At 32.4% G+C, this 70,863-nt stretch overlaps 7 protein-coding genes and 1 pseudogene across 8 annotated transcripts; 4 read left to right on the top strand and 4 right to left on the bottom strand.

Moving 5' to 3' along the window:
- Nucleotides 1-21,378: 21,378 nt before the first annotated feature.
- On the top strand, nt 21,379-25,518 carry LOC107624168 (high affinity sulfate transporter 2). The gene is made up of 13 exons (XM_088504882.1): nt 21,379-21,500; nt 21,711-22,100; nt 22,315-22,363; nt 22,446-22,650; nt 22,771-22,945; nt 23,047-23,112; nt 23,375-23,488; nt 23,576-23,692; nt 23,816-24,229; nt 24,330-24,520; nt 24,787-24,872; nt 24,962-25,038; nt 25,144-25,518. The coding sequence occupies exons 2-13, from the start codon at nt 21,741-21,743 to the stop codon at nt 25,279-25,281; spliced, it is 1,992 nt and encodes a 663-aa protein (XP_088361008.1). The 5' UTR covers nt 21,379-21,500; nt 21,711-21,740; the 3' UTR covers nt 25,282-25,518.
- Nucleotides 25,519-26,855: 1,337 nt separating this feature from the next.
- LOC107621643 (high affinity sulfate transporter 1-like) lies at nt 26,856-29,814 on the top strand. The gene is made up of 13 exons (XM_016323674.3): nt 26,856-27,059; nt 27,145-27,193; nt 27,268-27,472; nt 27,574-27,751; nt 27,836-27,901; nt 27,988-28,101; nt 28,198-28,314; nt 28,395-28,521; nt 28,596-28,882; nt 28,972-29,162; nt 29,253-29,338; nt 29,516-29,592; nt 29,674-29,814. Exons 1-13 carry the CDS (start codon nt 26,856-26,858, stop codon nt 29,812-29,814), a joined length of 1,842 nt encoding a protein of 613 aa, XP_016179160.1.
- LOC107624542 (uncharacterized) lies at nt 29,758-30,587 on the bottom strand. The gene has a single exon (XM_016327041.3). It carries the CDS (start codon nt 30,516-30,518, stop codon nt 30,042-30,044), a length of 477 nt encoding a protein of 158 aa, XP_016182527.1. The 5' UTR covers nt 30,519-30,587; the 3' UTR covers nt 29,758-30,041.
- Nucleotides 30,588-38,318: 7,731 nt separating this feature from the next.
- On the bottom strand, nt 38,319-39,594 carry LOC107622007 (non-specific lipid transfer protein-like 1). Its single transcript, XM_016323951.3, has 3 exons — nt 39,182-39,594; nt 39,057-39,086; nt 38,319-38,671 (listed from the first exon to the last, which is right to left on the bottom strand). The coding sequence occupies exons 1-3, from the start codon at nt 39,516-39,518 to the stop codon at nt 38,454-38,456; spliced, it is 585 nt and encodes a 194-aa protein (XP_016179437.1). The 5' UTR covers nt 39,519-39,594; the 3' UTR covers nt 38,319-38,453.
- A 5,462-nt stretch (nt 39,595-45,056) lies between these two features.
- On the bottom strand, nt 45,057-49,453 carry LOC107622375 (Protein phosphatase 2C family protein). 2 transcript variants are annotated; one of them, XM_016324245.3, is made up of 10 exons: nt 48,858-49,453; nt 48,161-48,691; nt 47,411-48,042; nt 47,087-47,217; nt 46,658-46,724; nt 46,249-46,336; nt 45,999-46,168; nt 45,762-45,905; nt 45,547-45,675; nt 45,057-45,427 (listed from the first exon to the last, which is right to left on the bottom strand). In XM_016324245.3, exons 1-10 carry the CDS (start codon nt 49,075-49,077, stop codon nt 45,254-45,256), a joined length of 2,286 nt encoding a protein of 761 aa, XP_016179731.1. In that variant the 5' UTR covers nt 49,078-49,453; the 3' UTR covers nt 45,057-45,253. The 2 variants fall into 2 exon arrangements, with proteins under 2 accessions (XP_016179731.1, XP_016179732.1); XM_016324246.3 differs by having other exon boundaries at nt 45,521-45,675; nt 48,858-49,316.
- Nucleotides 49,454-52,881: 3,428 nt separating this feature from the next.
- Nucleotides 52,882-54,451, top strand: LHCB6 (light harvesting complex photosystem II subunit 6). Its single transcript, XM_016324247.2, has 2 exons — nt 52,882-53,519; nt 53,772-54,451. The coding sequence occupies exons 1-2, from the start codon at nt 53,293-53,295 to the stop codon at nt 54,319-54,321; spliced, it is 777 nt and encodes a 258-aa protein (XP_016179733.1). The 5' UTR covers nt 52,882-53,292; the 3' UTR covers nt 54,322-54,451.
- Nucleotides 54,452-54,711: 260 nt separating this feature from the next.
- On the bottom strand, nt 54,712-57,022 carry LOC107622377 (uncharacterized). Its single transcript, XM_016324248.3, has 4 exons — nt 56,757-57,022; nt 56,622-56,682; nt 56,175-56,319; nt 54,712-55,125 (listed from the first exon to the last, which is right to left on the bottom strand). Exons 1-4 carry the CDS (start codon nt 56,938-56,940, stop codon nt 54,865-54,867), a joined length of 651 nt encoding a protein of 216 aa, XP_016179734.1. The 5' UTR covers nt 56,941-57,022; the 3' UTR covers nt 54,712-54,864.
- A 12,974-nt stretch (nt 57,023-69,996) lies between these two features.
- LOC107620096 (replication protein A 70 kDa DNA-binding subunit C-like) overlaps nt 69,997-70,863 on the top strand; it is a 2,571-nt pseudogene continuing 1,704 nt past the window's right edge.

The raw sequence follows: 70,863 nt of genomic DNA, 5'->3' as shown, positions 1-70,863 counted from the left end.
ATCTGCAGCTTCTTTATCATTTTCCATAGTTTAATTTGTTAAAAAATTTTAATTTCAACGTTACTCCTTTATAGATCAAAATTGAATAGATATAACAAAATCTCATTTAATAAAGTGACGAGACCCATAACGTAAAAAAGATGAAAGTTTTTAATTATAATTGAATTTATAACTTCAATTATGCATGAGCCTTATTACCTTAGTTTAAGGATGGTTATACCTTTACATTCTTTTTTTTTTTTTACCAAAGATATGAGACTCGAACCTGCAACTTCTTAGTTGAGGATGGAGAGACTATGCCATTTGAGCTATTACTCATTGGCTATACCTTTACATTCTTAATCTATCAAAATTCTAGCTTTCGAAAATTTTGATATATAGCAATACACGTATACACATGTCATTCAACGCATTAAGATTTTAAAATAAACATCATTTGTGAACTGTGTGATCTAAATTTTTATGTTTTGAATTTCTTTAATTAAAAATGAGGGCCCAATATATGTTTGCAGTAACGCTAAGTGATTTTTTTTTATATAATCAATATTGATAAAATTGTTAAAGAATAGATAAAGAAATTTTATTGATCGTTGATTGATTGAATTGAATTGAATTGCGAAGGTAAAACTAAATATATATAAAGTATTGCTTACGAAAGATAAAAAGATAAGTAAGAAGATAACATAAAGATAAGATAAGATAATAAAGGCTAAAATTGTAACTGAATTTATGTATTCTGTTGGGTTAAATTTGTGGGTCACGAGACTTCTTTATTATTGTCATGGGCTAAGGTGGAGTTTAATACGCCCCCGCAAACTGGTGGATGAAAGATATCAATAATCCACAACTTGGATAAGTTCCGATGAAATTGTTGAGGAAAACGCGTCTGACGTGGTGACGCGGAGGAAGATGCGTGCAGCTGAGTTTGAGCTGACGGCGGCAAAAATATAAAAGGAGATGCTGTGCTTTAGCGGCGATCTTCAAAAGAAAAATGAAAAAATAAACGCGTAGAGCGCAATAAGATTGATCTTTAGAGGGCGCATATGGCGCAATAAGAGTGGTTTTCAGAGGGTGCGTAGAGCGCGATAAAAAAAAGAGGGCGTGTGGAGCGCAATAAGATTGATCTTTAGAGGGCGCGTATGGCGCAATAAGAGTGGTCTTCAGAGGGTGCGTGGAGCGCGATAAAAAAAAGAGGGCGTGTGGAGCGCAATAAGAGTGCAGATGGAACTGCTGAAATAGAATGCAGACATGACTACTGAAACATAATGCAGACGAAACTCCCGGAAGAAGGTGCAGATGAAACTGCTGGAAAAAGACGCATACAGGCCATAGTAACTATTCCATGAATGATAGTTGTTTCCTGTTAGAACAGGTGTAACCAAGACTGATGTTGGATTTTTACTTGGATGGACGTAATAAGACTAATGTTGGATTTTTACTTGAATGGACGTAATAGAGATTGGTTGGGTTCTGAGCTAAATTAAAAGATTGATTATTTATCGTGAGAGGAGGTTGAAAAAGAAGTTGGGTGATTTTTCACTGGAAAGATATAGTTTATGTATCCTCTTCAAGGAGGATACCAAGGCTCTGATACCATGATAAAATTGTGAAAGAAATTTTATTGATTGTTGATTGCTTGAATTGAATTGTGAAGGTAAAACTAAATATATATAAAGTATTGCCTACGAAAGATAAAAAAAAAAGATAAGGTAAGATAAGATAAGATAATAAAGACTAAAATTGTAACTGAATTTGTGTATTCTGTTGGGCTGAATTTGTGGGCCACGCGACTTCTTTATTGTTGTCATAGGTTAAGGTGGAAGAATAATTTAATAGCAAAGAACTGGTGTGTGCGACTCTTGGATATACATAGCAACTTTGTTGAATTGAAGGAGTTTTTTTAAGTTAAAACTTGAGAAAATCGATTCTTGCTTTTCATCCTTTACTTTAGTATTAGGCTGCTTCGCTGCTTAGGTAGCATCTCTATCGGCTAGTGAGCTAGTCGCTACTATAGTTTTGAAAGCGTTTGCGCGCCCCTATGTTCGTTCCAAGACCTGGTTCAAGCAGAAAGGCAGACGGGATGATCATTATAATACTCACAACTCAGCTAATCAATTTCAAATTTCAAATTTTCTGTGGGGGGCTAGGGTTCTTCACGTTGTTCCTTCAATTCCAAAATTTAACTTCAGCATTAGTTTAAAATAAAAATTAGTTTAAGTCGATAGTTATTTAATGCAAGATTATAATTAATTGTAGAGGAATACATTAAATAACTAGCAAACTAAATTAATTTTTATTCTAATTGACATATACTATAATGAAGAGAAACAGATAGAGAATTACGAGCATCAACAATTGATTAAAAAAATAATAGAGGAGCAAGAGCAAGAAACTAAGAACAACAAGGTGGTTACTCTGTGGAAGAGTAGTTTAATAAATATTAATTAGCAACTAGTTTAAATTAAACCTATATTTTTAATTAAAAAATCTATATGCCTTTTGTTATATTAGGCTGATTCAATCTTGCAAGACTGATAAATGATTTTTTTTTTGGGACATTTTTAGGACTAAACCTAAATCCTATCTGAATCCATAACCCAACCCGCCCAAACTCAAATTCCAATCTAATCTTCTCTTCCAAAACGTTGAATTTTAGCACCAAGAGACAAGCTCCCATGGCCTCCATGGCATGATGTGTTTAATTTCACTTTTCGACTGATCTTCAGGTTTGGAATCAATGCGCGATCTGGTTTATGAAGTCCACATCAGGTCTCTCTGTTGGCATCACCTCGACAAGAAGCTCCGCCTCAGAGGTTGAGTCACCGCTTGAGTCCACAGTGTTCCAGGTTCTCTTTGCTGTCACATACCGCCGAAGTTTGTTCCTCTTTGCTTCCTTCGTTGTAGTGTCTCCAATTTTTGGTATTGCGTGAAGCTCGCCGCCCGTCGTCTCTGCAGCTGCTCCTAGCTAGAACGGTCAACGCCGCAGGGACCTCAGTACCCCTTATTTTCTGCGATCTCCATGTTGCCTAACACCCTGTGAAGCTTTGCACCCCAGATTTGAAGCTTCCTCCAATCGCACTCAGCACTCCCATATCCTCTCTCTGTACTCTCGTTGTCTTACGTCTGCCGACTCTATTATCAAGATATTCTGAATTTATCTTTTCTTAATATTTCCACAATTTCTTGTGTAGGATACATGTACCACGACGCCTGCAATCTGTTCGAGTTTGTTAGCTGAATTAATTGTTGGTTGTCTGATTCAATAAGCGTTCTTCCCATTTCCAGATTTTTCACTATTATAAGTGCTTGTCTAATTGCATTTGCCTCAGCTGCTAAACTAGAGTGAGCTTTAATTCTTCCTGAGAATTCCAATTTTAATTCTCCTTTATTATTCCTGAATACTATAGCAATTGCCCCATCTCCAGTTTCCTTATCAAAGGCAGCATCAACATTAGCTTTAAGCCAATTTGCAGGAGGAGGTCTCCATTTTACTTGTTGAGTGCTACTTTTTTTGAACACTTTAGTTACTGTCCTCTTCTATTTTGTTGCTTCTCTATAAATTCTCTCCATTAATTAAGCTCTTATGATAGTGCTTTTGGGATTTGTTTGTTGTTCCTGGAATACTGCCTTGTTTCTTACTTTCCATATTTCCCAAGATAGAAATCCAATTCTGCTGATTCTGTCTTTCTGGTCATCCCCTCCACTCCTTCTGATATTTAAAATGTTGTCTATCAACCACTTATCAAATGATGTTACTGTGTATTTGGTGGGTATGCAATGGCATTGTGCACCAGACCAAGTTTCCCTAGTCCATTCACAAAGCAACACCGCATGCTCCACCATTTCTTCTTCCTTTTGGCAAATTGAACATATTGAGTTGTCTCGTAGCCTTCTTTTGTATAGATTAGAGTTTACTGGAATAATATTTTGAGCTGCCTTCCACAAAAATATCCTGATTTTTGATGGAACATTCATATTCCAAATTTTCTTCCAGAGTTCCCGGTTATCAGTGCTTGTAGATGGATACTTGCTCAAGCCTTCCAGTGTCTCCAATCTTGCCGCTTGATACCCTATTTTTATGCTATAATTGCCGTCTTCCCTCAAGGGCCAAAATAACGAGTCTTCCTTCCTTACTATGCTTATGGGGGTTTTTAGAATCTGCTTACATACTTCATGTGGAAAAAGGTCTTTGATTTTTGAAACATTCCACCCTATTCCTTTTGTTATAATTTCCTCCACCTTTTGAATGTTGGAATTTTCAGTAATTTCAGATTTGATTTCTCCGAATATCCATCTATCTCTCCAAATATTGACTTGAGATCCGCTTCCTATACTCCATTTATCCTTTCTTTTGAGAAGTTCTCTTCCTATTAAAATACTCTTCCATAACCACGATGCGTTCCTCTAAATTTTGGCATCCCAAAAGTTGCTATTAGGAAAATAGACAGCCTTAAATACTTTAACCCAAATTGCATTTGGATTTTTCATAGCTCTCCATGCTTGTTTACTAAAATGGGCCACATTCTGGCACTTCAAATCTTTGAATCCTAACCCTCCATCTTTCTTACTCTTGGTTATTGAGCTTCATTTCTTCCAGTGGATGCCTCGCTCTTTTTCTGATGATGCCCACCAAAATTTAGCTATTTTGGAACTAAGTCTTTGACAGAAACATTTTGAGAGCTTAATCACACTCATTGCATACGCTGGTATGGCCTGTATGACTGCTTTAATTAAAACTTCTTTACCTGCCTGATTGAGAAGCTTTTCCTTCCACCCTTCTAGCTTGTTTAAAACTTTTTCTTCGATCCATGTAAGAACTCCGGACTTTGGTCTTCCCTAATATGCTAGCAATCCTAAATATTTTCCTGGTGAGTCCCACGTAGTCATTCCTAAAATCTTTTCGATATTGACTCTCGTTTATATGGGACTTGAGATCCAAAAGTGATTCCCGATTTCTCCAAATTTATTCTTTGTCTTGATGCCTCTGTGTATTTGTTTAAGATTGAAATGATTTGGAAAATCTCTTCTTCACATGCCTAAGCCAAGATTATGCAGTCATCGGCAAATAATAAGTGAGTAAGTGTAAGTGCAGTGGGAGCAATTTTAAATCCCGATATGAGCTTTTTATCTTGTGCTTCGTTCATAAGTATTGTAAAGACCTCAGCTGCGATGATAAACAAGTACGGTGATAATGGATCGCCCTGTCTTAATCCTCTCTGTGGTATTATCTTTTTGGAAAGTTCCCTGTTAATCTTGAATCGATAGCGAGTGCTCTTAACACAAGCCATCAAGCGCTTAACCCATATTTCATGAAACCCGAATGCTCTTAGAACCTTTTCAAGAAAATCCCATTCTAGCCGATCATAGGCCTTATTCATATCCAATTTTATAGCCACATTTTGTGATCCTCCATTTCTTTTGCTCTTTAAACTATGATAAACTTCTTGTACTATAATAACATTATCTTAAATTAGCCTGCCACTCACAAATACACTTTGCATTGGAGAGATTATGTCTTCTAGTATTTTCTTAAGTCTCATCACCATCACTTTTGCAATGATTTAATAAATAAAATTGCAACAGCTGATAGGCCTAAGTTGATTTAAGCATTCTGAATTTTTAGTTTTAGGAATTAAAACCACCACCGTTTTCCCAAATTCCTGAGGTAAGCTCCCTTCATTGAAAAATTCTTTGACTGCACTATACACTTTCTTACTTATGATTTCCCAATGTTCTTGATAAAATAAGCTATTTAGTCCGTCCGGACCAGGTGCTTTTAGGCCTCCCGTGCTAAAAATCGCATCTTTTACCTCCTTTTCTGTGACTTTTTGTAGCAAGTTCTGGTTCATCTCTTCTATGACTCTCCTTGAAATTTTGTTGATGCAATCCTTCCAGTTCAGCCTCTTTGTTGAAGAGAATAGATTAGAGAAATGATTTTTAATCAGATATACGAGTAGGGGTGTGCATGGCCCGGCCCGGCCCGAAGGCCCGGTCCGGTCCCGAACACTTTAGGGGCTAATTTGGTGTGATTTCATCGGGTCTAGGGCCGGGTAAGGGTCTCAAAAATAGACCCGGTCATTATTTCGGGTTGGGTCCGGGCCATAGCTCGGGTCACCCGAAATCGGCCCGGTGGCCCGGTCACCATACACAATAAATATTTTGTATTATTAGTGATGGATGATGGCTATTATTATGTAGAATTTAAGTATTGTAAACTTTAATATTTTGTGTTATTAGTCATTATATATAAGACTATAAGTTAATATTTTATATTTAAAATGCATAAGACTTTAGACTAATGCATAATATTGTGTTATTTGTATTTATTTAAATATTTGGTGTTATTAGGCAATATTAGTATTGATTATGGTTATGCTTTAATTTTAGAGAAGAGTTGGTTCTTGTTATATTTTTCTAAGTGAATTTTACCATGTCAAATAATGGTTGGAGTCTTGCAAATTTGGATATTTTTACATGCTAACTTACAAGAAGGTATCAAGGTAATATAATGTTAACGGCCCGGTTTTCACCCGGTATAGTTGTGGCCCGAAAGGGTATAGGTTTCATCGGGTCTAGGGTCGGGTTCGGGTCTCATAAATGGGCCCGGTACATATTTCGGGCCGGGTCTGGGTCACATCAAACCCGGTTTCACCCGACCCATGCACACCCCTATATACGAGTTCCTTGTTCCCACTTACCCCTGTCCTGTTGTGTTCTTAAGCTTCTCTATTTTATTTTTGTTTCGCTTTTGAATGGTTGTTGCATGAAAGAAAGTAGTATTTTTGTCACCCCATTTTAGCCATTTTAGCCTTGATCTTTGTCCCCAAAATTTCTCCTCTTGTCTTCATAAGAGCCTAATACTTTCCTTTAAAGCTTGTATCCTTTCTTGCTGATCCGCCGTGAACTCAGAATTCTACAATCTGCGCAATTCTTCCTTCTTGCTCTGTATTTCTCTATCCGCTCTCTTAAAGGTGCTTCTACTCCATTTTTTTAATTTCTCCTTGCAATTTTTTTATCCTCAATCCTACTCCAGCTCCTTCACTATTTGTCTCTCCTCCTTTATTCCATCCCTTTTTAACAATTTCTTTGCACTCCTTATGATCTGTCCAATTATACCTCAAATTTGAATGATTTTTGAATTCTAATATTCTGCTCCAGCTTCAGCACCAATGGACAGTGGTAGGGGTGTCAAAATTCCTCGAAGCGCGGGAATTCCTGCGGAGACTACCCCGAATGGGATCTGAAGGCGGAGAATTTTTCCTGTGGAGATGGGGATGGGGACTAAAATCCCCCGAGTCAGGCACGGAGATCCGAGCGGGGATCCCCGCCCTGTCCCCGATAATTCCCCAAATTCTCGAGTTTATTTAAATACCTTGAATTTATTTCTAATATAGGGACTTTTTAGTAATTTCACCTATTGAAAACCCTAACCCTACTTTATTGAATGTCTTCCATTCTCTCCTACTACTCCACTTAGCGCCGTTTCGAAGCCCCAACTCTCCAGAAAACTCCAACTCTCCAGAAAAGTTCAAAACTCCCAATCCCATAGTTGTGTCCACAGTCATAGTCATAGCAGTGCCAGTCGCTACTGGCCACTCTTCCTGCTCAGTGCTTACCTCTTTATGGACTATGATTTGTTATGTTGTATTTCTTGACTTATAATCTTGGATAAGATATGTTTGTAATAATGTTTTTGTAGTTTGTTTTTTTTTTACTATAATTTTTATATAAATGTTCAATATAGGGAGATGGGGAATGGGGCCCCGCGGGGAACGCGGGAAATGGGGATGGGGATCAATTCTGGGGGCGGGGATGGGGAGCAGGGAGGCATCCCTCGCCCCATTGACATCCCTAGACAATGGTCTGAACTCACAGCCAGTAAAGCTGAAAGGGAAGCCTTGTTGGTTTAAACTCCACCACTCCCAATTAGCCATAACTCGATCTATTCTTTCTCTGGTTACAAATCCGTTCCTTGGATTGCTAAACCAAGTACACCTGCTGCCTTTTAAATCTAAATCTATCAAAAAATTAGCATCCACAAAATTTCTAAATTCTCACCTGTGCTTGAGGTTTTGGATGCATGTCGAACTTTTCATCTTGACTCAAAATATCATTAAAATCACCTATGTACAGCTGCGCCTGTCCTACATTGGTATTGGCAGCAGTGATATTTCTCCACTGTTCTCTTCTTTGATTATAGTTTGGGCAGCCATACACAAAATTACCAATCCATCTATTACCTTTTCTATCATCAACATAGGTTTTAATTAGATTATTATTCCAAAAGTAGACCTCAACATCATATTTTTCATTCCAAAACAAAGATAGACCACCGGACAAATCCCGGAGTTCTACACAAAATATGTTATCAAAATGTAATCTTCTTTTAATTCTACTAACACTTTTTTCTTTTGCCCTGGTCTATATGAGAAATACTATGGCTGGCTTTATTTTTTTACATATATTTATAAGTTTTGAAACTGTTGCGAGAGCCGCCAGCCCGCGACAATTCCAACTTACAATACTCGTGGCTTGGTTGGGGGTATGTTAAAGCCCGCCTCCCCAGCCATTAAGATCTTTCCTGTTTTCTCTTGGATCTGCATCCTTTGCCCCTCCTGTTCCTCATATATTGCCTCTTTTCTACACTTTTTTCTTCCTTCCAAGTATAGACCAGCTCTTTCTGCCTCCTCTTCTTCATTCTCAGCACCTTCAATCATCATTGGTGTCTCATCGTCCCTTCTTCTTTTTAATTTTAGACTGTTATTAATGTGCCTAGCCAACTCTATCTCCCACATTTTAGCTATAGATTCTGCTTGTTTTGCTACTTCCTCTTTCTCATCCTCTTCATTTGCTAATTCCACGATGTATAGACCTCCGTCATCTGAGTTGTAAATTTGTTGTCCTGCTTGTAGATAATTACTAACGGTCTTTGCTCGCTCTCTGTAATTCCACCATACATCCCTTTGGTCTGGGTTGTTCTCCCTCTGCACTCTTTTTTTCAATTCATTCTTTTCTTCCTTATCCCGTTTATCTCCTCCCGTGGTTGTCTTCAAAAAATTTTCAATAGTTAATTGCACTTCTTTTTCTCTTATCCCCATCATTGTTGGTATATTTTGTTCCCCTTCAGTTATTCCAACAATTCTATCTTTATCTTTTTTTGTTTCTTTCTCCATATTTTGACCAGCACCATTTCCAAGATATTGGGTATCTTTTTCCCTGCTCATATCTTCTATTCCCATCTGTTGTTGGAACCTTCTAGTTGCATGTAGGTCTGCTCCTGTGCCTCCAGCTTCTACAGTATCTACCTGCTCTTGGATAGGCCTGCATTCTCTTTCTTCTTCTGTTACCCACTCTCTATTCCATGAGTTTTTTCCACACGCCACCCATGAGTTCGTTTCTAAAATTTTAATTCCGTTGCTTTTTTGCTCGATTCCAGCTTTTTCAGCCAATGAAGAAATCGACCTGAGTCCCGGAGCTGAAAGATCTGGCCCATATCTTAGTAAGTTTGATTTATCAATAGCCATTGCCTTCTCCTTTCTGCAGCTTCTCCTGTCATGACCTATCCTTCCACAATTATAGCAATAATCATATAATCTTTCATATTTAAATGAAGCCCAAGAATATCTACTATTATTTCTCTTGTATTGAAATCCTGTTTTCAATTGCTCTAACGCATTCACCTCCACTTTGACTCTCAGAAAATTTCTAAGCAAATTTCTGTCAACGTAAGGATCTTCTACTTCTATTAGTTTCCCCAGAGAAGTTCCTATCTTTTCAGCATTACTTTTATTCAACTTTTCCAAGGGCAAGGCATGAATTTGAACCCAAATAGCGATGGAGTTATAACATACCTCTTCAAATGAAAGCTCCGAACTCCACCATTTCAAACTAAGCATATGTCCGTCCACCCTCCATGGCCCTTCTCCATGAATTCTTATGGCATCTTCTTCGTGTTTGAAGTTGAACAAATATGTATTTGTGCCCATGCTTGAGATGATCAAACCTTGGGGCTCTCCCCACATTCTCTTTATTGATTTTTTCACAGTGATCTTGTTTACATTTTTTTCTGTCAAAATTCTTCCGACCAGCTTCTTCCTGATCTGATGTTCATCGACAACCTGGTCTCTATCAAGGTAAAGAACTTCTTCACCCAATGCTGCCATGAGCTTAAAATGTTAACTAGCTAGACTGAGAAATTAGATTCAGAGATTTGTGATTATACCTTGGTTGATGATGTTATGATTTTCTCCTTCTTTCTTTAACAGAGCTCCGTTATCGAAGATAAACAAGTTTCCTGTTGAAGTAGTTGCTCTAGCTATCTAGAGAAATTAGCTCTCCTTCCGAAAAAAATACTGATAAATGATTAAATGGACTAAGCAAATCACCAAATCGGACTCAAAAAGTCAAAATAAAATTTTATTGTTATGGATCGCAATGCCCAAAAACAAAAGAATTTTAAAATCCCAAGAAAAACATGCTAGAAAATAAAAAGTTGGCTAGTCTTTCCAAAAAAAAAAAAAAGAGTAGGCTAATTAACCAATTTAAGTTAGTCCGTGTCAACGGTTCAAATCATACCTTGTATATGTAGCATCTATTAACAAACAGCAAATTCTTAAATAAAGTTTAAATTCAGACAAATTAATTCTTGGTATGCAAAACTAAAAGATAATATAAAAAAATCTTTTAATTGACGAATTTTATAGAAAAATTTAAAATTAGAAAAACAAACATAAAATCATATCTCAATCTCAAAAACATTGTAACAACGTTAACAATCACAATAGTGATGCAAAATTGCAATTTAACTATTTAAGTGGACATAAACAAACATAACATAAATTCAAATCTAACAACACTCTCAATCCAAATTGAGATTGATAAACTCTTAAACATAACCTTTCTCCTTCCCCTTAAACAAATATAATTTTATAATGTTACTTTATATGCTATCAGGATTATACAAAACTTTGACCAACGCTATCACACTTGATTCAATGAATCTGGACATAATCTCAACTTATATTTTTGCAGTGTCTGATTAAAAAACCGTTTCGTGGACTTTAATCCCTTCGTGTATTTTATTCTACGTGTAACTTCATCTACCCATTTGCATAAAACAATTCTAAACTCCTTACGTGAATCAAACAATATTTTAATATTACTAGATCAATAATTATGTATGGTATTATTTTATATTTTTTAATATATATTTTATAAGAATAATTAATTTTTAGTATTTATAACATAGTTGCATTTTAATATTCTAACGCGCCCATTTAATTCTTAAAGATTAAAATTAGTTTCACATCAACTCAATAGTTCAAAAAATTTTAACTTGAGGCAAATTTTATTTCTTTAAAATTAATTAATATAACAAATATTTTATAGCATTATAAATGTAAATACTCGGATTTATTTCATATGGATTATCAATGGAAAAAATATTTAATTATATATTGTGATACAAAAAAAAAATTCAACAATTTACTATGACTTAAAATTCTGACAAATAATGCAAATATCAGCTGAGATTCACTGACTGAGATTCTAAAGATCGGTGACAGTGGGTTGTTGAGAAATTGAAATGCGCTCTGCTTTCAGCGATGACAAAGAATCTACGGTTTATACGAAGAATCTCTAGCTAAATTTCTGGAAAAGAAAGTGATGACTATTTGTTTGGCAAAGATGATTAGTTTCGCAGTTTTTTTTCATGAATATTAAGAGGTCCTTTTTTTTTGGTGTGGGAATATTACGAGGTCTAATAAAATAAAGATTTAATTACTTTGTTTTTTTTTTAATTTTATTAAATTTTTAATTAAGTTTTTACATATATATTTTAATTATATTTTTATATTATTTTTAATTTTGTAATTAGATTTTATTAGTATAATAAATATTAAAGTTAATTAAATATTTTTTATAAATTAAAAGTATCTAGAATTAAGAATATAATTAAATCTTTGATTACATATTTTTTGAGATAAATATTCTATTAATTTTAATATTTTTTATATAAAAAAATTTAATTACAAAATTCAAAGCATTGTATGTAAGGACCCAATTGAAAAAAAAATAAAAAATTGATTATAATTTTGACAAAATTATAAGAACCAATAGAATAATTAAATTTAAAATAAATCATTACAACACTTAATTTTGATAAAGTAGCTACGACATATTCAGTCACATAAATTAGGGTGTTGTAAACAAAAATGAAAATAACAAATTAGAAAGATAATTGGTTAATTAATTAACTGATCTTCTGAATATTCTTTGCTAGCTCCCAAAATTTAACTTTGAGGAAACAAATTTTATTGAAAGAAAACGATAAATTCAAATAAACGAAAAAGTGTACCTTTTAAATCTTTACGTTAAAGAAAAAAAATGAAAAATATTAAAATGAGAAAAGCAATTAAAAGGTAAATAGAAAAGAAAAGGCAACTAACCAAAAAGTAAAAAGTTGAATCAGGATTTCATCATAGGAGAGACAAAAAGGTGAGGCAAAGAATAATCCTAAATTTATTTGTAGACACACAAAAAATATTTAAAATCTATAATAAAAGCAGTGTAATTCTTTATTGTAAATATAATATATTTAAAGATAATACATTAAATTTGGGCCATCCAAAAAAAAAAAATTGCATCTGATATTAGAGTTCACGATATCTTCAACTTTATGTAACTGGAAAGTACTTAGAAACGCAAATATATTAGGTAGTGGAATTTTGCCGCAAATTATTTTTTATATTGGGGGTGGAAATGATGTTTTTTAGGATTATGGATAATAAAAGTGTTATTCTCAAACGTAGAATTTTTTTTATTTAAAATGTGGAAATCGGACCTTTCGATTTGTTTGGAAATAAAAATCGAACCATCCGATTTATAAAGAACAAAAAGTTGGACCCTCCGATTTGTAAATTTTTAAAAAAAAAATCATAATAAACAAATCAGACTCTCTGATTTGATATTTAAAAAAATTTAAAAATCAAGTTACAAAATAATCGGTAGGTCCGATTACTGATTCCCGTATTAAAATAAAACACATGCACACACCAACAGAATTGAATAGCACACATTTATCTTCTATAATAAAAATTTTTAGCCGAATTTTGCTATGATATATTAGGTAGTGTTTGTTTTTAAAAATTAGAATTAAGATTGAGCAATTGAAATCTAATATTATATTTGAAATTAGTCTCATTAGAAATATAAAATTTTGATTTTTTTAGTATCTCTAAAAAGTAGAAACAGAAAAAACTGAAATTTTTAGAATTAAAAACTGAAACTTTAATAACATTTCTTCTTAAAAATATTTTTATTTAATTTTTTAAATTCTAAATTTATCTTTCGATCTTTATATTTATTTTAAATTAAATATAATATTTGAACTTAGTCCAATACATTTTACACCAAACATAATAAAAAAACTTAATTTCAATCTCTTTTTTAAAAGTAGCCTTACAATCATATGATTTATATATTGCCTTTGTTTTAAAGTATAAAAAAATTATAAAGTATACATATAAAGTAAGATGATATGATGAGTACAGATGGAGGGATTGGAATTGGAATTGGGCATGTTTGATATTATTCCTTAAGATTCTCCAACATATATAACACTTTTGTTGGAGCTGCACTTATTTTCAGATATCCATCAAGTCAAAGTTAGGTCAACAAGTCCATAGGCTATGCCACTATGAATGGTAAACATTAAAAGTGTCTGCCTTCATCAATATATAATGTCATGGAATTAAGTATAAGGTGTCTGTGGGTGGGTGGATGAATGTGGATGCTATCCTAGGGTTGGCTACTTCAACCAATTTTTCTTCCTTTAATTTCCATTTAATTTGCATCATAGAAAATCTTTTTTCCTTGCACCTTCCTTGAGCAATAATTTTGTCTTAGGAGTGTTGGTAGTGTTGTTTAATTTGGCTTATTGATTTAGGAGAAATTTTTATGTGTTCTGAGAGTAAATCAAGTCATTTGTTCTATTTCTATATCATTAAATAATAATAATAATCATGGTTATAGTATTTTTATAGCATTTTTAACATTTAAATTGAAAACAAAAATAATAAATCTTTAGATTAAAATAAGGAATTCAAAAACACTAACCAACTCTTCCTTTTTTATATACAAAAAAATTATTTATTAGTGACAAATATTTAGGGCTGCACATGGATCGGATCTGATCGGATATAGCCTAAAATTCTATCCGATCCGCACTGCACTCATCGGATCGGATCGGATACGATATCCACATTTTTTCAGGTTAGATCCGATCTGATTTGATCAGAAAATTTATTTTTTACCTGTTTAAGCCTATTTACTTCTAAAATATTATCGATAAAAGTTCTCTTAAATAACAAAAACAAAATAATAACACAAGATTTAAGTTTAATTATTCTAAGTTGAAGTACAACATAAAAAATTAAAAACAAGATCGTAAAATTCATAAAATAACACACTAAAATTCAGATCACATTAGAGTTTACTTTCTTAAAGTATGCTATTTATATGAAATGTGCGGCTATGCGGATTTGCGGATCGGATCCGCGGATATCACTGCCAAATCCGCAATTCGATCCTATCATAGTACGGATCGGATCTGATTCGATCCGATGACTCTGTAGATCGGATAATATCCGCAAAATTCGAATCGAATGCAGATAATTACCGCGAATATACGGATATTATCCGATTTATGTGCAGCCCTACAAATATTTTTTACCTTGTATTTGACTTAATACATTACTACCCAAATAAATATCCTTTTTTTAACCCTAAAAATAATGACCCTTATAGTTTTCCTTTTTACACTAAAAGTGATGATCTTCTGACATTTTTCCAATTTGTATTGCTAATATGTCATCAAACAATAAATGACATTGAGTAAGTAACTTAATTTATTCTTAAAACATATAAAAATTTCTCTTGACTTTAGAATGAAGTGGAATTTTGTTAAAATTGTCATATATATTTCATGCTCAATGTTTGTTTCTTCGTTAAAATCATTAGCAACTAGGAGAACTGTATATCCACGCACCCTTACCATTTTAAATACGATCAATAAATAAATACGGTTTATCCATCATAACTTAATCTACAGCATTTACAAGAAACTATATGTAATAATAGCAATCTTACTTTTAAATATATATACTGCAATATAAATTAAGTTTATAGGTATCAAAGTTTTGTGTGTAACATATACCCCAATATAAATCTCCATTTTAATTTATGTTTAAAAAGCAGTCTAATTCACAAAGTATTTTCCGTTAACACGAATTCAAGAAAATGATCACACCTAAAAAAGTATAATATAAACAATCTAATTTAATAATTATATTAGTAACTAATTTTGCAACTTAAATATGTGACCTTGATATCACAATTATGAAAGTAATTCAATTGTTGCTCTAAATCTCTACTCCACATTCTATACAGAAGAATGGAAAAAAATAAAAATAATAACGATAAGACAATAACAGGACTAACTAAAAATGTGGCCAGTTAGTAGGGATGGATCTAAAAATTTAATAATGAAGGAATCAAAAATTAAAATATTGTATAATCAAATATAATATCATATATATAATTATGTCATATAATTATAATTAATTTTTTAATTAAAAAATTAATAAATACTTGTCAAATAAAAGAATTATCTCAGTCTTTATAATTTTTTTCATAATTTTTTATGATTTTACATCTAACAAAATATAAAATTATTTATTTTTAAATATTTTATTAATTAATTTACTTTAGTAAGTATTTATATGCAGTGAGTTAAATTTTTATGTTTTATATCATTGTAAAATATGACATAAAATAATATAAATGAATTTCACTAACAATTTTTTTTGTGTGAATTTAAAATATACTAAAGTATTTTTATATAATAATAGGGGGTAAAAGCTAATAGAAAAAATAATAAAAAAAAAACTAAATTGACAATTAAAAAAAAAACAATATTATTATAAATAATATTAAAGTATTTTTATATGATTATAAATGTAAAATTAATTTTAAAAAATAAATGTAAAAAAATTTTTAAATCAAATAAAAAATACAAATAATATAAATGTATGTAGAGAAATTTAAATTTTAATACATGATGAATAATAACTCTTTTTATTATTACTATACTATTAATTTTTATTCTATATAATGCATCTAGTATAATCTCATATGAGTTTAAAATTTATTGGGAGGAAGCCATTACTTGTCCCCTTAAGTCTGTCCCTGCCGGTTAACATAATCGTGAACCATTTTTACATATAAGAAAGTTTTAGAATCAGCACTTGTATTAAAATCTAGTCAGTATTTTAATTATTAAAAAAATATATAATTTCACATTATTAGATTTAATCTCATATTATTAAAAATATTAGCTAATATTACATAAATTTTGTTGTAAACATGATTATAATTTATAAATTGATAAACTTGGCATGCAGACATGACGAATTTGATATGAGCTAGCTATATCTAGATATAGTGCACCCGTATGGTGACGTTAGTTTTATAACTATGTGCTAATGAATAATTAAAACATTTTTCTGTTAGGAAATTATTTATTTTTTTAATTTGTTTATGTACAATACATATATTAATTATAATCACAAATCACGCAATTTTAAATGAAATGACTTATATAATGGTGATCTCATTTATTATTATAAATACTAAATTGAATAAGTCATAATTACTTTTAATTTAGAATTAAATGAGAATAAAATCAGATATTATCTTTTGTTCTTTAGATAATTATCTTTTAGATTTTAGATATATTATCTTTTAAATTTTAGATACTATTTTATTTAGATTTTAGAGTTTAATGGGTACTATACTCAAATATAAATAGTGCCTTCAAGATTTCGATCCCCAATATACCAAAGTTGTCTTTGTTGCTCTTTCCCTATCAAAAGAGTCACAATTCAGCCACCTATGGATATAGAAGGCTTTGGTTGAGAAAGATCGAAAGAATCACAAGATCCAAATCTTCCCATCAATTTTTGACTTTTATGAATAAAGGTACACTTTTGTATTATGATATATTTTGGTGATTCAATATGGATGATTTGAGTTAATAAAATTAATTTATTCCAACATTTTCTCCATTCTTATAAATTAAAGAAGTTTATATATTGTATGAATTATCATTATTCGTAATTCACGACTAAACAACTACTGGCGGTAACTTCTGCCACGAAAAAATGTGACAACATTAACGAATTGATAATATATAATTATTCAGCTGTACAATTTGTACATAAAGATTATATATATATATATATATATATATTAGTTATATTATATTCCCTAATGAGATGTTGCATTATTGCAAGTTGATTAGGAATGAGATGGAAGATGAAACCAAATTAAACACTAGTCAAACTCTATTTAAACATACTAATATAATGAGGAGAATAGCCTGTGTGTACCAGCTGCAGGAGTCATAGAAAATAATGGGGCAAAAAAGTGAAAAATTATTCATTATTTATTGACGATAATAAAAGATGTAAAATCTAATGCATGAAGAATACTTTTTATATATAAACAGTAGAATATTTTAGAAAGATGAAAAATATAAATGAATAATAATAATATTAATAAGAGTTTAATTAAGAAATTGTTTTTTTAGTAGTGAATATCAGTTATTTTTTTTAGATTAATTTTTATTCTAAATTATATATCTAAAATTTTAAATACTAAGTATTAAATCCTAAAGTTTAAATCTTAAATTCTAATATAACTCTATATCATAAACTTCAAAAAAAAAAAAAAACTGAGAATTAAAAAAATAATTTTACAATAAAAAATTCACTAACATTGATTAATTAAAAATTAAGTTTCTATACTTATTCTAATAATAAATTTAATCTTAAGATTTAACAAAATGAATTTAACTTGAACTTAATCTCATTGTTATTAGCAGATTCTATGATATGATGAAAGATTATTACTATTCAATATAACACCATCCCCAAGTATACACTACACCCAATCCAAGTGGCAGAATAACATTATTAGGAGTAAATGCATTTTGAAACATTATTTTATGGCATCAATAAATTAAAGTAAAAATAGCAATGCAAGCAACCCTTTGCTGGCTACTTTAATTTCCTTAATTATTATTTGGCTTCATTCCTAATTGATAATTCATTATATTACAGTTGTTGCATCCTTTATACAACATACAGAAATTCAAACCCTTTCAAATTTCCATAATTAGTGAACTTGGACGCAAACCAAGTCCCCTTCACCCAACCTATATTTATTTTAAGGTTTAATTACTCTACATGTTCTTATTGTTTCACCAAATTTTTAATTAGGTTCTTATACTTTTTTTTTTCAATTGAGTCCCTGTACCTTAATTTTTTTTTTCAATTAAGTCCCTGCCAATTTCCATGCTATGCATTGTTTCCAATTTCTATGTATTCTAATATAAGTTAGATTATTGTACGGCAAAAATGTTATTTAAACATCAAAATTAATTATCAAAATCAGTTATTATATATTTATATATAAATATATATTATTTAACTTCTTTTTAATATATATTTTATATTAATAATTATTTTTTTTAATTAATTTTGATACGTACATAACATGATAGATTATACTGCACGTTATCAACGCGTGAATATAGAGTTGAAAATTATAATGAAACTGTATTTAATTGCTCAAATGGTGCATCATATATGTTTATTGATAAATAGTTTGCTTATAGTCTTATACGCTTCCTGGTTATATACTTATATATATGTATATAGCATTATATTATTAACTACTTGTAATGTTATAACAATAATAACATATACTACAGTTAGAGGAATGTCAACACTTTTTTCTATTTTTTTGGGGGTCAAACTTTTATCAAAATCACAATTACAAGTGTCTGAGGTTATGCACTTATGATTATGTTGTGTTAGTCTGTTTCGCTCCTATATATTTTAATTAAAAGTTGAGGGAGACAATATTGATTTAGAAAATTAAAATTTAGAATTTAAAGTGGTAGAAAATGATAGGATAGTGAGTATCACCAATGATAGGGACGTTCTAAATATGTAGTTGTGGGGGCAAGTACCCCACTACAATTTAAATTTTTTTTAGTAATACATAATAGTTATATTTATTTGTATTTATTAAATTATTAAATTTGATACCACGATAATTTTTTACTTAATTTTCGGTATTTAATTGTCAATTTAAGAAATTTATATTAAATGTTCTTTAGAATAATCAATTCTCAAATTTAAACGAGATTGATATTCTTTCTTATAAATTAATTCGAAAGTGTATTATTTATCTTCGTTTAAAATTAGTTTTAATTTTTTATAGCAATTATATTAATTAAAAGAACTTTTTAATTATGAATATCAATAAGAGTCATCTTCTAATTGTGTTAGAAAGTGAATTTTTAAATAATTATTTAACGATATATATAGAAAGAGAAAATTTTCGATGGTACTACCAAAAAAATTGCTTAACCTTTTTAAAATATAAAACCTAAAGAAATAGACTTTTAAATTATATTTTATTATTTAAATTATTATTTTAATATTTTAATGTATAAATTAGATATTTTAAAGACTATTATATTTTATAATAATAAAATATAATCATAACAATAATTATACTATATGTACATAAAAAATAATTATTTATATAAATTAAAATACGTATTAAAATATAAAAGTCATTAAAAATAAATTAAATAATATATTTATATACAGATATATAATAATTAATAAATTATTTAATAACTAATATTTTATCTATACATAATAATTATCATATTACATAAACTTTGTTTTTATTGTCAAATTTTTTTGGATTTGTCACCGAATAACAGAAACTGCAGCTTTGAAAAGGAGAAAAAAAATAAAAATATTATAAAGATAATTTTAAAAAATTGTGAAATAAATTAATATAACTGTAATTTAATAATTATTTATCGACTAAAGTTGGGTTTTTTTTTTTTTTGGGTGTCTTAAAAACAAAACTATTAACTATATACTCTTAAAGTTAATAGGGAAAGCCAAGTGAAACTCTTTCTTAGCTTTATTAAGTAAAACTTCCGAGAGTAGTGGACAACTAATTTCAATGAGAAAGTCCAGAGAAAATATATAAATATAAACTTCAACTATGTTATGACTACATTAAAATTAGTTACTAAAAGTAGTCACTAATATAAAATATATGTTAAAATATAAATATATATTAAAAATAAATTAAATCACACAAATATTTATATACAAATATATTAATAACTGAATTTAATGGTTAATTTTAAGAAAAAGTCTAGGGAACCAGTAATTTTTGTGTTTTCTGGCCAGCACTTAACCATAAAAAAAAAGTGAGTAATTTTTTACCATTAAATATAATTTCATACCATTAAAAACACTATTAATGATGAATTGATAATTACAAAATACTAAAATTACTGCTCCTAGCATTGCTGTAATTTTAATATACGTATAACATTTCTACATAAACACACACCACACACAACTGTGTCTGAGTAATGTTTTAATATTTTAATAAACACAAATTGTTAATTACTTTGGTCAACGACAATAATTAAGCTTATCTAGGTGTCACTTATTGTATGCAAAATCTTTATTTAATATAAACTATAAAGATCAAAGTTGATTAGTTTTATGATATCATAACCAAAATTCTCTTTTGTCATTTGACTAAGTGAGGATTCTTGTTACCAGTACTTTCTTCATTCATAATAATCTTCTAAACTTTTAATAAAAAAATTAATTTGTTTCAACTATATTCTTTTATTGTATTAAACTATGATTAATATATTTATTAATTACGGATAAATGCAAAATAAGAACTTTAAAAGGAAAAGAATAATTAATTGATAGTTTGATCCTGAATACAAATTTCTGCATAGAAATATTTATATATGGATGTATAGAGAGGAATAAACAGTTTAAAACTAAAACACAGAGTTGCTTATGCAATTTAAATTTGAATAATAAAGATCTTCTAAAATAACAATAGTATATATTTATCTAAAAAATATTTTAAAAAAAATATTCATTCTGTTTTAAACTATTATTGTGATAATTTTTTTGTACATTAAAAAATGAATGTATCTAAACTTATTTTGTATCTAAATACATAAAATTGTTAATGTATTAAAAAAAGTCAAAACAACATAAATTTTAAAACAGAAAAAATACTATTTTTATTTCACTAAATTATGTATCGATAGAATCTCTTACCGTCATCCTCTAAATTAAGACATAATAAACTGATCTTATAAATCTATATATATGAACAAGGTTATGGTTGACTTTATGAGCAATTTGCCTAACATCACATTCACATTCAAGAAGTGTTGATAGTCTCCATCATCAACATTCAACACCTCCTTCTACTTTCTGAGTTCTGACTCTATATAAACCATAAACTTTGCCCCCAAACACAACACACCACGTTCCTTGCCTTCTTCATTCACACAACACCATTTGGTACATTCCATATATACTCTTTTCCCTTAATTAATTAAGCTAATAAACCACATTAATTAGATAAAATATGAATTATTATTTGCTTAATTAAGTTTTGGAGCTGTTGACTCTAAAATAGGGCGTTGCACTACTACTATGCAATTTCTTTTTCCATTTTTCTGCATGCTGATAATTGCAGTGTATGCGGATCTTTGAATTATTTTTTTGCAGGCTATCGTGTTGTGTGGGGATTAATATTCAATGAGTCAGCGTGTGAGTGATGATGCTATGGCGGAAGTTATAGCAGAAACAAGAAGCGATTCTTCTTCACGTAGACATGGAGGAGGAGATGATGCTGTTGTTACTGATCTGCCATATATGCACAGAGTTGGAACTCCTCCTAAGCAGCCACTCTTCCAAGAGATCAAGCATTCTCTCATGGAGACTTTCTTCGCTGACAAGCCCTTTCACAAGTTCAAGGACCAATCTGGATCTAGAAAGTTCGTTCTCGCTCTCCAATCTCTCTTCCCCATTCTTGAATGGGGAAGAGATTACAACCTCAAGAAATTCAGAGGCGATTTCGTTTCCGGACTCACCATTGCAAGTCTTTGCATTCCTCAGGTACGTACGCCAAGATGATAGGTGAGAAATGCCAGATGAATTAACATCTTTAATGGATCTCAACTATCATTTTCACGTGAAGTTAATTTTATTCCAGAAAACTAATGTATTTAGACATACGGTATGTCCAGATACGATGGTATACGTGTCTAAATACATAATTTTTTTTAACATGTAGTCACCACTTTGTTGCTGATTGTGTTTATTATAACAGGACCTTGCATATGCGAAGCTTGCATATTTGGATCCTTGGTATGGATTATGTGAGTATCATGATGATAATTGATAAGTTCTTATTTCTAAGTAATTAATTTCTTCTGCTAATTAATATTACCTTTTTTGCAGACTCAAGTTTTGTGGCACCTCTGGTGTATGCTTTCATGGGAACCTCAAGAGATATTGCGATAGGACCTGTAGCTGTGGTGTCCCTCTTGCTTGGGAGTTTGCTTTCTAGTGAGATCAGTGACACCAAAAGCCATGATTACGTGCGCCTTGCATTCACTGCTACCTTCTTTGCAGGAGTCACTCAATTGGCACTTGGAGTTTGCAGGTACATACAGTACTAGATAGGACTTAACTATGCAAAAGGTTCATTTTCATTCATATATGCATTGTCCTTTTTGGTGGTGCTTTGCCTAAAGTATTATGCATTCATGAATGGTTATTGTAGGCTTGGTTTCTTGATAGATTTTCTATCTCATGCTGCCATTGTGGGCTTCATGGCTGGAGCTGCCATTACTATTGCAATGCAACAGCTTAAAGGTCTGCTTGGCATAAAGAACTTCACTACAAAAACTGATATTGTTTCTGTATTGCATTCGGTTTGGAGTAATGTGCACCATGGGGTAAATCTTTTCATCTTGCTTTATATTTATATATGTTTTAGTATATTTAGAGGATGAAAAAGCTCATAAATAATATTTGTTTTCTTAATTTCTGCTTACAGTGGAATTGGGAGACTATACTCATTGGACTATCATTCTTAATCTTCCTTCTTATAACGAAGTATATTGTAAGAATCCAATATTTTTCCTCCCTTCCTCTAATTTACCATGTCAAAATACAAAATGATTGTCACTTTGATCAAAGTTATAATAATAATTTTTAAAGAAAAGTATTACATAAATAGCATGTCTAATAGGTCATGGGGACCATAATAAAAGTGCACTAGCAGCTAAAAGTTACTTTTTATAAATATTAAAATTAAACAACAGTGCTTAGCACATAGTTTATTCCTTTTTACAACTTGAATAACTGTTATATTGTGATAACAGGCTAAAAGAAACAAGAAACTCTTTTGGGTATCTGCAATTTCTCCTATGATCTCTGTTGTAGTGTCTACATTTTTTGTGTACATTACCAGAGCAGACAAAAGAGGCGTATCAATTGTAAGTACCATGATGATAATCTTGATTGAATATACTTCCTCTGAAGTTGAAAACTTTAATCAAAGTATTTATATGATACTTCTTCAGGTGAAGCATATCAAGAGTGGTGTGAATCCATCATCAGCTAACGAAATCTTTTTCAGTGGAAAATATCTAGGCGCTGGTGTTAGAGTTGGTATTGTATCTGGCATGGTTGCACTTACGGTAAGAAAATTCTGAAGCTGATTCCTCAATCCACATACCATTTTTTATATTTAATATAAGATGTTTCTAGAGAACGCATTAAATCTGCTAGGCACTTATGCCGAATTCTTTAAACTACTTCAGGAAGCTGTAGCAATTGGGAGAACATTTGCTGCAATGAAAGATTATTCACTTGATGGCAACAAAGAAATGGTGGCAATGGGAACAATGAACATTGTTGGTTCTTTGACATCATGCTATGTGACAACAGGATCTTTTTCTCGGTCAGCAGTGAACTTCATGGCTGGTTGTCAAACTGCTGTATCAAACATTGTGATGTCCATTGTTGTGTTACTAACTCTGTTGGTCCTCACACCACTTTTTAAGTACACTCCAAATGCAGTTCTTGCTTCTATTATAATAGCTGCTGTTGTAAACCTGGTGAACATTGAGGCAATGGTTCTGCTCTGGAAGATTGACAAATTCGATTTTGTTGCTTGCATGGGAGCATTCTTTGGTGTCATCTTCAAGAGTGTTGAGATTGGCCTTCTAATCGCGGTACAATGCAGATACTAATCTATTCAAAAGATATCTATTTATGGCTTTCTTGCATCTCATCTCAGTAGTGTTTTAAGCTAATCTCATTTTGTTTATGAAGGTGGCAATTTCATTTGCCAAGATACTTTTACAAGTGACAAGGCCAAGAACTGCAGTTCTTGGTAAGCTTCCGGGGACTACTGTTTATAGGAACATCCAGCAATACCCCAAAGCAGCACAGATTCCTGGCATGCTCATTATCAGGATTGACTCTGCTATCTACTTCTCAAATTCCAACTATATCAAGGAGAGGTAAATTTATAGATACTTTTAACTTGATGGGGTTGTATTTTTAAAGATCATTCTTTAATTAGTTATGATCTTGTCCACTTATGCTCTATTATTGTTTGTATCATAATTTAAAGTGGTAAAAATTAGTTGCTAATATGATAATCGTGGACTGTATCAATCAATAATGTGATGATAGTTTTATTAGTTTTAGGGTGGTTTGACTTTAATTAATGTAATTGTGCACTATGAATAAGTCAATTAATTCTTCTCTTTTTTTTTTTTGGCAGAATATTGAGATGGTTGATTGAAGAAGAATCTCAAAGGACAGAAAGTGAATTACCGGGAATACAGAATCTCATTGTTGAAATGTCACGTAAGACTTTCTTTCTACCAACAAGTCATTATTAATGATAGTAATTCTGATGCACGAACTTGATTATAATTGACCTTGTCATGTTGCAGCTGTTACTGATATTGACACAAGTGGCATCCATGCCTTTGAAGAATTATACAAGACCCTTCAGAAAAGAGAAGTTCAGGTATAATGATAATAATATCACAACAATAATAATATTGATGTCATGTACAAAACAATTGTGATTGTATTGATCATGTTCATGTATCATGTGTGTTTATATAAACAGCTTATATTGGCGAATCCGGGGCCAGTTGTAATAGAGAAGCTCCATGCATCCAAGCTTACAGATCTAATTGGAGAAGATAAAATATTTCTCACAGTGGCTGATGCTGTTGCAACTTTTGGTCCAAAGGGTGTTAAATAAAACATATCTGTTTCAAGATCAAATTCAAGTGTTGATTGAAGCCACGGTTATAATTAAGATGCTACAAATACAAACGGGTGGGGATCAGTATAATATTGTGTAATATATAGCCTTATAGAGAGTTATTAGTCACCTTGATCTATCTTCTATGTAGTTTCATTTAATTTTGTTTGTCTTTGATTTTACATATAGTCCCAATTAATGTATAGAAACAAAATTACATGTTCTGTTTTTCAACTGGTAGTTGTGATTTACAATACAATATACTTTAAGGTTGCATGAAAACCAGTGAAGATTAGAATATATATCGGCTTCATGATTTGGTGGACTGAGAGGGTTATAATGGATATAATAATTGGTGTGTGGATAAGACTTAAGAGCTTGCCAATAATGGATGCTAATATCATTTTATAAACAAATAATGTGGGAGAGTTGAAAGAGTTCACTTAGCTTATACTTGTTTAACATATACTCATAATAATGCAATTATTGTATTAACAAAATGACATACTTCAATTACCATCATTGGGATATCATCATATTGAAACACTATAAGCATAGAGCATTATTTATCTTGTTTTTCAACCCTGTTTTATATTCAGATAAGTTATATTAATATTCATTAGTGCTCTATATATATGACTTTATCTTAAGCATTTAGGTACTATGTTACACACATTATCCTTTGAAGTTGGAATGTTTGATTCATCAATTGTGGAAAAGTTAATAATTTTCTTAGATTGGAAAGCACTCTACACTGTTATTATTATGTTTTTTTTCTCCCTTAATACTACACTCGTATAATAACATTAGGGTGCTTAAGTAACTCTAAGATCAAATTTCTTGATAAACATAGTTTAGGAGGCGCAAACTGAATTAAACCGTAAATCAATAACAAAGAAAATATAAATAAGTATCATATATTCAGTTAAATGATATATAAGGTACAATAGTAATGAAATTGTTATTTTATAAAACAAATTACGTGATGATCATCAATTATTTATTTGTACAGTTCAATATATGCTAAAATAATTATATTATTAATTAGGACGGAATTAACCCTTGGTTAACATATAATTAAGTTTCATGTATATCTGCACAACGTATTTAAAATGTTTATACACGTCCCTTCATATCGTCAATCATCATTTGATCTTTAGTTAAAATAATGCGACATGGACGATTAATTATTATCGTTTCATACTATACAGGTAATTAATATATTATATAATCGGAATCTAAGTTATATATTACCTTGCACTTGCAGTGCCTCAAGGGATACGATAGACGAAACCTGTTGCCAATTCCCAATATATACCAAGGGGTAACGTATGTGTAATGTGTGCCTATGAACATTTATATATATGTGTCTGTAGTGTCAGTATTAATTAGCACCGACTACATGTTAATAACTGAAAAAAGAAAAAAAAAAAAACTATAGAAGCATATAATATATTAAATGACATTAGTATAAGCTAAGCTAACGTTGTTGAAATTAAATCATTTATGGGAAAATAATGCATGGCATGTCATCTTAATATATAACATATATACTTATTTTTGTGCATGAGATGAAGCCTTTAGAGACATTATTCTCAATCTCAGACAACTCCTCCTTAATGAGGAAATATAAGGGGAAAAGCAAAACAAGAAAATTGTGTCTATGCCTCCAATCAATCTTCCCTATCTTAGATTGGGGAAGATATTACACTATCCGAAACTTGAGAGGTGATTTCATTGCTGGACTCACCACTGCAAGTCTCTGCATTCCTCAGGTCATTAATTCATTAATATTCCATAATCAACTAACTAACTAACTAACATGCATTGATCATTAATTATAGAGTTTATTAATAACAGGATATTGCATATGCCAAGCTTGCAAATTTGGACCCTCACCATGCACTATGTGAGTATCTTCATATTTTTATGACTTTGTTTTGTTTGTGATTTGATTTTTCATCATGACATTAAGTTGTGCAGACGCAAGCTTTGTGACACCTCTTGTGTATGCTGCCATGGGAAGCTCAAGAGACATTGCTATAGGACCTGCAGCTGTGGTCTCACTCTTGCTTGGAGCTATGCTTTCTCATGACATTAGAGACTACAAGAGCCATGAATATCTACGTCTTGCCTTCACTGCTACATTCTTTGCCGGAGTTACTCAGCTCGCACTCGGCGTTCTTAGGTATTATTTATTATACAGGAATGCTAGTGAGTCATCAGAATTTATTGTTTTTAGTCATCACTTTTTAGTACATTATTGAATGAATATGTTTGCGTCGTCAGGCTCGGTTTCTTGATAGACTTCTTATCTGATGCTGCCATTGTGGGATTCATGAGTGGAGCTGCCATTATTATTTCACTTCAACAGCTTAAAGGCCTCCTTGGCATACCACACTTTACTAAGAAAACTGATGTTATTTCTGGCATTGGCTCAGTTAAGAGCGCTATAGTGCACCATGAGGTAAACTAGCTAATTAATTAAATAATTAAACCTTCATTTTGTTTTAAAATTGGTTTTAATCTGTATGTTATTAATTAAGTACAGTGGAATTTGGAGACAATTATCATTGGAACATCATGCTTGATCTTCCTTCTTATAACCAAGTATATTGTAAGAATCCTGATAATAAATGTCACAATTTCCTTTCTGTTTTCTTTCCATTTGAACTTTGATTGTAATGTTCTAAAAATGGACAGGGTAAAAAGCATAAGAAACTCTTCTGGGTAGCTGCAATTGCTCCTATGACTTGTGTTATAGTTTCCACCATTTGTGTCTACATTACAAGGGCTGATGAGAAAGGCGTATCAACTGTAAGATAGATCACATTACTATTTAATATTTACTCAAGTAATTTAAGTTCAGGGAAAAACAGAGGTAGCCCTGTAACTAGAATTGTGCTATTTCAGATTAAGCACATCAAGGGAGGTCTTAACTCAGTTTCTGCTAATGAAATTTTCTTTAGAGGAAAATATGTTGTACGAGGTTTTCGGATTGGTGCTGTTGCTGGTATAGTAGCACTCACGGTAATAAGCAAATTACTGAAAATCTTATGTTATGCCAAAATCTTTTTGAATATAACTAACTAGCTAAGCTACTTCTTCAGGAAGCTGTATCAATTGGGAGAACATTTGCAGCCATGAAACATTATACACTGGATGGTAACAAGGAAATGGTTGCAATGGGAACCATGAACATTGTTGGTTCTTTGACATCCTGCTTTGTGGCCACAGGTATATACACAACAAATCAAATCAAAACTCAAAACTGAATCATATATATAATAATACATAGCTTGTGGATGCAGGATCTTTCTCTCGGTCAGCAGTGAACAACATGGCTGGTTGTGAAACTGCAGCATCAAACATAGTTTTGTCCATTGTTGTATTGTTAGTACTAACATTGTTTACACCTGTGTTTAAGTACACTCCAAATGCAGTGCTTTCTTCAATCATAATAGCAGCTACAACAAACTTGGTGAACATAAATGCAGTTATCATGATATGGAAGATTGACAAATTTGACTTCATGGCTTGCATGGGAGCCTTCTTTGGTGTCATATTCATTAATCTTGAATATGCCCTTATAATTGCGGTAAAACTCAAATATTCCCTCAGCATTGACATACATATAATCAACCATAGACTAGTTTGTTTAATTCTGATCTTTCTTTTGTACTATAGGTGTCAATATCTTTTGTGAAAATATTGTTTAGAGTGACATGGCCAAAGGTTGTAGTACTTGGTAAAATTCCAGGTACTTCTATTTACAGGAACATTGAGCAATACCCTAAGGCATTCCAGATTACTGCCATGCTGATTCTTAGGGTTGATTCTCCTATCTACTTCACTAACTGCAACTTTGTCAAGGACAGGTACACATTTTTCTTTCATTTATGATCTCTTTAATTTGAGGAATTCTGGCTAATGCATGATTCAACAACAACAATAACAATAATGCACAGAATTCTGAGATGGTTGCGTTATGAAAATGAGGAGAGAGCAGAATGTGAATTAGCCGAAATAGAATATGTGGTTGTTGACATGTCAGGTTAGGCTCTTTATTATGAAACGAATTAGTACTATATGGTTAATTGTAGTTCTTAAAAATAATTAATATATATTATTTGGTGAAGACTCGTGTACAATTATCTTCACGTGAAGTTGATAGTAAAAAATCATTAAATGATTTGACGTGTTTGTCTAAATTGTTTGCATTGTATTGCAGCCGTTAGCGATATTGACTCGAGTGGCATCCGTTCATTTGAAAGGCTATATCATAGCCTTGAGAAAATACATGTCCAGGTAAGTAGGTAATTACGGAATTAATTAATGGCTTAATTAGCTTGTTTTGGTAGTTAATTCGTGATATGTTAATTTTGACAGCTTGTGTTGGCAAACGTGGGGAAGATTGTAATGGAGAAGTTGCAGGAATCCAAGTTAACAGAGTTAATTGGACGAGATAAAATATTCCTCTCAGTTGCTGGTGCTGTTATTACTTATGGTCCCAAGAGGGAAGAACTCTAACAAAAAAAACTTGATTCTTATATATATAAACCACCTACCTAGCTAGTTTCTATTCAAATAGACAATATAAATTTAATTTTGATGCACGCTCTACACATGCATCCAATCACGCAACACCACATCATCAAAAATAACTAATATTTTCATTCACCGTCTGAATAATCATCCAAAAAAATAGATGTAATTGCACGACAGTGCATAATATAAGTAAATTTAATAAAGTGGTACTAGTTGTGGTTGTTCATCATGATGATAACGTTTTGGGCCCTCATTCTACTACCCCATGATCCCTGTTTTCTATGGGACCTTGTCTTCAACTCAGCTAGTTGTTCCTTCCACCTCTTTCTGGAGTTTTCATCATGAGCGGTTATCAAGCCTAATTGATGATCGTACTCTTGTTTGAGGGTGGGATTAGACAAGGTCTCATAAGCTTGATTGAGCTGCACGAAAAGCCTTGTGGATTCATCTTTCTTGGAAGGGTCATGGCAGACGTCAGGGTGGTACCTTAGAGCCATTGATCTGTATGCTCTCTTGATATCATCCATTGTTGCACTCTTGGGACTCAGTGACAGCACCTTGTACAAGTTACTGTTGCTGTTTGCTACCCTTGTCGCTCTGCATGAAACCACCCCTCTTTTTCGCTCTGGGACTCCACACCACTGGTTAGGTACTGTTTTTAAACTGCTCATCGATAACACGTCCATTATTCTTGCTCTTATGAATGCCGATGAGGTTGCAAATATATATATAGGTGCTTTAGTTTTCGAACTTTCTTAGTGTGATTAAGTTAAAGGAACAAGGAGGTGCCAAGTATATATATAGTATAGTTTTGAACGAATCATATCGGAACTTTCTCACTGTACCGAACTTTTTATTTGATATTTAATTTTTATCTAATTTATTTATAATAATATTTTTAAATTAAATATTTATTTTTTAGCATATAAACACTAACTTTTAGGTATTATAAATTTAATTATTAGTATATATACATTAAAAATAAAATAAATTATATATATATATTTATATACAAATATATATAAAACAAAGGGACCTGCTACACATACAAGTAAAAAGGCCGTACAAGTTTTACAAGTTATCAGCCCAAACTTTATTAACACGCGCGTTAACTCATTTTGAATGGAGCGTAACTACACGCGCTCCACTCAAACGGTTCCTCTTCGTCTTCTTCTTCTTCTTCTCTTCTTCTTCTTCGTCCTCTTCCTCTTCCTCTTCCTCTTCGTTCTTTTTTCGATTTTCATAGTTTCTAAAATTCTTTTTCTTCTTCTTGCTGCACGTTCTTCTTCCTCTTACTCTTCTTCTCCTCCTTTTCTTTCGTTTCTGCACGTTCTTCTTCCTCGTTTTCCTCTTTTTCTTCTTCTTCATTTACGTCTTTTCTCTCTGTTTTTTCTTTTTTTTCGATTTTTCATGGTAAAATCGTTTTTGAAGAAGAAGAAGCAGCAGAAGATGAGGAGGAGAAAGAGAAAGAGTTCTGAATTATGCATAAGATGTACTTCAACGAATTTTGGGTGTATTTTCTTAAATCCTTTGGGTGTATTCCTATAATCGTTTGGGTGAATTCTTGTAACCGTTTGGGTGTATTTTCTGTAATCCTTTGGGTGTATTTCTGTAATCATTTGGGTGTATTTGAGTGATATCTGACTGATATCTATGGGTGTATCTGACTCATATGATATCTATGGGTGTATTTTTCATTTCAGAAAAAATGGCAGGCAGAAACCAAGCTGAAAAAAATGTAAGAACAAATATATGTCTTCGATCAAATCAGTTTTTCATAATAGAAATATATCTAACTCTAATTTTGCTTTGTTTACAGCAAATCAAGGACCTAAAGTGTGCAACCCATCTGTTGAGTGAGAAATTCATAAATATGAGCGAGGAGAAGTGATGCAATAAGACTGTCCAGGCCATCCTCATTGTTATTGAGTCCATTTTGTCAAATAGATTCTAATGATATTGTCACTGATTAATGTAACTGTTATATACTCTTGTAAGAAATTGAACACATGGTGTAAATATATTTGATCCAATTATAAGTAAATTTTTTTTCCATAATTAAACTCTCTCTGGTGTATTCAAAATGTCTGATTTACAGGTACTATAATATGAAGTGGTGATCCAGATAGATTGGAACCCATATATGACGGTCTGCATAGAGATTTGCATAATACACCCAAACACAGACTATAAATACACCCGATAAAAAATTAAATTTACACCTCTACTGCAGATTTTAACCCAACACTACCTGAAAGCCACTTGTTGTCCACAAGACCAAAATTAATTAAACTCTCTCTGGTGTATTCAAAATGTCTGATTTACAGGTACTATAATATGAAGTGGTGATCCAAATAGATTGGAACCCATATATGACGGTCTGCATAGAGATCTGCATAATACACCCAAACACAGACTATAAATACACCCGATAAAAAATTAAATTTACACCTCTGCTGCAGATTTTAACCCAACACTACCAGAAAGCCACTTGTTGTCCACAAGACCAAAATTAATTAAACTCTCTCTGGTGTATTCAAAATGTCTGATTTATAGGTACTATAATATGAAGTGGTGATCCAGATAGATTGGAACCCATATATGACGGTCTGCATAGAGATCTGCATAATACACCCAAACACAGACTATAAATACACCCGATAAAAAATTAAATTTACACCTCTACTGCAGATTTTAACCCAACACTACCTGAAAGCCACTTGTTGTCCACAAGACCAAAATTAATTAAACTCTCTCTGGTGTATTCAAAATGTCTGATTTACAGGTACTATAATATGAAGTGGTGATCCAGAATTCCAAATAGATTGGAACCCATATATGACGGTCTGCATAGAGATCTGCATAATACACCCAAACACAGACTATAAATACACCCGATAAAAAATTAAATTTACACCTCTGCTGTAGATTTTAACCCAACACTACCTGAAAGCCACTTGTTGTCCACAAGACCAAAATTTAGCAGAAAATCATTCCAATTCCTATCAAATGAGTCTTTGCTATGAGGGTTTCATTTTTTCTCTTTGCTACATGTAATCAATTGATTCTTAATCTCGTTTTCCTTCCTATTTGTGCTCCACTTCGTCCTGATTTAGCTGACAATCTGAGGTTGAATCATCTATTATCTTCAAAACGAGTTCAAACTTTGATTTCAGAAACCAGAAAATCAAAAAGAAAACGAAGCTGGAGTTACAGAGAGAAGAACTAACGTCAATGACGAAGAACAAACCAATGAGAAAGGAGAAGAAAAGAACGATCGAAAAACCAGGAGAAGACGCGCGAGAAGAAGAACGATGAAATTTGGAAAGAAGAAAAACAAAGAAGAAAACAAATCTTTTAAATTTGGTAGTTATACAAACGCGAAATCTTTGTATAGCGCGTGTAAGTGACGTAGGAGTTGCAACGCATTTTAGTGGATTAGGCGTTAATGAACTTGTAATAGTTACAAGCCCTAATCGCTTGTATACTGAGCTTTTCCCTAAAACAAATATATTAATTTATTGAAGTGTTCAAACTTCAAAGGCTACACGGTTTGTTTGTGGTTACTGGTTAGAATCTAGATGTTTATTTTGTCATGTTTCCCAATTGGCATAAGGCTAAGCTAAGAGCCGATTATAAAGTATGAGCCACGCCATATATATGTTGGTGTCATGGTGTGTGTAGCGGATATTTACTTATGAGTTATGACATGACGATTTTTATATCTCTTGATTGGTGGATTCTATTATTCTTTTCAGACACAATATATTGATTGAGATTGAGGTGGATGGGGAATTTGTGGAATTGAAGACAAATGGCCATGGCAGCCCTCTTTGACTACTGACACCCCCTATGTTATGTATGTACTTTACTGTGTTGTCAGCCGGCATGCATCGACTACAGTAGTAGTTAATGTGGCTTCAAGTAATTTTTTTAAGTTTTATTTTATTTTAATTTTATTTAAAAAAAATTTTATTTGTATTAAATATATTTTTGATGATTAATTTTTTTAAAAATTTAAAATTAATTTAACAATAATTTTATAAAAATAATTTTTAATATAAATAAATTAAATATAATCGTCATGCATTATTATTTAATTAATTTTAAATATTTTGAAAATTTACGGTTAGTTTGTGTTTTGTTGTTATTATTTTTTATATTTTTTGGATTTTATAAAAAAAAATAAAAATAATAAAATTTTATTTTATATTTTTACTTCTTATTTTTATTTTTTTTCATAAAATTAAAAAAATAAAAAATATTAAAAATAAAAATAGAAAATAAAAATACAAACCAAACATATTTTTAGTTATCAGGACTCAAGAATATATTTAATACAAATAAATAATTTTTAGAATAAAATTAAAATAAAATAAAATTTAAAAATAATTTTAAAATTTTTATCAAATTTCAAAGATAAAAAATATATTTTATTTTTTTTAGATTTTCCTATTTTCAGTATGATAAAACAAAAATTAATCTATCATATGAGTTTTATTTAAAGATTTGTCATTAATCAATAAATTACTGTATATACAAGAACGAATTTAAACCCTAACACTTAATCAAATTGACTATATATGCTACGTGTACACTAAAATTAGTCATTAATATAAAATATATATATATATATATATATTAAAATTAAATTAAATTACACATATATTTATATACAAATATATTAATGACTGATTTTAATGACTAATTTTAATGTATAAATAATATTTTTATAATCAAATTGATTATAAATTAACCAACCGAAATTGATTGCAGCTTCAAATAATTAAGGAATTGGAGAAAAGACATTTTATTTGCTCATCACATGGCATATACCTTATTCTATTATGATAAATATGGATAAAATATAATTTTTATTTTTAATATTTATGATTTTTTTAAAAAGATGTTTTTAATATTTAATTTTAATTGATTTTATTTTTAACATTTTTAATTTATTTGATTTTATTTTTAATATTTTTATTTATATCAAAGTTATTCTTAATATTTTTAATTTTATCTTTAATATTTTAAATCAAGTTAATGTTTGAAAATAATTTTGATACAAATTAAAAATAAAATTGAACAAAATTAAATATTAAAAATATTTTTTAAAAATTTGCAAATTTTAAGAGAAAAAATAGAGATTTAATTTGTGTGACGTGATTCTTTGCAAGCTAGCCTCTTTAGTCATTGTATTTGCACGTGTTATCCTTACCCAAGAAAGAAGTAATTAAGTAGTCATAATTGTACCATTTTTGGTTGCGATGTGACAATTCTTCTGGAAAAATCAATTGTCGATTGGAATTTGGAATAGCACACCTGCTCTCACAAGGCTAAGAATGAATTAGTTTCTCTAATTGCATCTAGAATCACATTCATTACTGAATTACGTAAAGAAACGAAAAAGTATCATCTATATAATGCGTCGTCATCAGCCGGCATGCATCTAGAGCCAGTAGTATTTCTAGTCAACGTCTTCAAGTCATTGTATTATCAACCGTGTGATTGTGGTGTGACAATTATATTCTTCTCGAATAATGAATTCAATAATTTTATATATCTATTGGAATATATGCAAACATGGAATGGCAACTCTAATTGCATCTAGAACCTACAGAAAAAGAAACCAGAGAGTAATCACTAGCCATCGTTCATGCTTATGGGCTCAAACATAAATTTCATATATGATTGATGATACCATCAGTGATTTTTATGCTAACAATAATTTTTAATTTAATTACAATAATTATTTATTATATATTTATTTATTTAGAGATATAAATTTATATATATTATCAAAATTATTTTATGTTTTTTGTTTTGAGAATATTAAAAGGCTATTAGAATTAGGGATGATAAAAGTATAAGGAAAAGTCTAGGGAGCCAACAACTTTGTTAAATTCTGACCAGCATGTAACCAGTAAAAAAAAATGAACAATCGGATGAAATCTCACACTATTAAGACCATCATTGATAGCTATTTGATGGCTACAAATCACAAAAGTTGCTGATCTCCTAGCATTCCTCAAAGTATAAAACTCTCCAAATGCGGGAGAGGGGAGATTTGTCTCGCATGGTTGGGGATCCGGGGGTTCTTCCAAGGCAGGTGCGGGACCTGAGCAGAGAGCTCCGCCCCGTCTCCACTAATTCTCAAAATTTAAAAATTTACTTCATTGTTATTAATAGTTAATTTTTCATATATATTTTTTAGTTATTTTACATGTTACATATATAGAGAAAAATTCTAAATTTTTAATTCTCATTTGCATAACCCTTCTTCAATTTAGAGATTTTTAACGTCGTTCATACTCTATCCAACTTCTCTGCAGCTACTTTCTTACTACTCGTCCTTCTCATTGCACTATCATTCCTCATCGTGTTGTCGTCCCTCACTGCGCCGTCAACCTTTACCGTGTTGTTCTCTCTGTTCACAACGTTCTTTCTCCTATTTGAGAGTGCATTGCTCTCCTCTCCACAATTTTACTGTCGTGGTCATTCTCCTCTCTGCTGCTGTGTCTCTTACCTCATCCTATAGATGGATATTTGTAGCTCTACTTCTATAGAAATTAACGATCAATCAAAATTATTAGAAAGATGCGGAATGAGGCTCCACAAGAAATAGGACTTCGCAGAGAATGAAAATGGGGCAATATTCTCCCACGATAGAGATGAGGAGCAGAGGCAAGAATAGAGAGTAGGAAGGCATTTTCCATCTCCGTAAGAAGGCATTCTCCATTCCCACCCCATCCTGTTCCGTTGCCACCTCTGTAATTAGAATTTATTATTTTTAGCTATTAATTTATTTTTTTTAATTTAGTAATCTACCAATATATTTTAACTCATATTTTTAAATATTAATAGTTAATTAATGATAAAAAATAAATAGTGTTTAACTTTTAGTGATATCATGTTATCGTCAGATGGTGTAAGAATTTCTCTTCCCGTCAAAAGCATGGTTAACTTTTGTAACTTTTTTTCAACGTTTCTAGAGGGTATTTCGAAGATGCATCTAGATGGCACAGCCCACATGGTAAGTGTAATGACTAACAAACAACTTATATATTAGAAAACATTATTCTTGCAACTTGCAAAGACCTACCCTGTATACTGACCCTAAGTAAGCGTTACGTTTCTTCCCAAGTCCTTATACATATATATAATATATATACAACCTGGACCCTTTGGTTGGTGAAATTACATAATATATATAGTAACCTAGAGGCCACAAGATCTACATATAGTTTAATTATTGACCATAAAAACCATGCATAACATTTTGGAGTTAGTGATAGTATCATTCTTCAGTATTTTATCATGGACAAAAATCAATGACAAACACTAATCTGCTAATAGTAACAAGTCATGATGATATTCATTTTATAATGATGTACTATAAAAATATTCAGATGCATATTGTTGACATGGTTCCCTAAGAACATGTTCTTGTATGTTGTAGAAAGGACACACAGTAAACCTTAGAGCCAACCTTTAATTTTAGACAAATCCAGCTGGATAATAATGTGTATAGAATTGCCAGGATTATCGAGATATATATTTATGCTCCTAATAACCATTGGAAACTATTTGCCACCTTTGGGATTTTAGCTCATGTCTCCATAAACATAAAAAAAATAAAGATATAAATAAAATAAACATTTGCAGCCCATGATGTACAAGCAGAGCAGTTGAAAAGAAATATAGGAACCAACTTTTAAATAGGTAATATTAGTTAACTTCTTTTATTGTAAACTTTGTGCTAAATTTGGAGAGGTATGTAGATATCTATAAGACTATAACCAATGAGAAAAATTATGTGATATGAGCAAAATTAATATAATAATGCCATAGCCGACATTATGTTCGCCAAGTTGAGTTTAATTAAAGTGTTACACTTGATCACACAGGATGGCTTTACTACTATACCTTAAAAAGAAAATTAATAATAAGTGAAATAAATTAAAGGAATAAAATTAGCGGCATATATTTGTCAATTAAGAATGAACAGTAGTAAAGACAAAATGGAGCAACTAGTCAAACTGTCAAAGGACCCTTTAATTTTTGGATAATTGTGATTTGGAATAACTATATGTTTCGGCCCCAAGTTGTAATGCCATTGCGCCAAACATCGATCATGTCTCTGTGATACTCCATTTTCTAACTCTTCTCCTTCAATGGAGAATCAACTAGCTTAGCCAATGGGAGAATATGCATCTAGAATCTAGATAATCGATCATTTCTAATCAATTAGAAAGTAGATGGGAGAAATTATTTTATTTTTTTGAACAAATGATTTGGAACTATATGCTAGTATCTTCTCCTTTTGGGCCCCCATGCAAGTGGTCCAGTAGAAGAGATCACAGATAAGCCCAATAAACAATTGGTTTTATCCTAAAAAGTTAAATAGGCTGATTCTATGTCCATGGTGAATTAACCCAGAGGCCCACACATGCCAAAAACATTATTTTCAAACAAAAATAGGCAAGCATAGATGAGATCCAATATAATGGTATATAAAAACTCATAAATCAACCAGAAAACATGTACATCATATAGTCCTTTTCAAGTAACTAACTAACTAACTAATTAGACTAAATCTATAAGATGAAATAATGAATGATTCAAAACAGAGAGAAGAGAGGTAGCAATAATAAGGGAAGAAAGAGTGATGCAGGTGAAATAGGGAACATGGTTGATGCTGAGCTCTTCCCTTTAGATGGCGATGATGGTGCTGATCTTGGAGATACCTCATTTATTGGACCATTATTATTCCAACTAGGTGCTGTTGTTTCACTACCAGACGCTGAACTTGGAGAACTACCTGGAGAAACCCTTCCACCTACGGAATAAATAAAACTCATTCAAATTACAAACATCTAAAGGATCAAAAGTAACATTCTAAACAATCACTCATATCATATTAATCAAAATTAAAAAAAAAAGATAAAGATAGACTACAAAATCCCATAAAAGACGGAGTAAATTATTGATAATTCTTCTTTAAATTGTGTTAGGTAGACAATAATTAATAATGTCTATCTGTATTGCACTAAAGGAATATATCTCTATATGAATTATGATTAACAGCTAGCAACAACAAAAGAAGAAAGATTTTATACATGACATAAGATAAAGTATTACTATTAAGATTGATATGAGAAAGTTGCAGAAACATGACAAAATATAACGTGTCACATAATAACAAAACGAGGCAAAAGAGAAACCTCCAGGAGAAGCAGCAGGCGCTCCACTCACTGCAAAACAAAAACACCATAACCGCGTTAATTATCATAATTAATCTAAATATTAATATTAATAATAAATAAATAATTACGAGTCGAGAATTTACATCCACAGTAGTCAGTGGCAGAAGAAGCAGAGAGACCGCAAGCAGAAGGAAGAGCTAAGGCCTTGGTGACATTCAAGACGACACCAAACTGAACGCTACTTTTGAAAGCTTCACAGAGACAGTCTGGTGCAGTTTTGAGTACAGTCTTCAATCCAGAGCAGCATGTTCCTTCTGGCTTCGTTGTGGTACTCCCATTCGTGACGAATGACAAACAATCCGCCATTGTTAGCACCAAATTCGAACAGTCCACGGAAGGTGACGGTGAACGAGCGCCGTCACACATGACGGCACCAACAACACACAGAATGATGAACGAAAGTGAAAGCTTGGCTGCCATTGGTGGTAGAGAGTGATGACTGTGAAAAAGAGAGAGAAGGTCTCGTATTTAAAGGGTTCTGCCACCATACATGGAATACGTGTCATCATGCCAGCGTTGTTAGCCACTAATTTGAATTTGATACAGATTTCAAATTTCATACTCATCTTAATTATTTTCAAAATCAAATGTTATTTTTTAGGAAAATAAGTTATATTATCAATTTATCATTACGGAGTTTTTGTGCCTTTCTATCAAATCTTTATTTACCATTTAAAAAAAAAAAAAAAAACTAATGCGCTGCTCAACACAGTAGAGCTTATTAAAACCAATTAGATTTTTTTCTCTCTTTTTAAGTTTTTTTTTTTTTTTTAAATAGAATCTCTTAGATATACATATTATTCGATAAAATTAATATGAGATAACATTTTTAAAATATGAACGTTCTCACAAATTTAATGACTTTTATATTAGAGGAGTGCTAGAAGGTCAATAATTTTTGTGATTTGTACTCATTAAGTAGTCATCAATAATGTTTTTAATGGTGTGAGATTTTATTCAATGATGTGGGATTATTCATTTTTCTTTTACTGATTATATATTAGTCAGAACTTGATAAAGTTGCTGGCTCATAGACTTTTCTTTTATATTATTATTCAAAAATTATGAATAGCATAAGTTTGTTAAACTTCATTTTATTTTATTGTGCAGTAAAAGACTTTAGATTTCTAATTTATATTTTGGTGTAAATAAATTTAAAATTTAAAATTTATAAAAGAACAATTTATTAAAAAAAGATAACATAGAAAAGATATAGAGATAAAATAACGATTGAGCGAAAAAATTTGTAAATCCATCGAAATTAGATTTTTAAATTGAAATATTTTGTTTGATATTCAGTTTTTTATAGTTTTTTTCTTTTGAAAAAGTACGTAATTTTTATATATTAAAAATTGAATATAGGAGTCACCATAACATTACATTACGCTATTCTTAAAGAAAGTGCATAAAATAAATAAATTAAAAAAGATAAAGTCATTAGAATAAAATCAATAAATTCAATAAAATAACTAAAATAACCACTTTATATTGTTGTAAATTGATTTATATTTTATTTTAATTTTTGTTGGGGCCTTGTGGATGTTTGGATTTTTTTAATAAATAAAATAAATGTGATTTTTATCAAAATAAATAATTTAAAAATATTTATCGATTCAAATTTTTTTTCTTATCGCGTTTACAATGTAAATGAGATAATTTTTCATATATTTCGTTTACAATATAAACGATATAAGACCCATCAGCATTATTCGTGTATACTGTAAACGAGATAGAAAAAAACAAATAGGTAGCAGCTATAAAAGGATGTGTAACCCTTGATATTCTCCACAAACATTTCCTATCCTTTTTCTGTCTCGTTTTTCTCACAAAAACAAGACATCAATGGTAAGTAACAGGCTACACATAGTTGTGTTTGTTTATCCCAATTGTCGTATGAGAAATGACGACAACGAGGTGACATTTGAGTGTGAAAATCCGATACTGTTTCACACTCAGCGTGTGAATACGTTGTCAGATTTGAAGAGTTTGATATTGAGCAAGCTCGGTGGTACAAAAGTGACGGAGATCGGAAGGGTATCGTATAGGTTGCTGGCACCCATGGGTAACGGAGTCTTCCGGTTTCAACTATTCCGACTTCAAGGGGACGAGCATGTGCGACTGATGTTTGAGATCCATGGGAGGATCATGGTGGAGCAGGTAATGGAGCTTTCCGCCGAGGTGGGACATAGTGGTCGCGGTGGTTCTGTACACTCGACTTATGTACAGGACGACCGACCTTTCACACCACCGTCCATTCATGTCGCCATTCCAGTGGATGAGGTAGAGGAGGGTGAGGAGGAGTCGAACGATGACTACGTGGCGGACAGTGATTCATCCGATGGTGGATGAGGATGAGTTTGTTCCGGAGACACCTGCCCAGACTGTGGTGCGCCATGTCCTACCTCCACTTCACCCAATTCCGGCACTATCGGCAGTGCCAAGTCACTATCACAGTCTGGATCTGGACGGCATGTATGAGAGGACTTCGTTTTCTGACACGGGTGAAGAGGATTACAACCTAGACGGTGGGGTAGAGTTTCGGGTTGGTCACAGGTTCAGAAACAGAGAGGCAGTGTTTCAGGGTGTGAAGAACTACAGTTTCGCAAGAGTACGGAGTACCGGGTGATCGAATCGGACCGATTAAAGTACCATGTGTAGTGCCGTCAAGCTGACAATAGGTGTCAATGGAACCTCCGTGTGGCGCTTCGGCAGAACCTCGGATACTGGTAAATTTAACTTTAATTGTGCTTTTCGGTACTTCTATATGATATATTAAGTAGGCTTGAGATATTCGAAATGTAATACTGTTTTGTTGTGTTCAAGGAGGTTCGGAGTGTTGGTGGAGTGCACAGTTGTGTAGCACCCACCATGTCTCAAGACCATCGTTAGTTAGACAGCAGTCTGATCTGTAGGGTTATACTGCTGTTGATTCAGTCCAACCCCTCTGTGAGTATGTCGGTTTTGCAAAGTGCGGTCCAGGCAAGCTATCACTTCAACCCATCCTACAGAAAGGTGTGGATGGCAAAGCAGAATGCAATTGCACAAATATACGGGAATTAGGAAGAGTCGTACAACAAGGTCCCCAAGCTGCTTTAGGCACTGCAGAGCTGTTTTCCTGGGACCATTTGTGACCTACGCGTCAAACCGTTCTACGACGGTCACCTCCTGGTACGCGACTGCAGTATGTTTGACAAAGTTTTTTGGGCTTTTCCGTCATGTGTCGAGGCCTTCAAGCATTGCAAGCCGTTTGTATCTGTAGATGGCACGCATCTGTATGGCAGATATAGGGTAGTCTTGCTTATTGCGGTGGCGCAAGACGGGAACAACAACATCCTGCCTATTGCTTTTGCCATTGTCGAGTCCGAGAGCACCGAGTCACGGTCGTTCTTCCTTACTAATCTGAGACGCCACATCACCCCATAAGATGGCTTGCTGGTTATCTCCGACAGATCTCAGGCCATCAAGGCTGCGCTAAGCTCCGATGATAGTGGTTGGCATCCCGCAAGAGCCTTCCATACTTACTGCATGAGACACATGACTGTAAATTTCATGACTCGGTTCAAGTCAGCCGAGATAAAGAGATACCTCATAAATGCTGCCTACAGTCCAAGAAAGGCTGGGTATGAGTGGTACATGGATGCCTTGAGAGGAGTCTCCCCGGCTATGGCGGATTGTGCGGGTCGTTTCAGAAAGGAGATTTGGCTACAATATTGCGACAGTGGGCGGCGGTTTAGTCATATGACCACAAATCTGTCAGAGTGCATCAATGCAGTGTTGAAGGGGACACAGTACTTGCCGATTTCAACCATTATGTACATCACGTACGAAAGACTGCAGAAGTTGTTTGTCACAAAGGGCAGGGAGGCGCAGTCACAATTGGCGGCTGAAAATCGCTTCTCCCAACGACTCTTGGCCGCCATTGAGAAGAACAGAGAAGGCGTTCTGAAGATGCGTGTCACTCATTGTGATAGGTGGGTCATCGTGCAACTGGAGATGTCTGTGACGCCCCGTTGTGCCGCCGAACAAAGTGACTGGTACGTCCAGGCTAGCACGGCTGAGCCCCACGAAAGTGCCTTACACTCCCCGAAGTTTCGGAGAAGAGGTAGCCAACGTATGTGAACCAGGTTGTTGGACTTGTCAGTTATCAGATACCATCTTATCAGTAACATAATATAGCACCTGACGTATTTTCGGAGGGTCTCCGGGTCGTCTGTCAGGGGCATCTGGCGGACACAATCCCGCAACCACACAAGCTTGAGCGTGAATGACTCCTTCCTCTGTGCAGCCTGCTGCGCTGCCACCGGAGGCCTCGCACTAAGCAGCTGCTCCACCAACGCCCACGTCTCCGTGTGGTACCATCTACCGAAGTCACGGAGGCACCCCAAACGGGATTACCGTGTGCGCGTAGGCCTATGTGGTACGCCACGTCCTGCAGGGTGATAGTGACCTCACCCAGAGGGAGATGAAACGTGTGCGTCTCCGGACGCCATCGCTCCACGAGTGCCGAAATCAGGAAATTGTCAAAGGTGAAGTCCCTGAGGGGCATTGTGTCGTCGAATCCCGCCTCATCCAGATACAGGACGATGGTATCCGGTGGAGGAAGGGTATGACTCACTCGTTGAGGCAGTAGAAGGCGAGGCCTCTGAAGAATAAAAAAATTCAGCCTTATAAAGAGATGATCATAAATTTTTGTTTTACTAAATTCTTACTCTTTTTTTTGGTTTAGTAATTAGACCAGCTTAACATGATACACAGCAAATTAGACGTTAAGCAAATATTTCTATCTAACTTACAACTACTTCTACTTATGTCCTTACTTCCATGTTTCTAGCCTACACATGTCCCTAAATTACATATTCCATACTAAGGAAATCCTAATTAGAACGTTATAAATACTAACAACTTAGCACAATAAAAACAGAGTTCCAAACTAATAATTATGTCATAACAACCTTGCACAAGCAAATACAGTTCTAAATTCCTCCTAGAGACCTATCCCTAAACCATTTAAGTACGTTCTTGTCACTTAAGAACTACCCTAACAATGGCCACATACTTAGATTAAACAAACAGAACACAACTAACCTTGAAGTCGGCCGCCCTGGCGTAATGCGACGTCTCATTCAGCCTGTTGATGTCTCCGTCGTTTTCCGCCTGGCGCGCCATCACCGTATCAGTCGAAAATAGGGTAGAAGAGGCTTAAAAGAGGGGAGGAAGAGGTTGACTACGTCAAATTGGGACTCGGAATAAAACTGTAAACAACTTCTACTTATAAACGCGTACAGGCCTTATCTCATTTACAGTTTACAGTGTAAACGAGATATACACATGTCATGCTAGTAGTAAACGAGATAAGAAAGAGAAATTTAAATCAGTAAATATTTTTTAAATTATATATTCTAGTAAAAATTATATTTATTTTATTTATTAAAAAAAATCCGTGGCTGTTTGCTGTATTTAAGGAAGAAAAAAAGTAACTATTCTTGACTCTCTTTCATATGCAGCTTCCTTTCCAATAAATGATTTATTGATTTTTTGGTAGAAAAATAGAATTCTTTTTGGTCTTCACTTATTTATTGATTTTTTGGATATTTTTTTTGTATTTTTTGTTTCTTCCTTTTACAGGAAAAAAAAGCAATATAAAAAAATCAATCGGTTCTTAAATTTGGATTGGTCGAGTGATCAACTCACCCTTAAATAGAGCTCAAATTCGCGATGAATTAGTCCTTGATAGCCACTATAATTAACCACCAATATAAAATACATATTAAAATACTAATATACATTAAAAATAAATTAAATCACATATATATTTATACACAAATATATTGGTGACAGATTTTAGTATACAAATAAATTAAATAAATTAAATCAAAGTGATATGCCGTTTTGTGTATGCATAAATTTAAATAAATGCACCCCACACACAAAAAAAAAAAAAAAAAAAGAGAAGATATGTTACAGACAAAAAAATTAATATGAATAAAAAAGGATCATGTCATGACCATGGTTATAGAAGGAAATTTATATGCGGTGTCACGACTCACCAGTCACCAGCATGGTGATAGAGATAAATTTACAAAAATGATTGCATTTATTTACAGAGGAAATATAAATAAAGCAGCAGTAATGAGTAATGAGAGAGGAACCTATCTCTATCTATCAATCTGAGTAGTTTTAACTGACGAGACTATAACAGTTACATCATCAAGCTTGCCGCCGGTGTATCCCACGTACCCTGCTGCCTGCGCCGCATCGCCAAAAGGACTTCTCGCAAAAGATGATCTTCCAACTTCCTGTGCTCTCATGGCCAACAATTCTGCTATTTCCTGCAGTTTATATAACCATACTTACACTTTTACATAAGCTACTTAATCATCAAAGTTAAATACTATGTTAGACAACTGCACATGAATTTTCACCTAAATGAAAGGCAGAGGTAATCAACCTGAGGTTTCAAGTTAGCTTGTAGTGACTTTGATACAACTGACGCTATTTCTTGATCATAAAGATTGTCAAAAAGACCATTACTTGCAGTTATAATCACATCACCATCATTTACATCGATCTTGTACCCCTGAAACACACATTGTGAGTTATAAGTCTCCAAAACCAAACTATATCTCACATTAGGTGACCATGAATATGAGGTAGATTACATACCTCAATGATTTCTGATGGATCTTCCCCTGTAACTATTTGTAACGGAAAACTGAACTCATGGAACATGGGAGTTGATTTCTTAAAGACGCAACCATCTCTTATTACCATAAATCCAGTGTTCCCAACATTGGCTGCATGAAAGGCCTACAGATAAATTTCTATGAATTACTCACATAGTTGAACAATATACTGCAGGAGCTTTATGTTAATTAGCGATTCGGTTAATCATTTATTTACCTGACCATCAAAATGAGCAACCAGAATAGCAGATGATCCTGACTTTTGGGTTTCAGCAGCACCACTGGTGATAACTTCTGCAGGTTTCATTGTTGAAAGGTTTTCATGATCCGACACGATATTTTTGCACTTTTCCATGAGTTCCCTGATATAATGTCCAGCATTACTACCTGCATAGTTTTCTCAGGTGCATAAGTATAGATTAAAACCAACAAGTGAGTCCACAGTCACAACTGACAGAATGGTATACCTTGAAGTGACCAATCACTAACTCCATCAGCCACACCTAGCCAATTTGAGTGAGAAATAAAATACGCATCTTCTCGACCTGTTGATGCCTGGAAATTGTTATTAGTTGGCTTATTTACCGTCCATCATTTAGGATTCAAGTTTCACAAAAAGTTAAAATCTCATGTATGATATGCACATGGTTAACTTATCCTATTAATAGGCGACCAGGCTCAATGGATTGGAACATTGTTGGTAATATTATTTCTAGATCTATGTAAATAATGCATTTGGTGGAGCTCAAATGCTTGGGCAGCCCTTAATTTTTGGGTATAACTTTCCTCAAAATTTTATTTTAACATGTAAACTTGGCATGTTTCATTCTTCTCCCCACTGATTACACACACAAGATATTAAAATCTTGAAGGTACCTTAGAGGGATGAGGCAAGCAAGCAGCACCGGAAATTAAGCAAAACTCTGTTGTGGAACTTTTTCTCCTGTTCACATGCAAGTATCCAAAACAAATGATGATGAAACCTAGAAAGTCACATCTATACTGGTTTCTACTTTCGGCTATGCGTGTGATAAGATGTCGAGCATTCACAATCGTTGTGTTTCATTTGTTACAAGTTATAACAGAAATATATCATTTTCACATATCAGTTATAACAGAAATAAATAATCCTTGCTTTGTGACAAAAATCAATAACTATCAGTTGTTTGGAGATGATCATTTTCAGCAAGAAAGGAGAAAGCTTTCAACAGAGAGAACACATTTCACTAATCACATGCTGAAGACCACAAAAAGATAGTTTCATCATTAATTTACAAAACTGAAGGGAGAATATAGTTTGCATACCCATGACTAGATGTCTCAACATAATGTGTCTCTGGTACAGTAGGAAGTGATGGGTTTTCATAATCATTTCTTCCCATACTTTCCACATCTGCTTTGTTTTCCAAATCCAGTGTTGCAACCGAGTCATGTAACTAGACACAAAATAAACACAAATCTTATATTCATATTAGAACCAGTAGCACATTAACTCATCAAAAATAGAATTATGAGGGGATGTTCTCAGCCATTAAGGTCACTAACATTAGACAGCTAAATGCACTAAAAGAAATCAAATCCAAAGCAAATGTTAATTTAGCTTTTGGAAAGAAGATGATAAAGACTAACCGTGACTGATTTTTCCATTTTACTTTCATCAAATGGCTCTTCCACAATATGGTTAGTTGTTTCTTCATCAACAGGAACTTTTTCAGATTCCGAAGATACTGGGATCAATTCACCAATATCAGAATCAACATCAGCAGTGAGGCTGATTGCTGCTTTATCTACATCAACATTATCAGAATGAACACCTGCAGCAAGGCTGTTTGCTGCTTTATCTACGTCCACAACATGGTAAGCCGTTTCTTCATCATCAACAACTTGTTCAGGCTCTAAAGAAGTGGATACTGACATCAATTCACTGATAACAGTATCAACACCAGCAGCAAGGCTCTCTTCTTCTCTATCTACATCCGTAATGTGGTGAGTTGTTTCTTTGTCATTGGCAACTTGTTCAGGCTCTAAAGAAGTGGATACTGGCATCAACTCACTAGAATTGGCATCCACATCGATGTCACCAGTCAGGTTGTTTGCTGCTTCATCTACTTCCACAATTTCGTGAGTTATTTCTTTGTTGTCAGCAACTTGTTCTTGCTCTAGCTCTAAAGAACTGGATACTGATATAGGTTCATTTATATCAGCAGCAATGCCATCAGTCGCGCTGTTTATTGCTCTATCTACACCATGACCCTTGTCAACTGTAGAGAGAGGAGCAACTTCAATGTTAGGCTTCTACCTGACAAAGAGAACAATAACTATTAAAAACTTCAACGGATAATGTTGATTAAGAAGACACCTAATAAGCCATGACATCACCTTCTTTCACTTCTTCAACTTCACCAGAAGCATGACTATTCAGACCAGGGATGATATCTGACTCAGGGGTAACTGTAGAAACTACTTCTTTCTGATTGTCAGTTTCAGAATCTTCCTCAGACAAGCTTGGCACATCATTACCCTCAGCAGCAACATCTTTACTTGAAATTCCATGCTGAACATCCTCTCCTGAATCCAACATCAAATTCCCATCAATTTCATTTTCGTCACTGATCACAGCTGCCTTAGAGACATTATAAAGCACGTTACTCTCCTCTTCATTTACGGGAAGCTGAAGATTTCGATTAGCAAGACTAACTACTACAGTTGAAGAAGATTCAATTTCCTCCACTAGATTATGATCAACCTCAGTGTTTAATTTTTCAACACCTTCACTCAACAAAGCTGGACCAGCTTCACCAACTTTCTCAACAGCTTCCCTGGCTAGTTTTTCTTGCTCCAACTCAGCCATCCTTTTTCTAACCTCACTAGCATTGGCAAATTGGAACACAACACTACCATCGGAACACTCTGCCATAATAACAATAAGCTCAAGTATAATGCACAATTCAGAAAGCTCAATAAAAAATAAAGAACCAAAGGGGAAAAAATCCAAGTAAACAAAACGAAAAATTGACATAAACCCATGTAACGAAAAGGGAAAAAGTTAATATCTTGAGAGATACGGCAACCATACCAGTTGAAGAGAGAATGTCAACTTCTTCAGGAACAGAGTTTGAAGAAGAGCTTGAGGTTGAAGTGGAATTGGCAAGCACATGGGTATGGTGGATAACTCTGAGAGATCGTTTGGGAAGTGGAATTGGAGCTGAAATTCGAAGCCTTTCCGAAGATTTTTGGGGAAGATTGCAGCTTGGAACCACGAGGCACTGGAAGCTTCTGGAGAAGAGATCAGCCATTTCATCAAATATTTTTTTTCTGCTTTTTTTTGTTTCGTTTAAAAAGAATATTGTAACATAATTTTTTCAGCTTAAGGCATTATTTGGAGACTGTGAGGGTGAAGATTGAAGATGATGGTTGAGGAAATGAAGGACATGTGGATAATAAACAAAGCAAATAAGCTGGTGAACATTCTGAACCATAAACTAATCCAGAATATGATAATGATGTACATTTATTGCCGTCAGAAAAAAACCTCATTAAATTGGGGAAGAGCAACAAAGATGATAAAGTATCAAATTAGTCATATAATCATTGGTAGGTTGTACATTTGATTTTTTTTTTTTGGGAGACTGGTTGTAGATTTAATTTAATTTAATTTTTTCCTAGTGGCATATAATACATAAGCTTTTGAATTGAATAAAACGGGTTGAAAATTCCTTGGTTTTATTCCAAAATTAATTAATTTATGTGTATGAAAAAAGTAAGATAAATTTTCAATCAAACTTCAATTTCACTATTTCGAGACATTAGTCTATTTATCAATTATAAAACCACTCATCTTAAAAATTTATTAATGATCGAATTCTATATTTTTTAGACATTAAAATTTTAATATTATATCATAAAATTACTTATACCAAAAAACTTAAATTAATAGAAAAAAACAACATTAATAATTATATTTTTAACATTATTATTTATCAATTCAAAAAAATATCACCAAATTTCAGAATATTATAAAATATGACAAATTACAGATTGTGATATTTTTTATAGTTAAAATAATCTTTAATGTTTAAGATAAACTCTAATTTAATTTCTAATGTTTTAAACGTTTTATTTTTATTTTAAAAAATTTTAAATAGGTTTAATATTGCCTTAATGTTAAATTTGATATAAATAATTAATAGAACAAAATAACCAAAATCTTTCATGTATTAGAGAAATATAACAAAAAAATTTTTTTAATATTTTTTCTCCTTAATTTTTTTTTTCATACAAAATTCAAAATCTTAGCAATTAAATATCAACACTCCAAAATTAAAAAAAAAAACTTTTATATTAGTGATTGTTGATGAATCAATTTTACTTACATACTGAAATTAAACGTCATTGACTATTAAATATATGAATTATTTATATCAAATTTAATAATTAAATAATAATAAACTCTCTTGAATTTTTTTTAAAATTGAAATAAATTGTTTAAAATTGTTTAAAACAGAAATTAGATATTTAAAATATTAAAAATTAAATTAAAATTTGACTTAAATGTAAGAGATCAAAATATTTTTTTTATATTATTTGATCATATTTGATTTCTTATTATTATTGTTGATGATTATAGAAATTCGTGTAAGATCGCACAAACATATGACTAAAAATAAGACCGCATGCACATAACTAAAAATAATAAATTCGATAAAAAAAATTTTCATATGACTAAAAAGGCTCATTTTTTTTTAGGGTAAATCACAGTAATAAATTAAGGGAAGTAAAATTTTACACAAATCTGCCAAACCAAAATTTGCTTCATGAATCTACCAATACATATTTATATGTAGTTCGAACTAGCCTGGTTCGAACTTCATTTCTACATAATTCGAACCAGTTTGGTTCGAATTATACACAAACACACGCACACACTAATTCAAACCAGTTTGGTTCGAATTATACAGAAACACACGCACACACTAATTCGAACCAGCTTGGTTCGAATTATACACTTATTAAAAAAATTAATAATTTAAAAATTAAAAAAATATATATTTTATTTTATACATTAAAAAAAACTAACAAAATATTTAATCACGAGACTTCTTTGAAATATTAATGAGCTATCAATTCGAATTCCATACAATACTCTTTTGTCCATTTTTAATAGCTCATGAATATTTTTTAATAAATTTTTTTAATAAATTTATTTAAATTATACTACAAAAAATATTTAATTCTATGCAAAACAATTTTAAAAAAATGGCTTAAAAAATGTTAAGAGTACTATAAAAATTTGTAACGTTCTAATGACTTAGGACATTAAAAAAATACTCTACATAGTCAATACTAATTTAGAAATTAAAGAAAAAATATTTTTATAATGTATTTACCTAAATTACTAAAATATTACAAACTTTTATAGTACTCATAACATCTTTTAAGCCATTTTTTAAAATTATTTTGTATAGAATAAAATATTTTTTAATTGTTTTATATGGAATAAAATATTTTCTTTTATTTCTAAATTATTATTGACTATGTAGAGTATTTTATTTAAAATTTGAGTACATGTATGTATTTACCTAAGTTATTAGAACGTTACAAATTTTTATAGGACTCCTAACATTTTTTAAGCCATTTTTTTAAAATTATTTTGCATAGGATGAAATATTTTTTGTAGTATAATTTAAATAAATTTATTAAAAAATTTATTAAAAAATATTCATGAGTTATTAAAAATGGACAAAAGAATATTGTATGAAATTCGAATCGATAGCTTATTAATATTTTAAAGAAGTCTCGTAATTAAATATTTTGTTAGCTTTTTTTTTAATAAGTGTATAATTCGAACCAAACTGGTTCAAATTAGTGTGTGCGTGTGTTTGTGTATAATTCGAACCCTGGTTCGAATTATGTAGAAATGGAGTTCGAATCAGGCTGGTTCGAACTACATATAAATGTGCATTGGTGGATTTATGAACCAGATTTTGATTTAGCAAATTTGTGTAAAATTTTACTTCCTTTGGCTTATTTGAGTTTTTTACCCTTTTTTTGATATTATAAATTTGTGTGTGATATACAATGATATTTTAGTAGTATTATGTTTTACTCTGGCACTCTGTTATGAGTCTGTTTCAATTTCTTGAAAGGAACAAAAAGTCATAGGCGTTTTGTGGGTGAGTGAAAATTTTTTAATAAAAAGAAAAAATAAAACGGCGTCGACGGATTGTATTAATTTTTTTTTTTAATTTCACTATGTACAAAACGTCAACGACGTATTGTATGTCTATTATTTTTTAAATTGACACAAAAGAAAACGTCAGTGACGTTTTACTTGAAGACATATTTTTAAAATAATAGATAAAAAAACGGCAATAATATTTTTTTATAACTATCAAAAATTCCCATAATGGCGTCAAACACAAATTTTTGGTCATTTTAATGGATTACACTAATTTTGGCACAATATTAAAAATAAAAAACCTACTAAAAACAGGTTAATAGAAGAATAACTAGCAATGCATTTAGTTTTGGTCATTTAAAAGATTACTTGGTCATTTAATTACTTAGACTGTGTTTGATAAAATTTTTATTTTTTAAAAGTATTTTATAAAAATTAATTTTTAAAGAATAGCTTCTAAAAGTTATATTATTTATATTTGATAAATAAATTAAATTAAAAATAATTTTTAATAAACACAAATAATAATAAATTATATTTAATAAAATAATTTTTAAAATTTAAAAATATTATAATAAATATTAATATAAAAAATTAAATTTAAATATTAATTAATATACGATGTTATATTAAATTTTTTAATTTTAATAAGTATAAACTAATTTAAAAAAAAAATTAATATTTTTAAAAGTACATCTAATTTTTAAAAACTGTAAACATAAATATATAAAATTTTTAAATTTATCAAATATAAAATACGTAAAATTTTTAAATTTATCAAATATAAAATAAAATACTTATGCTTTTAAAAAATACAAATACCTTTTTAAAATATTTTACCAAACTAAATCTTAATATTATTCTTCATGAACTTGGGTCAAAAGAACTTCAAATGAAGGGCATTATTCCCATTTTCTGAGGCATGAAAGAATCACATATTTACGCTCCCTTACTTATCTCACTTCATTAAATTGGTCTTGTTGGGATCTAATGATCTTCCAAAATACTATGGACATCAGCATAAGATAAGGAAAGACACAAACAAAGTTAGATGAAATAGGTGGAGCGGTGTGTGGTCCCAATGTCCACGTGGTTGGAATCAACATGGGATGAGGATGAAGATCTAGTTCTCATTGGTCCGTAATCTATCCACGATACCCTCAAAGATTTCTTCCACAGATTTCATAGTCCTACTTGGCCTTCTATGAAAGCACCCTTAGATTTTCTCCCACTTCACATCATCCATTCACACATTAAATCACTTCCAAGTCTGCATTCCCGTTCCTAACAAAACCTTGAAACCAGCCTCAGTGTGCTCTTCTCCCTTGTCTCGATGGCAGCTGCAACATCTGGTGCTGTGTTAAACGGTTTGGGATCTTCTTTCCTTTGTGGAGGAAAGAGGAGCCAGACACTACTTGCTAATGCTATTGCAGGCAAAGCTGGTGCTTCTGTTAGTCCTAAAAGATATGTTGTAGCTGCTGCTGCTGCACCAAAGAAATCATGGGTCCCTGGTGTTAGAGGTGGTGGAAACTTCATTGACCCTGAATGGCTTGACGGCTCGTGAGTTCCCTCATCTACTTACTTTTTCCCTCTCCTTTTACTCTCCTCTCATCTTCAGTTCAGAATGTGTCATGAACCGATTCTTCTAAAGCTTAAATTGTTTGGTAGACTTTTTAATTACAGACACTAAACTTTAGAGATTTAGTTATAGAGACTTTGTTACTATATTATAAACCATTTATTCCAAAAGCTTGAACCACAAATTAAATGAGCATGATTGGTTCTACATCTAATAGAATGTTTCAATTGCAGGCTACCTGGTGACTATGGTTTTGACCCACTAGGCCTAGGGAAGGACCCAGCATTCCTGAAATGGTACAGAGAAGCTGAACTCATTCATGGAAGGTGGGCAATGGCTGCAGTTGTGGGAATCTTTGTTGGCCAGGCATGGAGCGGAGTTCCATGGTTTGAGGCTGGAGCTGACCCCAATGCAATTGCTCCTTTCTCCTTTGGTTCACTACTGGGCACTCAGTTGCTTCTCATGGGTTGGGTTGAGAGCAAGAGATGGGTGGACTTCTTCAACCCTGATTCACAGTCAGTGGAATGGGCCACTCCATGGTCAAGAACAGCGGAGAACTTTGCCAATGCCACCGGTGATCAAGGCTACCCTGGTGGCAAATTCTTTGACCCTTTGGGACTTGCTGGCACCATCAAGGATGGCGTTTACATTCCAGACAGAGAGAAGCTTGAAAGGCTAAAATTGGCTGAAATTAAGCATGCAAGGATTGCCATGTTGGCTATGCTGATTTTCTACTTTGAGGCTGGTCAAGGGAAGACTCCCCTTGGTGCTCTTGGCTTGTAAACTTGGAACAATTCATGTAGATAGTTGAATTGAGAAGCTAGATTGATGTTGAACATGAACCTTTGCCTTGTGTAGAGCCAATGTGCTCCCTCACAACAAATTCAAATCATATCATATGCTTTTAATATTAGATGATTCCCCATGTGTATGATTTGAAATGTAGCAATTGCATAAAGACTAGCATTTTACTCTCTATACCAAATCTGTTGTGGTGAAAGATACGAGCTTGCTCATCTCTCTGCGGGTCCAAGTTGCAAAGATTGTTTGGAACTTTGGATTGCCATGAAAGTAAATGGGGAAAATATGAAACAATGCAACAAATTTGAATAAGAGAACATAACGTTACATGCTGCTATCTTCAGCTGCTCATGAATCACAGAAAACAAAACATAATCATAAGAACAAGATATTGAGATAGATTTCATGGAAAATACATAAATAGGCGTTCATAAAGTTCTGCATTCAAACGCAGAAGCATTTAATCAAAATTCAAAAGACACGCAGCAAAATCAACTCTATTCTAGTTGGAAGGGATATGTCTAACTATTCACTCCCTCCCGAGCCAGTAGCCATCAAGAACTCACCCTCACACACAACTTCGCCTCCAACATATGCCTTCCCTTCCATCTTTGCTATTCCAAATCGCTTTTGCAACTTAATAAGTGTCATTCTCATGACTAAGGTGTCTCCTGCAATCACAGGCTTACGAAATCGCACTTTGTCTATTCCGGCAAAGAAGAAGTTTTCACGAGAGCCTCCCACATCAGGTTGCAACATGACCAAACCACCAACTTGTGCCATTGCCTGCAGCAAAAGATCTCTCACATTTATCTCCAACTTTAAAAGCAGAGTATAAAAGAAAGCATACAAGATTTGCTCTTCCTTTTCTTTTTGGTACACCTCTTCATACAATTTAGTTCCCAGCCATCAAACCAATAATTAGAAGAGATGTTGCTCAAGATTCAAATGTAGAAATTTAGTCCTTGAATAGTCATGTAGAAATTTAGAAATGCTTTTGCACAAGAAGCTTCTTCTGAAACTTAGCAGATAACTCTAAGTCACAAACACCAGATGCCTCTCTTATCACATTCTCTACTCTCAAGGACCTTCAGAAGTGGGAACCTCAGTGGAAGAGCACATACCATGACTGAAAAAGTAAGATAACCACTCCAACAAAAATAAGGAAAAATGAAATACCAAAGACACTGCACATTCACAAAGGGGTCTGCTACTTCTACTTCCTCCCTACTCGACCTAAAATTTATCTTATTGCATTATTGGCCATGCAAGCAAGAGTGTATTTACTCTTCATAAGCATCTAAAACTAATTCAACTCCTAAATCTTTGATTTTTCACTTGTTTAGGGTTTAATGTAACGCTAGATGCAATTATAATAAAGTATAAGGAAATAAAATTGCACCCTTGCTAACAACTATAGCTTTTGGTCTAGTAACAAGCGTTTGATCCATCAATGTGTAGGCAAATCAGGAGGTTGTTCTCATTTATTGGTACTGTTGCAGCCCATATAGGCATATACGTGACTCTATTGCAGCAAATATCTGGTGAAAACACCACACCAGCATACATCAATAGAAGAGAGCATTTTTGAGAACCAAGATGCTTAGGCAAATGAAGTTCCAAGTAAAACCAGCAAGTCACTGTAGAGTAGCTAAAAGAGGTTCTTGTAACAGACTGGTATTTCCAATTTTTTTTTCAAATGAGATAAAGATGAGGCCTAATATTCATAAACCCTGGTTACCCTACACATTTACTCCTCCTATGCTTCAAAGAAAATATGGAATAGGTTTCACAATAAAAGTAAGTGCGAAGAATAGAGTGTACAGTTTAGTTACCTCAACCATTAGAACACCAGGCATGATTGGCCTTTCGGGAAAGTGGCCGGGGAAGAAGTTGTCATTGATGGTTACATTCTTGATGGCAACTGCAGACTTTCCAGGGTTGTACTCAATCACTCTATCTACTAGAAGAAAAGGAAACCTGAACTTCCCACATCCCACCATACCATTGCAGACAGTTAGTTAGTTATAATATAAACAAGAAGAGAAACAAAGAAACAAACATCACAAGGAATAAAGTATGAAACACAATTTCAGAAAGGAACATGTGACCTTAAGGTTACCAATAAAGGAAATTTTTATAGAAAGCATACAAATTCAAACTTTCAATGCATTTGTTTTACATTTATCAAGTAAAAGGTTCAAAAACTTGTACTTGTCAAAGTTAGATAAACCCTAATCCCAAATATTAAAAAGAAGTTTAGGGAGAGGTAGGTAGCGTACCTGTGGGGCAAAATCTCACGAATCTGGTTGATGTCCATGACGGTTGGGAATGCGGGATACCCTGCGAGAAGGGGGGGAAGAGTGAGAAGAAAGGGAAGATGAATATGAATAATGAAATAGAGAAGGGAAGCATACTTAATTCAATGGGGGTAGCATCATGATTAGGAGCAGCATCGGAATCAGAGGAACAAAGCGCTATGAAGGGTTTAGATCTGGGGTTAGGGAATTTTACAAGTGAGGTTTTGGGTTTCGAGGAAACAGATTGAGAAGGAGGAGAAACGGGAGAGAGGACTGCATTGGAGAGAGCAGAGGCTGCCATTGGAGTCGGAATTGAAGGAATGCCACTCTCTCACTCACTCTCTCTCAGAGACTCAGGCGACATAACCATTCACCAATCCTGCAGCAACTCAACAGTAATGCAGCCCAGGCCCAATTGACTCCATTCCGGCCCAGATGTTTTTTTATGAAAATTTAAAAAAAGTCTTGTTAGAGAGCTAATGGAATATTTGTACAATGTGTACAATGAGCTATATGAGTTACAAAACCATTCATCCCAAAAGAATAAGCTGATTTTGGATTGACTTTTAAATCTAGAGCTCTAATATCATGTCATGATACCACTCATCCTAAAAGTTTATGCTAATAAAAAAAAGTAATACTAATAATTATATTTCTAATACTCCCTAAACCTTCATTGTATACATTATACAAATATTCCATTGGTCCTGTACTTTTCCAAAACTTGGAATGAAGTCAGGTAATTTATTCTTTTCATTGTTTTATGTACAATGTACTTATGTTTTATTTAAATATCTCTGTTTTGCATTCTATTTAAATTAATATTAACTAATTCTCAATTTTTCACAAAAGATATTAACTACTAATATTCTTCTATAAAAAAATTTATTTTTATATTCATTTAAGTAATTTAGCGAGCAAAACACTGATAGGTAATTTTATTTTTATATTCATTTTTAGCCTCTCAACAATTATTTTAAGGAGTACTATGGAGCTAACAAATTTTATGATTTGTAGTCATTAATTAATTATTATTAATATTTTTAATGGTGTGAGATTACATTTAAAAATATATTCTTCTATAAAAAATTTTATTTTTATATTTATTTAAATAATTCAGACAGCAAAACACTGATTTATGCACGTTTATCTCATTTTTAGTCTCTCAACAATTATTTTGAGGAATGCTAGAGAATTAGTAAATTTTGTGATTTGTATTCATTAATTAATTATTATTAATATTTTTAATGATATGAGATTACATCTAATAGTATAAAATTATTCACTTTTGTTTTTGTTGATTAAGTACTAATCACATTTTAATAAAAATACTAATCCCTAGTAGAAATGTTAGAATCTATCTAATATATAAAAGTTAAGTAGTTCAGTAAACGAAGCTTCACAGTATTGCCTCCAAAACTAAACTCTCTCCAGACCGACACGTCGCAGGAAAAAAAGTCTTCCCTCCAGTGCGACGAAGCGGGAATTTTCCCGCACAAATCTATTCTCCAAATCAAATTGCTCTCTTCCGTTTTACTTTTAGCGACTGAAAATTAAAAACCTAAAAAAAATTAAGAAACTTAATCTTTGTCATCATGTCACCATCTCCACCACCCCCACATCATCTGATCCTTCTCTTCCTCCTCACTTATTCTACTCTTCCTTCCAGCAACCAGTAGGTTGAGATTGTAGCTAAAGATTTGGACTTTATCTTAAACATCAGAGTAAATGGGAAGGGAGATTTCGAAAGTCCAAAGAAGTAGAGCCGACCCAGAGATGGAGGAAGCAGGATGGGGAAGAACAAGGATATTCAAGAACGTGCCACCGCAGCAATAAACAGAGATTGGAGAAGTGGCTATCGGAAAAGTGGAATGGCGTTGGTATCTGCTGCATGTCATGCGCTTGAAAGCATGAAAAGATTCTTCCATACTTCTTCTTCTTCCTCCAAATGCATACTATTTCAACTGTTATTCCAAGGTGGGATTAACACTATTAGGCTTTAGGTTTCAATATTTGAATTCTTTTCTTTTGCTGACTTTTTCAAGTATTCAACTTTTTTTGTTTTGTTTTTGTTTTGCAGTTTAGGGTTTCAGACATATTTAAATGAGTTGCAACTTAAAGTGTTGTCGGAAATAGTTCTATAATTCACGGGTAAGTATATAATTCTTGCAGAACTCAAGCACCTCCATCATTACATCAAATTCCTTCAAGTTCTTTCTTTCTTTCTTTTTTGGATAGAAAAGAAATCAGTAATTGTTGATATATGATATAAGAAGAATGTTGAAATTGATTATAAGATCTACTAATTATTGTCTCAGTTAGAAGTTCACGTGGTTTTTATTCTTATTAATTATTATGATATTGGTATGGCTTAAATTTCAGATTGCCTCAAAACATAAAAAGTACATATATAGTTGAACTTTTTAACGAAGGAATCCTTGGTTTCATTGTTAAAGATTGTTCATGAAGTAAGGTTGGATTTGTTGTTTGTGGTATCATTTGGATCCTTTAAATATGAGTTTGTAACAATTTATTAAGTCATCTTTATGTTATCCCAATTTGAAACATTTTTATATAGTTGTGGTTGTTTGGAATATTGGGTAATCACTAAAAGTACTGTAGTATCTGTGAAAATATATGACTAACGTAATTAGCAACTAAATTGTTTGAATATTTACTTGCCTAACATTATATATTGTTACTTTTAAAATGGAGCTTCGACTGATAGTAAGCTAGAGGTCTTCAGTTATCAGTCTTCATTCAATGAATTGAAGCACCATATATTTTTTGAGTACATCTATTTTTTTTGTTTAATCAAAATGGTTAACTTAATTGTGCAAATAGAAAAGTTTACTATTTCAATATTACTTAACAAAAGCCTTAAACCTGAGCAATTCATACTACCTGTACTCTTTTGTTTTTCTATAAACATAATTCAGGGGTTTTGTTTTATGTTTCCAATTTACAGGTGATGATGAATTCGATGAATTTTACTTCCAAAAGAAGTACATTGAAGGTAATTTTCCATTATAAATAAATAATAAAATTGGATCTTCTAAGTTTCTCCCTCTTTTTAAAGAGGAGATAGTAATGTCTCTCTCTTAAGAAATTATGCTTTCTCTATGTTAGGAAGATGCAAAAGGATTCAGATTCAGATCCACAGTAAACGAAGCTCCACAGTATTCCCTTCAGGTTCGATCGTTACATCAAATTTTTTTGGTGACTGAAATAAACTAAACAAAGAAAAATAAAACTAACAAAACAAGGAACTGCTTAAATAGAGGGACAGTCCCGTTTAAGACTACTCTTAAACTCCTCCCAAGGTGAAAGAAGCTCCACATGTGAAAGTTGTAACTTCATCGCCATCTTTGCCATAGTATCTGCTACCGTGTTTGCATCTCTCATAATCAAACGAAAGTTAACACGCCAATTCCAATGCATGATATCTCTTATTTTGAGCACCAATGGATCAATAAACCCAAAACCATCTTGAGTAACAAGATTAAATGCTTCCACACAATCCGTCTCACAAATAACATCTCGTTGACCCACATCCCAAGCTAAGAGATATCCTCTCCAAATGGCAAACAATTCTCCTTGAAGAATACTATTACTCTCAATCATTTCCAAACACCCCCTTTGCCAACTCTTATGACAATCTCTAATAACACAAGCAAAACCAACACTATCACCCGAACCAAAATAACTAGCATCACAATTAATCTTAAAAGTACCAATGGATGGGGGATTCCAAAAACCATTTAGAGTAGAGGGAAGGGACATACATTGTAATTCAAAAATATTCCTAAGCTCATTTTCTGAAGTTAATGTCAGACAAATCACTTTTTCCGGAGGCCAAGTTTCATGAGGATTAAAGATTTCATTATTCCTTGCTCGCCATATCCACCAAAGTCCCGAAAAGAACTTGAACAGATGCTCTCTGCTATGATACAAGAACCAGTTCTTCAAATCCAAAGGATGACAAGAAATATCCAACCTATGCCAGACAAGCTGAGCTTTTGGACAATCCCAAATACAATGTAAAACCGATTCCTGGCTAGAAAGACATCTTGGACACCTATCTGATGACGACATCCCTCTTCTAAAGCGAAAACTTGCAGTAGGAAGAGCCTCCTTAAGACACAACCAAGCCAAAAACTCATGCTTTTCTGGAACAAGCTGACGCCAAAGCCATAGCCAATTCTTCCGCTCCTCCCAACCAAATAGCTGCTTACACAACCACAAGTAACCATTGCGTGAGTCATAGACTTTGGCAGCAGACCCACACCAATACCAACCCACTTCCAGACCTGCTTGTTCATCTGGATTGTAAGAGAGAATATTACCTTTCAGATCTTGAGATAAAGGAGAATAAAGAGTATCCAAATGCCATCTACCAACCGACCAAATATCCTGTGTCTGGAGATTCGAATCAGAAATGTGAACATAATCCATCTCATTAGATAACCGTCCTTCTCTCCTCCAGCTAGAAAACCAAAAATTCTGGTTCAAATCTCCAATACACCAAGCAAACCCATCCTTCAACACTTCCCAAGCCTTGCAAAGACACCTCCAAATGGGAGAGTCCTTGTTCTTAGGATAACTAAAACAGTCATATAGAGATAATTGGTATTTGGCATCCAACAATTGGACCCATAGCTTGTTTGGCTACTGGAAAAAAGTCCAAACTAGCTTCCCAAGAAGAGCAATATTTACACAATAAGGATCTCTAATCCCCAAACCTCCATATTTTTTTGGAGTAACCAGTACCTTCCAACTAACAAGATTCAATCCTCTTCCATCAGCTTGTCCTTTCCAAAGAAAATTTCTCATCATAGACTCCAATTTACTAATGATTCCTTTGGGAAAAATAGAGACCTGCATCTGGTACGTGGGAATAGCAGCTGCAATAGAATTAACCAAGCAGAGTCTACCAGCCCGATTGAGTAAACTCCATTTCCAGCTTGCTAGCCTACTCCGAATCTTATCTAGGACACCATTGAAAGCTAAACGAGTCACCCTAGAATGGCTAAGGGTAACTCCAAGATACATGCCCAAGTCCTGGACAAATCTGATAGAGGATACCGCAGTGAAAACCTCTTTCCTTGTTGCAGAGACATTCTTGGAGCAAAGCGCTTTAGACTTCTCCACATTAATCTTCATCCCAGATGCTTTGCAAAAAGTCTCTAAAACCAACATCACATTTTGCACTTGTCTCTTTGTAGCTTTACAGAATAGAAGCAAGTCATCTGCAAACATTAAGTGGGATATTCTTGGTCCCCCTCTAGAAATAGCAACCGGCTCCCACAAGCCCAAATCAACCTGATGACTAATAAAGTATGCCAATCGCTCCATACACAACACAAAAAGATAGGGTGACATAGGATCTCCTTGTCTAAGACCTCGGCTAGGAGTAAAGCCATTCAGACTATTCCCATTCCAAAGAATAGATAAGGAAGAAACAGTGACACAATTCATAATCAAATTAATTGTAGGAATAGGAAAACCAAAGCTCTTAAGGATATGAGCTAAAAACCTCTAGTCAACTTTGTCATAAGCTTTCTCCAGATCAATCTTAAAGGCCAGTGTGCCTTTCTTTGATTTAGTCTTCTTCATAAAGTGGAGAACTTCTTGAGCAATAATGATGTTGTCAGGAGTTCCTCGTCCCGGAATAAATCTTCTTTGAAGCGGGCCAACAATCTCCGCAAGATGAGGACGAAGCCTATTAACAAGGACCTTTGTGATGATCTTGTAAACTACATTGCATAGGCTAATCGGCCTGAAATCTTTCATAGATACCGGTGATTCAACCTTTGGAATAAGAACCAGTAAAGTCTCCAACATTCTCGGATCAAGAGTAACACCGGAGAATGCCTGCTTAACCATCTTCCAAACATCAAGACCAATGATCTCCCAATATTCTTTGAAGAAGAAAGCTTGAAACCCATCAGGACTCGGAGCTTTAAAAGAGTTCATGTGAAAAACAGCTGTTCTGACTTCCTCCATAGTAACTGGTGCCGTAAGATTATTGCAAGCTTCCTCATTCAGAGAAGGAAGAGGCACATCACCCAGGCAACCCAAATCAACATCATCCAAATGACAGAATAAGCTTTTATAGAAAGACTCTGCTTCTTGACTCAGAACCTCTGGATCAGTTTCCCACACTCCATCCTTGAGAAAAAGGCCATGAATCTTATTATGCTTCCTTCGCGCAAGAGTTTGAATATGAAAGAATTTTGTATTCCTATCCCCGAACCTTACCCACTGCTCTTTGGACTTTTGGAACCATAGGAGCTCTTCTTGTACTAGAGTATTATTATAATCATCAAGTAACTGTTGTTCTTTCTGGCGCAAATAAATACTATCCACCACTTCCAAACGCTTTTGTAAATAATTAATCTGCTGCTCTAATTCACATTTCTTAACAAAAATATTACCAAATACCTTCGAGTTAAAATCTAGTGAATTCTTCTGTACTTCCGAAAGCTTGCCATGAATCCCTCTATTACCAGACCACCATGACTGATTCACAATATCCCTATACCCAGGATGAGTAGCCCAAGCAGCAATAAATCGAAAAGGTCGATTCCCTTTAGGCTGAGGACGACCTTTACAACGCACCAGAATAGGACAATGATCAGACTGAAGCCTATTTAAAACTTCTGCATAAGCCTCTGGAAAGATAGATAACCAACTACTATTTATACAGACTCGATCAAGCTTTTTTGCCACGTCAACATAATTTTTCACCCTTTTGTACCAAGAAAACCGCCTTCCAATAGTCTTCAGATAAAACAAACCACTGTTACATCAAATTCCTTCAAGTTCTTTCTTTCTTTCTTTTTTGGGTAAAAAAGAAATCAGTCATTACTGATATATGATATAAGAAGAATGTTGAAATTGATTATGAGATCTACTAATTATTGTCTCAATTAGAAGTTCACGTGGTTCTCATTCTTATTAATTATTATGATATTAGTATGGCTTAAATTTCAGATTGCCGCAAAACGTGGAAAGTACGAGTATAGTTGTACTCTTTAAGGAAGGAATCCTTGGTTTCATTGTTAAAGATTGTTCATGAAGTAAGGTTGAATTTATTGTTTGTGGTATCAATTGGATTCTTTAAATATAGGTTTGTGACAAATTTATTAATTTATCTTTATGTTTTCCCAATTTGAAACATTTTTCTATAGATATGGTTGTTTGGAATATTAGGTAATCAATAAAAGTTGTGCAGTATCTATGGAAATACATGACTAAGGTAATTTAGCAACTAAATTGTTTGAACATTTACTTGCCTAACATTATGTATTGTTACTTCTGAAATGGAGCTTCAACTGATAGTAAGCTAGAGGTTTTCAAGTCTTTATTCAATGAATTGAAGCACCCTATATTTTCTGATTACATCTATTTTTTTTGTTTAATCAAAATGGTTGACTTAGCTATGCAAATAGAAAAGTTTACAATTTCAGTATTACTTAACAAAAGCATAAAACCTGAGCAATTCATACTACCTGTTCTCTTTTGTTATTCTATAAACTTAATTGAGGGGTTTCGTTTTCTATTTCCAATTTACAGGATGATGAATTCGATGAATTTTACTTCCAAAAGAAGTACATTGAAGGTAATTCTCCATTATAAATAAATAATAATATTGGATCTTCTAAGTTTCTCCCTGTTTTTAAAGAGGATATAGTATTGTCTCTTCCTTAAGAAATTATGCTTTCTCTATGTTAGGAAGATGCAAAAGGATTCAAATCTTCTCATGTTTTAAGTTGTGTTTCAATCTCTACCATTAAAAGATAAACATTTAATTTTAATCAATGGCCAGGATTGAAACATGACCACCAACATGAAAAGACAATAGCATGAGAAGATCCAAATGCAACAAAACAAAAAATAGAAGGAAAGGAAACAATAATGTGTACTAAAGTGTTCTAAGTGTAGCACCTGTGATGCACGAACGAGATAGTTGCGAAATCATTGAAAACTTTTGAAGTGGTTATCTGGTCATCTTTGACATATGTTTGATTTCCTGCATTTTGATTATTATACCACCCACAAATTAGGACTTAAAGGTGCCTTTTAGCATTATTTCAATTATTACTTTAATGCATGTTGGCATGTGTGGTTTAGATGGGAAAAATGACATATTGTAATGGAGAAAATGGTAAATCGATAACCATTTATGAATTTGTCAAATAAAGGTTAGTTCTTTCCTTTGAAAAATACTGTACAGAGTTGTTGTCCAAGATGTCACCTTCTGTTCCAATTTGATCTTTGTTTTTTGATCCACATGTTAATAAATTTGAATTCTGAAACAAATTAGAGCATAGAAAATGCCATATTTTATGAGTAGCAAGTGGAACATTGACGAGTTATTTTTGTGATACAGATGGAGCATAGAAAAATTGATTTTGATGTCAATAATTATGGTGAGGAGGATGAGGAGAAACAAGGAGAAGAGGGAAAAAATGGATACGAGGGAACAACTAAGGAAGACCAAAGTGGATGGAATAATGATGAGATGAAATAACTTGAGAAAGTGTATAAGGATCTTCATCACCAGAAGCTGTAAGAATTATTAACCTTTTATTCTTAAACTTCAAATTAATTTTGGACTTTTTTTTGGTTAGATATTGTTCTCTTGAAGATATTTAATTCATATGAGAGATTGATTCATTAGCACATAGATTTATTTTCATAATTTTATAAATAAAGTGATAAGTCTGTGGCTATATAGCTTTATTCATTCATTCATTCATTATTGACAGAGGGGATGAGATCCTTTTGATTGAGTCCATTTTAACTAATTGCGCATAAATTGCATGCTCTATAAAATTAATAAACAATTTGATTTAAGTTTTCAAATGATATAATTTTCAACTTCGTGATATCCTTTGGTGTTGATTTTAAATTAAAGAGATGGAAATTGACTTGAAATAACATCCATCTTTTGTAGCTGGACAGGAAAGGTTTAGCACTCTGGTGAGTGCTTATTACAGAGGAATGCAAGGAATCACTCTTGGTAAATTCTAAATTGATTTATACATGACTTTATGGAAAATTTTCAAAATAATAATTAGCATTAATACACTCTGAGTAACTCCATACTTGCATGGATGTTCTTTGCATTTTTTAGTTTAGAAGGATGCGATATAGAAAAAATTTTAATTTAGAACTAATCAAGAATTACATTTTTATTGTGAAGTTTGGTGGAAAGTAGTATTAGCCCTTGGTTTTAGAAAAGAGTAAAGAAATTGGACATATTCTTAATCTTTGTTGTGATTTGTTATTGTAATGAAAGCTATTGCAAAACTATAAAGCAGGAAAGTTAAAAATTGAATGTAAGCAGCATAACTTGAAAATCATTTACACCTCTCCTATTAAAGCAAAGTTTGTAATTACTAAGTTTCTTCTAGCAATGTCATTTCATTTTAGAAACCTACATTTATGTCACTTTGAGTGGTAAAATTATTGAAAAGTTAGAAAAAAAATTTAAAAATGTTGTCTTAAGGTTTGCGTAAGTTTTATTTTATGATAAACATTTGAAATTGGATTAATAGAGTTTGATGAGGTTGACTTGAATTTTAAATTATAAAGTTCGCAAGGCTGTACTAGGTAAGCATTCTCTAATTCATGATTCACAATAATGTTTTCATGTTCTTTTGAATATTTTTTTTCAAGCTTTTCAATATTAATTTTCTGAATGAAACTGTCCTTTTCCATTCCTTCTTTGTGTTTATGTTCATTTGAAGCATTAAAAGATAGAGACTAATAATCCAAAAGAATATATACTTTAAAATACAGAATTTTACCTTCACTTGGCCAAATCTACAAAGTAGGAATAGTTAGCATTTTATTTATGAGTTCTAGCATTTATTTTCTATTGTAGTTCATTAGACATATTAGTAAGATGAGTTTAGTTGCAACTCATACTATCTTCACATTAATGGATATTTTTTGTCAATTTCAAACACTTTAGTAAATTTTTACAATAGATCCAGAGTCAAACTTGATAAGAGGGATTAATTTGATAGTTGACCTTATGTGATGATTACAATTTTTTTCGTGAATTATGTACATAAACCAATTCTTTAATATACTCTAATTAGTGAAATCATTATTTTGTTGCTTTTTTTAATCTTTGAAGTCTATATTACTATTATTTTAATTGACATCCATCATGAAAGGACATACCACTAAACCCAATTTAATTCAATCTAACCATGGTTGATTTTTCTAATTTTGATTATTTTATATAAGAGATGTTGCTGAAAAATACTTTGCTTTCTAAAATTGTCAGAGCTCAGCAAAGAGGATTATCAGGTGTAAATATCAGTATATAATTTTGTTTTTGAATGAATAATTCTTAGTTCTTTAGCTTCATTTAGAGATTTTATTAAAGGATTTAGTACAAATATCCAATTCTAATTATCTTACTAAATTTTTTAACTTTTTATTATTTTTGTTTTAACAGTGTTTACCATAGATGTATTCTTATTAAACTGTGGATTTTAATTCTTATTAAGCTTCATGCTTGGCTGATTATGAGAACAAATGAGGCATAGAGTATAGTTGCGAGAAATTGTGTTCCTGAACTTATGTCAATTCTAATTATCTTACTAAATTTTTAACTTTTTATTATTTTTGTTTTAACAGTGTTTACCACAGATGTATTCTTATTAAACTATGGATTTTAATTCTTATCAAGCTTCATGCTTAGCTGTTTATGAGAACAAATGAGGCATAGAGTATAGTTGCGAGAAATTGTGCTCCTGAACTTCTAAATTTGTCGATATTTTTGAGAAAGCTAAAGATTTTTTTTTTAATTAATCACATTGAATGTATGGGTTTTATGTGCTGATTTTAGATTATTGTCAACTCATTTTTTTTCTTTTTGACGTACTGATGAAAATTGTGTACAGTTTAGAAGGAAAAACTTTAGAAGTATGATCTATGTCAAGCATGGAAAATATTTGAGCGACTTAGTTGAAGAAAATGTAACATATGAACATATTTTTTCTAAAGAAGATGAAAAGTGAAGGAAAATTGTTACGCTAGATTGGCTTTGTCTACACTTTTCTTTGTTCTCAAGTTAATATTTGTTTAGTGCAAAGTTCATTAACAAAATTTTTTTGTATACTATGACCTAAATTCTAAATGCCATTATATGATTCATGTAGTGAGTTTTACATACTAAAAAAAAGGTTGTGCTCTCATGAACAAAATTGTACTTAAATTGTCTACTTGCTTCTATTTAATAGCTTATTTAAAAATAATTTATATATTTTTAGTTTCAAGATTTGTAATTCCCATTTTCTTTATTGATTTGTTCGCTTATTTTAAAATTATGCGTATTGAATTTGACAATGTTTAGCATGATAGTAAAATTATGAAAGTTATTAGCCAATTAAAGGATAGACATGTGGATTCAAGTTTTTTAAAAGTAAAGAAGGATATAGCAGAATAAAGAGAGATATACATATTCATCCTTAAATATATATTAACAAATATAGGAATGACAAATATTCCTGTAAAAGAGCATTGTAATTCCTCTATATCTCAGTAAAGGAGATTTTTCAAAGGCTATAATTTCAAAAAAAGTCCAAGGAAAAATGTCCTTTTAATATTGAAGTGTTTAGCCAAAAGAAAATATACAAAGAATAGTACAAAAAATAGGTCTTTTATACAAAAAAATGTAAATGGATAGATATTTTTTTATTAGTAGCTATGATTTTTTTTATCATTTTTAATTTAAATTTATGCTCTAAATGATGTATCTGTTTGAGGTCATGGAAGCAGTTGATTTACTCATGGCCAAATCCTATTTTCAAAAACAACAATAATTGTCAATTTGACAATGAAATAACTAAGGCTTTTTCTTTCCTTTTCAATTTAATAAGGTTTTTTGTTTTATATATTTTGTCTATTATAGTTTTATTTAATTATTTAAATTTTATGGAAGTTACTAATTACTCAATACTTCATGATACAAATATAAAAGAAAAAGTATTCTATATTTTCTATTTTAAAGCAAAAATTTTTAATACTAGATATAACGTATTATTGTTGAATTAGTCACTTTTATTACTTTTATTATTTTTAATATTTTTTTTTGAATGTGTTACTTTTTTTATTTACATTTGCAATTTATCCGTGTGTGTGAGTGAAACAAAGGAAAAATACAGTTATGATGTGAATGTAAACTATATTTAAATTGTTAATTAGTGTGAAAAATAAAAGAGCACTATTACTATTTGAGAAAATAATGTAATGTAATTTACTATAGATTAAGTACTATTTTAATTTATAATATTTGAGTTAAATAGTACAAAATTTAGAACATCATTTATATTTTGATAGAATCACTTATAAATAATAATGTAACATAATACTTTATAGCATTTTTTTAATAGTAATATTTTTTGCTTGCTTAACGTAATTTCATAGAGTCATTCGGTCTGAATGCTACATGAAGAACATAAGCCAGATGAAGGAACAGGAAGACCTAGGATGTAGACGATCATAACATGAGTGATTCGGCGGATTTGGATTCCTATCTCCAAGATAATTAAAAAAAAAACGACAGAGACAGAGAAAGGGGGATTCTCTTATATAACACAACACATTATGTTTCTTTTGATACAAAATTTCGAACAATAATATCAATGCTTTTTTATTTTTTATACCAAATTACATTCCAAATATACTTTTTATACCAAATAATATTCCTGTAAACAAAGCACCACACTATTTCCTCCAATACTAAACTCTCCCCAGACCAACACGTCCACAGAGCATACTGTTAGGTTGGCTTCCTCCACAACGACATGTGTCCAGTCCAGTAAGTGTTAGAATGCCTTTTTAAATGAGCTCTCCAAGTAATAGTTCTATCAAGAATGGTTCTCTACAATACAGCAGTTCCATTAGCGACACGGCAACAGTGTTCCCTCCAAAAAAAGGGCAACTTGGTGGGATTCTCGGTGGAACTCCTTCCAATATGAAGTGTTCAGTGATGCACTCTTTCTTCCCGCGCATATTGAAAGAAAGTTCCACCTCGAGACGCAACATAACAGAAGAATTGAAATGACCTTAGGTTACAGATATTTATGGAATATTGAGCGTGTGAGGGTGTTGCTAGCTTGCAGTTTGGCGCCGTCGGTAAGTGTTTGAAAATTGACAACTTTCAGCTCATTAGTGGATTCCCGCTCATTTCAAGGATAGGGATATAGAGAATTGTCTATATATAGCAGGATGGTCAACTTCATATACACAAATAAGTTATAGATCATTATCCTTTGTATCCTAATTTCTACTTACTCAAAATCCTGTTGTTATTGTTTCGAGGCAAAATATGGCTGGAACAGTGGATCTTATTGCTGATCTCAATGCTACCAAGCTTTCTTGGTCATTGGTTGTGGGGGTAGTTCGATTGTATGAGTTCCCGAGTCAGTGGAATGAAAACGAGGTGTTCAGCTTGGAGATGGTATTACAAGATGTGAAGGTAATTTACGAGCAATTCTAATGGGTTGGAAGTTGTATTTTTATGCATTGTAATTTTTTTTTGTTCCTGTTGTTTGGAAAATCTCTTGCAGGGTGATAGGATTCATGCAACCATCTCCAAACCTGCGTTGGAGGCATTCAGACACCAAATAAAGGAGCATGCTATTTACAAAATGCAGAATTTTATTGTTACAACTAATAATGGCAAAGTTAGGACAACTCCACATAAGTACAAGCTCAGTTTTTATACAAAGACTGAAGTGATGCTCTAACCAATTGAGACGTTTGCTTTTAATCCTTTTAAGTTTCGTCCTTTTGCTGAGCTTGAGTCAAATGGTGCCAGTGATGAAAATCTATTGTTTGGTAAGTTCAATCAATTTAGTCTTCATATTATGCTTTTAATGTTATCTCATATGATTTCAAGTAATATATTTTAACTGCAACATTATTCATTGTAGATTACATAGGTGAGGTTGTGGGAAAGGAAGAGGCCAGGGGAATTATCACACGCACAGGTCACCAAAGCAAGCGTATTGCTCTGCAGTTGGAGGACCTAGAGTAATAATATTTAATATTTGAGTTGATTTCATTTTTAAATTCTGTTCCGAAATTCTCATTTTCATGCCAACGTGGGGAGAAGTATTAGTACTCAAACTATGTATGATATTGGTGTTCTCTCTTGGTGTCCCAGCAAGAATAAAATTAAGTGTACATTGTT

The sequence above is a fragment of the Arachis ipaensis genome, chromosome B10 (assembly GCF_059453495.1).
Source record: "Arachis ipaensis isolate K30076 ecotype BB chromosome B10, ASM5945349v1, whole genome shotgun sequence".
Lineage (NCBI taxonomy): Eukaryota > Viridiplantae > Streptophyta > Magnoliopsida > Fabales > Fabaceae > Arachis > Arachis ipaensis.
This window is presented reverse-complemented; position numbering and strand designations above follow the sequence as displayed.

What these genes read in the sequence shown, in the direction of transcription:
- LOC107624168 (XM_088504882.1), top strand. Translation starts at nt 21,741, where the DNA reads ATGAGTCAGCGTGTGAGTGATGATGCTATGGCGGAAGTTATAGCAGAA. An exon ending in GGATCCTTGGTATGGATTAT is followed by an intron (nt 22,364 to 22,445) that starts GTGAGTATCATG and finishes CCTTTTTTGCAG; the next exon opens with ACTCAAGTTTTGTGGCACCT. An exon ending in AGATTGGCCTTCTAATCGCG is followed by an intron (nt 24,230 to 24,329) that starts GTACAATGCAGA and finishes TTGTTTATGAAG; the next exon opens with GTGGCAATTTCATTTGCCAA.
- LOC107621643 (XM_016323674.3), top strand. Translation starts at nt 26,856, where the DNA reads ATGAAGCCTTTAGAGACATTATTCTCAATCTCAGACAACTCCTCCTTA. An exon ending in TGCAACTTTGTCAAGGACAG is followed by an intron (nt 29,163 to 29,252) that starts GTACACATTTTT and finishes AATAATGCACAG; the next exon opens with AATTCTGAGATGGTTGCGTT. An exon ending in TGTGGTTGTTGACATGTCAG is followed by an intron (nt 29,339 to 29,515) that starts GTTAGGCTCTTT and finishes ATTGTATTGCAG; the next exon opens with CCGTTAGCGATATTGACTCG.
- LOC107624542 (XM_016327041.3), bottom strand. Translation starts at nt 30,518, where the DNA reads ATGGACGTGTTATCGATGAGCAGTTTAAAAACAGTACCTAACCAGTGG.
- LOC107622007 (XM_016323951.3), bottom strand. Translation starts at nt 39,518, where the DNA reads ATGGCAGCCAAGCTTTCACTTTCGTTCATCATTCTGTGTGTTGTTGGT. An exon ending in TGCCACTGACTACTGTGGAT is followed by an intron (nt 39,087 to 39,181) that starts GTAAATTCTCGA and finishes TTTGTTTTGCAG; the next exon opens with TGAGTGGAGCGCCTGCTGCT. An exon ending in GCCTGCTGCTTCTCCTGGAG is followed by an intron (nt 38,672 to 39,056) that starts GTTTCTCTTTTG and finishes TTTATTCCGTAG; the next exon opens with GTGGAAGGGTTTCTCCAGGT.
- LOC107622375 (XM_016324245.3), bottom strand. Translation starts at nt 49,077, where the DNA reads ATGGCTGATCTCTTCTCCAGAAGCTTCCAGTGCCTCGTGGTTCCAAGC. An exon ending in GCTTGCCTCATCCCTCTAAG is followed by an intron (nt 46,337 to 46,657) that starts GTACCTTCAAGA and finishes AACAATTTCCAG; the next exon opens with GCATCAACAGGTCGAGAAGA. An exon ending in ATCCATCAGAAATCATTGAG is followed by an intron (nt 45,676 to 45,761) that starts GTATGTAATCTA and finishes TGTGTGTTTCAG; the next exon opens with GGGTACAAGATCGATGTAAA.
- LHCB6 (XM_016324247.2), top strand. Translation starts at nt 53,293, where the DNA reads ATGGCAGCTGCAACATCTGGTGCTGTGTTAAACGGTTTGGGATCTTCT. An exon ending in CCTGAATGGCTTGACGGCTC is followed by an intron (nt 53,520 to 53,771) that starts GTGAGTTCCCTC and finishes TTTCAATTGCAG; the next exon opens with GCTACCTGGTGACTATGGTT.
- LOC107622377 (XM_016324248.3), bottom strand. Translation starts at nt 56,940, where the DNA reads ATGGCAGCCTCTGCTCTCTCCAATGCAGTCCTCTCTCCCGTTTCTCCT. An exon ending in CGTGAGATTTTGCCCCACAG is followed by an intron (nt 56,320 to 56,621) that starts GTACGCTACCTA and finishes TGGGAAGTTCAG; the next exon opens with GTTTCCTTTTCTTCTAGTAG. An exon ending in CTGGTGTTCTAATGGTTGAG is followed by an intron (nt 55,126 to 56,174) that starts GTAACTAAACTG and finishes CTTTTGCTGCAG; the next exon opens with GCAATGGCACAAGTTGGTGG.